The sequence below is a fragment of the Lepeophtheirus salmonis genome, chromosome 14, assembly GCF_016086655.4.
Source record: "Lepeophtheirus salmonis chromosome 14, UVic_Lsal_1.4, whole genome shotgun sequence".
NCBI classification, from domain to species: Eukaryota; Metazoa; Arthropoda; class Copepoda; order Siphonostomatoida; family Caligidae; genus Lepeophtheirus; species Lepeophtheirus salmonis.
In genome coordinates, this window is record NC_052144.2 from 11,688,055 (window position 1) to 11,760,143 (window position 72,089).

General features: G+C 28.7%; 8 protein-coding genes and 1 long non-coding RNA gene across 9 annotated transcripts; 6 read left to right on the forward strand and 3 right to left on the reverse strand.

Annotated features, from left to right (window-relative positions):
• Positions 1-2,746: 2,746 nt before the first annotated feature.
• LOC121129462 (uncharacterized) lies at positions 2,747-3,462 on the forward strand. Its single transcript, XM_040725188.2, has one exon. The coding sequence runs from the start codon at positions 2,794-2,796 to the stop codon at positions 3,292-3,294; it is 501 nt and encodes a 166-aa protein (XP_040581122.1). The 5' UTR covers positions 2,747-2,793; the 3' UTR covers positions 3,295-3,462.
• Positions 3,463-6,010: 2,548 nt separating this feature from the next.
• On the reverse strand, positions 6,011-7,584 carry LOC139907171 (uncharacterized). The gene is made up of 3 exons (XR_011783600.1): positions 6,899-7,584; positions 6,706-6,845; positions 6,011-6,642 (listed from the first exon to the last, which is right to left on the reverse strand). It is a non-coding gene; the product is annotated as an uncharacterized lncRNA (long non-coding RNA).
• Positions 7,585-11,727: 4,143 nt separating this feature from the next.
• LOC121129712 (uncharacterized) lies at positions 11,728-16,133 on the reverse strand. Its single transcript, XM_071893448.1, has 2 exons — positions 15,950-16,133; positions 11,728-12,257 (listed from the first exon to the last, which is right to left on the reverse strand). The coding sequence occupies exons 1-2, from the start codon at positions 16,116-16,118 to the stop codon at positions 11,920-11,922; spliced, it is 507 nt and encodes a 168-aa protein (XP_071749549.1). The 5' UTR covers positions 16,119-16,133; the 3' UTR covers positions 11,728-11,919.
• A 15,302-nt stretch (positions 16,134-31,435) lies between these two features.
• LOC121129460 (cuticle protein 7-like) lies at positions 31,436-31,927 on the forward strand (the record flags this gene model as incomplete). Its single annotated transcript, XM_040725186.2, has 1 exon — positions 31,436-31,927. A coding segment is annotated over one exon (435 nt), but the record flags the coding sequence as incomplete, so codon positions are not given.
• Positions 31,928-37,773: 5,846 nt separating this feature from the next.
• Positions 37,774-38,299, reverse strand: LOC121129458 (cuticle protein 7-like; the record flags this gene model as incomplete). The annotated part of the gene is made up of 1 exon (XM_040725184.2): positions 37,774-38,299. A coding segment is annotated over one exon (435 nt), but the record flags the coding sequence as incomplete, so codon positions are not given.
• Positions 38,300-47,411: 9,112 nt separating this feature from the next.
• On the forward strand, positions 47,412-48,147 carry LOC121129457 (uncharacterized). Its single transcript, XM_040725183.2, has one exon. It carries the CDS (start codon positions 47,457-47,459, stop codon positions 47,967-47,969), a length of 513 nt encoding a protein of 170 aa, XP_040581117.1. The 5' UTR covers positions 47,412-47,456; the 3' UTR covers positions 47,970-48,147.
• Positions 48,148-56,130: 7,983 nt separating this feature from the next.
• Positions 56,131-56,810, forward strand: LOC121129456 (uncharacterized). The gene has a single exon (XM_040725182.2). The coding sequence runs from the start codon at positions 56,131-56,133 to the stop codon at positions 56,635-56,637; it is 507 nt and encodes a 168-aa protein (XP_040581116.1). The 3' UTR covers positions 56,638-56,810.
• Positions 56,811-60,006: 3,196 nt separating this feature from the next.
• LOC121129455 (uncharacterized) lies at positions 60,007-60,525 on the forward strand. The gene has a single exon (XM_040725181.2). The coding sequence runs from the start codon at positions 60,007-60,009 to the stop codon at positions 60,517-60,519; it is 513 nt and encodes a 170-aa protein (XP_040581115.1). The 3' UTR covers positions 60,520-60,525.
• Positions 60,526-68,120: 7,595 nt separating this feature from the next.
• LOC121129454 (cuticle protein 19.8-like) lies at positions 68,121-68,564 on the forward strand (the record flags this gene model as incomplete). The annotated part of the gene is made up of 1 exon (XM_040725180.2): positions 68,121-68,564. A coding segment is annotated over one exon (435 nt), but the record flags the coding sequence as incomplete, so codon positions are not given.
• Positions 68,565-72,089: the final 3,525 nt, after the last annotated feature.

A 72,089-nucleotide genomic window follows, 5' to 3' on the forward strand; every position in this document is an offset into this window, starting at 1 on the left:
TTCTTGTATGTTCAAACAGCTCTCCTTTGAAGTATTACCTTTTTTACATTCAATACATAATTTCCATATTTTTCCATAAGAGCTGGTAACCTCTTGTTTGGCTTTTTTAGAATTTTTACAACAAAACTATAATGTACGATTTTTCAATGTAGGTAAATTCAAGAAAAGTTATCAACATTTAATTAAATATAAAAATATGAAAATTAAGCACATCATCAATATCACTTTTTTCACAAATAATTTATCATATTGTTAACATAATATTTAGAAAATATTTAAAAAGAAATAAAACTTCTTTTTATTTCGAAAAATTTATTTTTCAAACTTTAATTATACATACTCAATAGGTATGTAAATATATTAAATCAAAGTTGTTATAAAGCAACAACTTGAAAATAATGCAAATCATATAAATCTTGTCAAATTTCTGTTAATTAGTCCTTAGTAACATACAAATTTTTTAACCTTTGTATATTATTTGATCTGTTTATGTGATATATAAAAATACCAAGGATAAGCCAATAAAGAAAAGAGATAATTCAAAGTTTAAATGATACCAATAAATTTGCATTTCAGCATTTAATGAGTGGGGATCTAAATCTTACAGTATCGTTTAATTACAATTTTATAAACATCGTTTTTATTTACAAGACTTCATTACACAAACAAACAACAGCTGAAACGAAACAAAAATAGTTTTTGTTTTTATCTTATATCTAAATGTGTCGAAATATCCGTACAACATCAAAAAATTTCCACAAGTGGGACATCCTCCGCCCCGCAGCCACTGCCAAGAAAGCCGCAGAGACCGTTGAAATCTACATACGGACTGCTTACAATATCAATAAGTATATTACAGCTCCAAATAGCTAAGAAGAACCAAAACATTTGCAGCAACAACATGGTTGACTTTTGAACTGTCTTCATGAGTCCCATTTACAGCACTAACCTTGCCCTCCTGGACTGCGTTGTTTAGGGCGTATGCCACATTTCTTAACTATATTTTGGACAGTGTCGTCTTAACAGTGGGATACAACCTTCATGGTCAATAGCTGACAGTCTGTAAGTCAGTGGGTCGAGGGTATTATTGCTTGTGAAAGAAAAAATATTTTATGAAAAATAAAGCTAAGTATAGTATTTTGACATATGAAAAATTGGTTTTGAGTTTTCATATTTTGATTCCATTAAAATCACATTTTTTTGTAATTTAGTCATGCTACCACAAGTTTTGAAACAAAGACGTAATTTCATTCTATGATCTCTATGCTATCCTAATTATTTTTTTAAATTCGAAAAACTTATTTTTTAACATATATTCAAATAAGTTGATGTAGTGAAATGCAATAATAATAATAAAAACCTTCATCCATAAAAGTATTTTTTTTTACGGGTAGTAGAATAATGTTAATGAATCTTTTTGAAAAGTAAATAAATAGTACTGACAAATTTATAGTCCATAGCCAATAAATTTATATATTAAATGTTTGACAAAATATAAATGAAAAAAAGTTTTCTTCGTTATAGTCTCCATTTTCATGTCCATTGCTTGTTTAAGTTGAAGAATTGAGCTGTTGTTGCAGTAGTATTTGGTAGATCTGTATGCAAAGACAAATATAATTTCAAAGTTGATAACCTTTCATGACGCTTCTTTTAGGCTTTGATATCTGCAAGTACAAAAATAAATAAAGTAAGTGTTATTAAATATGAACTAAGTGAATCACATACAAAAAAAATCACTGCTCAATTTTAAATAGCCACAGCAATTTTGTTTTTCAGCACTTAATGTAAAAATTGTGTTAAATTATTCAACACTAATGGACACGCTTTTTTGGAACGTCCACAATTACATATTCTAAGATCTTTTATTCTGATGGACACTAACGTTAATATAATTACAGCAATAATTCTATTCGGCGTATCATCAAAATATAAAGAAAGTACTCTTAAAGTTAGGTCAAATGGGAATGCTTTATTAAATGTTAAGAGCTACCTAGCAAAGAATATTACTCTTACAGAACCTGAGGTGGCGGATGATATTCGTACTTTTTAATTTTGGCGGTGGCAAGATATGGTGAGTTCGAATTGAAGATCCCTAGGACGCTTGAGGGGGCTTGGCACTGGGCCTCAGATATCATTCATTAAAAGCATCATGACAATTTTCGACTTTCGAGAACATACTCAGATTATAAAAAAACCAACAACAAAAAAAAAACAACGAGCTATTAGTTTGTTTAAAAGCAAAAGATTGTATATTATTGATTTTGATGCAAAGGTTTTTGGGTTATGATTAGGTTGATTTTATATTTATAAAACTTAATCTGGTGAATAAATTTTAAACTATAATGTTTAATTACATTTTTGTCTATTTGCTGTCTAAAGAAAGGTTAAGTCAATGGAAGATGATTTTTATTTAAAACAGTTGTAGATTAAGTCGTGAAAATATATTAAAAATTATCCAAATAATTTTTTTGTTTAACTGATTATAGTATAAGTTTTAATATTTTTATAAGATTAAATGAGTTTATTCCCATACAGATTCAAAATTAAATGAACACTCATTATTATGATTAAATTTTTTAGAATTTGTCATATCCTATATTAGAAAAGGACAAACCCACTTTAATATATCCAAGTATGATGAAAATTAATGATATTGAGAGCACTCATTCGTCAAGAAAAATAAATAAAATAAAATACGCCAGCCCATTTATCATCTACGCCTCCATACAAGATCCTATAAAACATGAGGTAGCAAATAAATAATCAAGCAGTTTTAAATCAGAAGTCCTAAACATGTATACAAAATCATTATTGGCCTGCATTGCTATTAGCTTTGCTTTAGCTAATGCTGCACCACAATTATACTATAATCCAATCCCTCCTCCAGCAACTGCTCCAGCACCCCCTCCTGCGCCAGCACCTGCCCAAGTCTATGGACCATACCCACCCCCTCCACCACCACCTCCTCCTCCCCCACCACCAGCACCTGCATATGGCCCCTATGGACCCCCTTCACCACCAACTCCTCCTCCACCTCCACCAGCAAACTATGCTTATGCTTACTCCGTATTAGACGCTGAATCTGGTGTAGATATATCTGCAGATGAACAAGCTGATAATGGTGCCGTTTCTGGATCCTACAAGGTTGCTCTTCCCGATGGTCGCATCAAAACTGTTACATACACCGTTGAAGGAGATAGTGGATTTGTTGCTGATGTTCAGTACGAAGCTGCTCCTGCTTCTTTAGCTCCAGTACCCGCACCATATCCGACTTATGTACCTTACTCCTTTTAAATCCATATTATTTAGTGGGTTAATTAATATTTATATGTTATTCTCGAATGCTTTGTTATTAAATTATGAATTTTGTTAGCATGGGTGTAAAATTTAATATTTTACTTATATTAAATATAATAACATAAAACAAAATATTTTATTAAAATATAAAAAATGTTAAATAAATTATAATTCAAAAAGAAACAACCACTTATTTTACTCGATAAGTATATTTATCAAGTGATACTAAAAGTATTTTGAATCAAATATACTCAAAATAATAGATTTTATCAACTCATATTTACAACTTCCAATCCTTTTAATATTGAAATTTCAATGAAAGAACATAAAACTATCGTAAAAATTAAGTAATGCAATCTTCCATTACAATAACTTCTATACGAGTTCATTAAAAATGCAGTTCGAAAACGGGTTGTAATATACAATCAATAAATTTACATTAATATGAAATCAGGCATTTCTTCTTAATAATTTATATATTGTCAATTCAACATAGAGTTTGTTATTTATATTACTCATTTTACATAAACTTTATTCTGTTATTTCATTTTTTACATTGGACTTTTATTCATTTAAAATAATTTTGTTAATCTGTTTGGTAACATGCATGAAAGCATGGGAGCTGGATGTGTCTCTATTAAAAAACCACCAAACAGATGTAAGGGTTCAGGAAATCATCAATAAATGTATTCACAAAACTACAATACATAATAGTTCGAACGACGTCTTAAACCCTCAAATTCATCTTGGACTGCACTACGAGAGAATAAAAAAAAGCTATTTGTTAAAAAAATAAAAAAAGGAGGATGAAGTCCCTGGAATCATAGGATCTGAACAAAAGTGAATAAAGTCCCACTCTGAGCGAAAAGTTATGTGATTTAGTCCATTCGTCCAGTAGAGGATGTTTTATCCGAACTGGACTGAATAACAGTGCAAAAGTGCATGTACCATATGAACGCATAAAAAACTGGAAAATAATCAAATGTCAAAGACATATATTGACATATTTTTCAGAAAATCATAAGTCTAATACCCTTGTAATTACCAAATAATAATAGGAATTCTTTGAATACAAAAAATGTAAAATATTAAGCGGTATTTATGACCAATGTTAAAATGTTATTTGGTAAATTATCTATATGAAAAATATTTCAAACAATTGGCTTCGATTGCAATACCGCAAGCTTTTGCAAGTTATTACAGCCAATGATAATTTCTTTGGTAGAGATCCAAGATATGTCCAAAACCTAAGTCCCCTCATAATTCTAACCTTCTCTTATAAAATATACAGTGGTGTTCTTAGCAAAATAATTAGCAAAGCCCTTAAAAAAACCTTCACCATGCTCAAAAAGGTTATGTTGGAGGAAAATGCATAAAAGAAAGCGAGTATAACTAAGCATTGATGTCCACATTGATTTAAAAAATACTTTCTACAGTATTTTTCATAATTTCATATTTGAATGCTTAATTAGTTAGGGGTTTGGCAATAACTACACGAGGATGGTTCCCCTTGTTTGTGCAACATCTATACAAATTACTGAAATGATATAAATAGTTTTGAAATTAGATAAGGTTGTTACCAAGGATATCCCTTCTCTTCCAGCCTAATCATATTAGCAATGGATCAACTAACTGAGAAAACTTCTGCTAGGGATTCATATCTTTTTAGAAGGAACTTCCCCGAAGAATAAATGTTTGGAACTCTCTTATCCTTCCTAAAGTAATATATCGTATATGAATAACACCTTATTTTGAGAGATGTACAAACAGGATTGAAGAGTTGTGCACAAATTTTCTACCGCAGTTTCATTCAAAAAATGATCATATGGGAGCGAGTTATCCATTTTACAAAATATGGGGGTTGAGGTTGCTCCCAATTAAAATATTCTGGAACAAAACATATATTTAAGTTTCTTAAGATTGATGAATGGAACTTGCGCAGAGCATAATCTTTTGAGAAACAATTTAAAAAAAGTGGGACATTAATAATACTAATTTTGTTCTCTTCAAATGTTCTTTTGCTGCTATTGAAAATGTAAAAATTCTAAAAATAAGTAAGATAACCAAAAACATATTAAAGAACTCACTTCTTTCATTTTTTTCAATATTATTGTAAGCCGAGGAGTCATTTTTATTTGGTCCAGAGACTAAAAATAATGTATTTTATATGTTGCAAAAATTGATTATTAAAACGCAGTCATGTATATAATTTATTATTAATTTGTGATTAAGATGAATTAAAATGGCCCCAGAATAGTTTTTTCCATATTTCTATATTGCTGAATCCTAAATTAGAAAAAAATATGCAAATCATAGTCTAAATTACTTTTGATCAGTGCTTATGACTATAGTTGATAATATTGTAGAGAAAAACGCGTGCAAGGAGGAGGGGGAAAAAAGACATATGGTATCATTGATAAAATACTGATGTGATTATCATCTGCCTGCTTTATTATGATTTTTGAGGGTATAACGAATGTATTTATTAGCAAAATGTTTAATGAAGATATACTACGTATAATTGACTTCGACGTTTTTTATCCGTTACAGTAGATTTGAAAACGTCACACCCCATGAAATTGTAATTCATTATGAACCTTATTCTCTGAATAATAGCTAATGAAACGACAAAGTAGAGTATTTGAAATATATTTGAAGCTCAAAGTTTAAAAAAGAAGGCTTTAATTAAATATAATCTACATACTAAAAATAAACCATTAAACATTTAAGTTAAATATACAAAATTAAACAATTAAAATCATATAACTATTAATAATAATAAATTATAAATACAGAATATTGAAATAATAGATTGATCCAGATAATTTTTTCTTGTTTTAACATCGGAATTCAGTTAAATATGTCATAACTTTAGGTTGCAATACACAAGCGAGACGTGGAGTTTAATCAAAAAGATAATCACCCCTCTTCTTCATGTGGAAGTTGCTATATACAATTGTGCACAGGATAGATATATCTCTACCGATGAGATCTAACTAATTATTAATAATAAAGTAAATGTCAAAATCATAAAATTAGACAATAAATATACTAATAAAAAATTTTTATAAATAAATTCATCGTAAAGATTTAGAGCAAATCTAATTATGTAGTAATGTCCGGCGATATTACTCCCTATTAAGAGCATCAAAAAAGATTTTTCCCCGTTATATAGGTATGCTTATATAACAACATACTATTATCATGATGGATATACACAATTGTTAATTATAATGCAACACCCAATGTAACTACCCTCGTTGTTGTGACCATTTAAACAGTTGTTTTTGCCTTTTATGAGTTTTCTGAACACCATTTCTTGGAGCCCATCAACCATAGCTAAGCCTTTAGTGATAAAAAAGTAATATTTATTGACTATGTAATATTCGAAAAACCTAATTATCATACCCAAGTCTTAAAGCGAAGTAAGTAGTCTCAGACAAACTAGTTGCAAACCATCCAAGGCTACTACCCCCGTTGTTGTGACCATTTAAGCAGTTGTTTTTGCCCTTTACTGAGTTGTGTATCATAATTGTTGATATGTTTAGCTAAAATAGAATCATATTTTATGGTTAGATTTAAAAAAAAATTGAATACTTACTGTGAGATAGTAGAAAATTCAGAGTTCCATTTCGATATTCGTAAATACTTTTTACTGATAACTTGATCATCATTTGGTGTGGATGACTCAAAACATTTTTATATGTATTTCTATATATGACATCAGTACCAACATCCTCCATTAATTTAATGATGGTTCCTCGGGAAGGGATATGTTTACCCTTGTATTTCTCCATAAATTTTTTGAACGTAGATGATATGCAATGGATAAGGTTATATTACATGCAATAAGCATCTTTGTGAGATCAGAGTTAATGTCTGACTTGATGTATTGATTATTAACTTGATTTTTTAGATGAATATCCATTCTCTTGATATGAGATGAGTATAATGAGTGGCGTGTAATTCTAGACAGGGGACTAAAGGCACATTTATATCGACAAATCCGACAAACCATCTGTTTCTCATCCGGTAAGTATTTTCCAAATTCCTGGGCCTCCATTTTCATAAATCCAGACAGAAGGCGACGTCATTTTGGGGATTTTATTCAGTTCTCTATCGACTATCACCATCTCATATTATATTAATATTGAATAATAAAGGCGGGAATGATAACGTTCATGATTGATAGAAGAACATGTATATTATTTAATCAATGATGCCATAAGTAATTCTTCTTTTCTCCTCGCACGCTTTTCTATTCTTACCAAAATTATCACCCTTACTTATGACACATATATAGATAACATATTAAGAAGTAAGGGTAGGAAGTGTTATAGTAATATACTTTGTACATTCAGATAATGTACTCACATTTGCTGACATTACTTTAAAATTTTATAAAATAGAAAACTATCAAAAAACTAAGCACTTAAAAACACCTGAAACTTTTATGGGAAGGAGGACTAACTTCTGTTGGAACAATATTTAGCTCGTGTAGATACAGAGCTAGGCAATTTCTTGTCATTGATTAGAACCAAAAGATTAGTCTCAAGCTACCGTTCTAAAACCAGTAACTTCGAGTCTTCAATACCCTGCTTCATAGAAGTGGAAACACTCTCATATAGTTAAATAAGGTTTGCAATAATCTGTGAGAACAATGGAGTGTCGTCTCTTATCGTCACGAAAAGAATGGAAAGACCGGACCTGAAAGAAATGGCTAAGGAACTAAACCTAAAAACAATATTAAAAAATACGATTGGCCACCTCTTCTTTATTTATGAATAAATCAAAACAAATGGCTTGGTGTAGAATGTGCTTTTTTTGTGTCAATATTTTTTTAAAATATTATAATGGGTAAAGTACATATAATTTCCAGATAACAGCGTTTTCACGGTTGAATGTTGCTTTTATCTTCTGGGTTTTGTCCAAGCTTGTTTATACAAATCTCTTAAGCTTTTGTTGCAAAATGGATATTTTACAAATAATGATTTTCCAATCTTTCCATCAAGAAACCCTCTTTCTTGATGATTTTTCGTCATTCCACTATTATCTTTTGTTCCTTCGTCGTTATTTTATCTGTGACGTTTTATTTAACAACATAATCGTTTACAGAGTATTCAGCAAAGTTCATACTTGGACTAATATTAAATTATAGCTACTGATGTAACCATTATTTCTTACGTACCTTGTTTTCTTAAGGGCTAGACAATTGGTTTTAGTATGTTCAAACAGCTTTCCTTTGAAGTATTACAATCTTTACATTCAAGACAAAATTTTCATATTTTTCGATAACAGGAATAATTGCTGGTTATGTCTTTTCTGGCACTTTCAGAATGTTTCCAACAAAGCTATAATGTACAATTTTTTAGTGTGGGAAAATTCAAGAAAAGTTATAATAATTTAATTATATATAAAAATAACAATAATTTATGATATTGTTAACATTATATTGAAAATATATTCAAAATAGAAATTTCAACTTTTTTATGTTGATAAAATTTACATTTCATATTTTTATTTTACTCAATAGGTATGTAGATATATTGACAAAAAGTTATTGTAATGCATTAAAGTGAAAATAATCATATCAATAAATTATATAAATTTATTTTCAAATTTCTGTTATAAGGATTTAGTATCATAAAAGACGTATTTACCTTAGTATTTTATTTGATCTGTGTATGTGATATATAGAAATAAAAAGGATAAACCAAAAAAAAAGAGACAATTCAAAATTGAAATGACACTAATGAATTCATATTTAAGCAGTTACTGAGAGGGGAATCTAAAATTTAATTACAATTTTATCCCTGTCATTTTTATTACAAGGCTTAACTACACAATTAAACGACAGTTGAAACAAAAATAAAACAAGTTTTGCTTTTATCTAATATCTTTAAGTGTCGAAATATCCAAGAAACATCAAAAAGGCAACACGTATGGGATCTCCTCCACGCCGCTGCCAGTGCCAATAAGGCTGCAGAGATATCTGAGATCTCCATTTTGACTGCTTATAGTATCATTAACTCCATGACAGCCCCAAACAGCCAAGAAGAACCAAAACTTTTTCTACAACAACATGGTTGACTTTTGGCCTGTCTCTATGAGGCCCAATGATAGCACTGACCTCAACCTCCTGGACTGTGTAGCTTAGAACGTCTTAGAAAATAATGTCTGCCACACCTCTCAACTAAATTTTGAATCGTACCATCAAGACAGTGTAGTACAGCCTTCATAGTCAAGAACTGACAGTTTTTCAGTCGGAGAACATATTGAATAAAAAGAAACTATATATATTATTTAGACATCACTAATAGGCTTAGAGTTTTCATATCTTGATTCCATAAAAATCACGTTTTCTCGTTATTTAGTCATGCTACCACAAGTTTTGGGTACCCACTCGGTATAAGGTTATATATACTTACAATTGGTATCCCTCTAAAGCAAAGAGGTCATTTCATATTTAATATCTTTATACTATAATAATTATTTTTTTTAATTTAGAAAAAGTGTTTTTGAACTTAGATATAAATGGTTGTATTATTAATCCAAGAATTTATTTCTACTAATATAATTCATATTTTGTTATAAATCAAGCATTTTATATTTATTCAAATTTCCTTATAGTATTCTATATTACACTGTTTGTTAATATTTTACAAGGGCTTTCTTCAAAAAATAGATTGGGACAGAATGTAATATTCTTTCCTTTCAATATTTCATATTTATTTCATAAGTATATTTACATAAATATACAAATTTTATTATATTATTTTAAAAAATTCCAAAAATATCAAAGGCTTTCAATTATTTTTCAAAAAATGTGTGCAAAAAATTATTATCACAGTTTTTTTGACGGATTTACTGTGTTATGTATCAGAAGTAGAAGGACAAATTGCAAATCTAAGTCAAGTCAATAACCATTTTTTAAGTCCCACGTATTTTCTCACGCGCCCAAGTCTTTATTTATTGTTCATGTTTCCAGTTCGAACCTTTATATTTCTTTATAACTCATTTTGTATTTATAATTCTTTATTTGTTGATTTGAATACTAATGCTGTTTCAAATTTCAATATCAATTATTTAAAATATATCAAAAGAAATTACCAAAAAAAAACACGAGTTGTTAAGTACTTAAAGTGAATATATTTCTTAGTTTTTTCTGTATAAAAGTTAAACACATAAAATAATATTCTTGAAGTCCTGTTAAAAAATTGAAATAATGTCAAAATATTGTCTCCAGTCTTCAAAAAATTAACTGGATTGGAAGTCTATAACTCCATGATGTAATTAATGTCTATAAACACTTCATTCCACAATTTAAGATGGGTTGCATATAAGCATTTGAATGTGGATCGCATTTTGCCACAATAAATGAAGAAGAATTAGGATACACATAACCTTTATACGTATTTAAATCTGTTTTTAAACAATTAAAGGGTATAATTATTTAGGATAATTAAAAATAATTCAAGGATCCAGTTTATTAACTTATAGCTCAAATAACAGTATTATATTAATAAAAATATAAAAAATTCAGGTTTACAAACTTTTTTCCAACTATATTCTACCCTCTTGCTTATATTTAAAACTGTTATATGTATATATTATCTGATAACATATACCGATATATTAAACTTAATGAAATTTAATGTTGTAAAAATTGCATTACTTTTTTAATTTACGATAGGTTGATGTTCGTATGTTTAAGTCTTTAGTTAAGAAAAATGTTAAAGTACGATATCGTATTTTGCTCAAAATAATGTTAACATCACTTAATATAAATAATTTTCCTGCAAATGTTTTCCCGGTTTGCTCGGGTTTGCAAAAAGAAATACAATTTTTTTCCCTAATTTTTCAAAACAAAACTAACAAATATAAATGATTGAAATTTGTATAGAAAAAAAAAAAAACCTACCAGGATTTTTTTCGTACTTTAATCTGAGATACAGAGACGCTGGAGCATCAAATTTTTCTGAGGAAATACAAAATACTGGGCATCCCGAACAAAAAAATATATATTGAATAATGTGGTGGGAAAAATAACCCCCATAAATGATAACTTTTTTGATTTTGAATACATTTAGAAAACGTCATTATTCGTATAATTTTTTTTTTTGAGACGCCAGACGTTTTTTTGATTTTGAATACATTTAGAAAACGTCATTATTCGTATAATTTTTTTTTTTTTGAGACGCCAGACGTTTTTTGATTTATAACTCGACCTCCTATCTAGTCTCCTTGAGCTTCAAAAACTATTTTGGTGTTTTAAGTATGGAATAAGCCTTCCTTAAATGACACCCCCAAAAATCGGCACCGGCTCAAAAGAGGCACCCATTCAAAGTTTCAGTCTCCTAAGTGCAACGGTGTGGGCACCCATAATAGATACATACACACAGACACAATCTAACTGCTTTATATATAATTAAATTAGTCGTTAAATTTATTTTTGTATAAAAATTTGTTTTAACATTTTTATATTATAGTAAAATGTTTGTTCATGATGTTATTACGAATACATGTAAAGTATGAAGTGTACTAACAACGGTTATTATTTAATAACAAAGCGTTTGAGAATAACAAATATATATATTAGTGAACCACTAAACAAAAGGGATTTTATAAGGAGTAAGGTACATATGTTGGATAGGGTGCAGGAGCTTGAACTGGAGCTACAGAAACAGGAGCAGCTTCGTATTGAACATCAGCAACGAATCCACTGTCTCCGACTACGGTGTAGGTAACAGTCTTGATGCGACCATCGGGAAGAGTCACCTTGTAGGATCCAGAAACGGCGCCATTATCAGCTTGTTCATCTGCAGAGATATCTACACCAGATTCAGCGTCTAATACAGAGTAAACATAGGCATAGTTTGCTGGTGGAGCTGGAGGAGGAGGTGGTGGAGAAGGGGGTCCATAGGGGCTATATGCAGGTGCTGGTGGTGGGGGAGGAGGAGGTGGTGGTGGAGGGGTGGGTATGGTCCATAGACTGGGGCTGGTGCTGGTGGAGGAGGGGGTGGTGGAGCAGGTGCAGGAGGGAGGATTGGTTTATAGTAGAATTGTGGTGCAGCATTAGCTAACGCAAAGCTAAGTGCAATGCAGGCCAATAATAATTTTGTATGCATGTTGAAGTCTTCTGATTTAAAACTGCTTGATTATTCAATTGCTACTTCACTTTTTATATGATTTGAATTCATATGTAGAAAATGGGCAAGCGCTAGTTTAAATATTTTATTATAGTTATTTCATGCGTTAGCGTTATTCTTCTTTTTCTTATTTTTAAACAAAGAGTGCTCTCAATATTTTTCTTTAATGATACTAAATTGCATTTTTTAATTTATGTTGTATTTAACAAAATATAAAATAAAAGAAATGTGTATTACGAAGTTTTCCTACTTACTATTCGTTTTTTATACTCAATTTGCAACTACAATCTAGTAAATATACCAATTTAAATTTAAATCAATTGTGTATTTGTTGTTTTTTTCTCACAGTTTTTTAATAACTAATATTTCTACATACTTGCTATATGTATAAATCTATACTTTAGGAAGAGTAATTGATGAAATGGCTTAAAAAAATTATTGATAGAAATTACTCTTGACTTTTGAACAGTTAAATTACAAAAATCTACTGACAAGCAAACAAATAATTAATGTTCACTTTTATATAGGGTTATTTAATAATAGGTTAATATTAAGGAATGTGGGGGAAACATTAAGAAGACGTAAAACTCCTCAAAGTTCTTCTTTTATCAACTTTGAATCTTTTTGTATATACCTATCTGACCTTGCTGAATTCATTTTTACCATAATCAACGTATATCCAAGGCTTCTCATTATTGATATAGGCTTCGTGATGGTTCATCGTCCGATCTTAATGCTTACATACCAAACCTGATAGACATGTTAGCCAGGCACCACTCTTCCTAAAGGATCGTCGAAACTTTTGTCAGTTTTATGGTGATTCCCACGTTAATGACATCTAATATTTCGTTTTCTCTTGACATTCATTTCAGTTATATTAGTATCGGAGTTATTCTATTTTTTAACAACAGTCGTTAATAAAGGATTTTGTCGATGATGGAATAATGAAAAATAACATAATATTTACTCTACTTAAAACAACATAAACAAAATTTTACTTCACAATTTAGATCCGCATAATGAATACGACGTTTTATATTAGTGTTTTTGTAAAAATATGCTTTCTTTTATAAGCTAAGTTCATTATTTTAATAACTTTGACTGCAGATTATCTATCAACAATTTTAAATGCAACTTTGATATATCTATTACAAGTGCTTTTTTAGGTCAACTCATAAAATTTATCTAAAATTTTTTAAAGATATTACTTAAATTATCAAAATTGCGTCATCTTTCATTTTATCAAGTTTATTCAAATAGGACATATATCGTGTTAAATCATTCATAAAATATAAATTTGAAACAAAAAATGACTAATTCAAAAAGTTAGTTTTAGTTTTTGTAAATGAACAAGGATAAACATAGGAATTTTACACACATTTACTTGATAAGCATTTTTGAGCTATTTACTCCATATCAATATTCAGTTTTAAATATTTTAAAATAAAACATATGAGTTTGAGCTGAATCAGTTTTTTATTCTCCCTTTTTATTCTAGGTAGTGAAAGACAATCAATTTTTTTGAGATTAAATATTTCAAAACTTTTTTTCAATCATCCAAATTTATAAAGTTCTGGACTTTTTGAAATATTAATTTTGTAATACATCCTAAATTTTATACGAAATCTTTTTTAGAATATGATGTCTACAAGCAAACCAAAGTAACTTTTTATTTTTACAATATTTCAATATTTACATTTACAATAACACAATAAATTACAAAGTGTTTTGTCCAATATTAATTGAAGAAAAAGTATGGAAAAGACCCGAAAATTTGATATAAGAACCATAACATGTACAATGATTTTAGTATCGTTATAACACTATTACCTTCCAATGAAATGAATGTCTTTTAAGTATATAATATGTAATTCAATAATAAATATATTTGGAAGGAATAGAACTTGTTAAAAATCGCCAAATTGGTCCTTTTCAAAATTATTTTATATATGTAGTTATATTTCTTCTAAAAAAGTGAAAAGCCAAAACAAAATATGACACAATGGAGCAAACTTGATGTTCAACCGGTAATCTATATAAACATCCTTGATGAACTCCTTAAATACAAATTACACGGAAGTAATGTCTTAGCTTATATTTATGTTTTTATAATGAATCTATGTAACAACTCGTTTTCTTTTTTTATAAATGAACTCGTATATAAATGAATGTTATATTTAAAATAACATTTTGGTTTTTCTAATATTTGTTTATATATGTTTTATATGATAACATTTCCCGATATATTAAACTTAACAAAGTTTAATTTTTTATATATTACATTACTTTATTAATTACGATAGCTTGATGTTCCTATGTTTAAGTCTCTAGATAATAAAGAGTTAAAGTAGAAAAAGTGAGGATATCGTATTTTACTCAAAATAATGCTAGAATCACTCAATATAGATAACTATCCTGCAAACGTTTACCTGGTGCTGCACGGGCTTGCGAAAAAAATTCAATTTTTCTTTACTAACTTTTACAAAAAATACTAACAAATAGAATTTATTGAAATTGTATAGAAAAAAAAACCAACTAGGATTGTTTTTGTACTTCCATCTGAGATCCACAAACGCTAGAGCAACAAATTTTTCTGAGGAAAAACAAAAAAACTGGGCATCCCAAACAAAAATATATTTTGAAAAATTTGGTAGGAAAAATGACCCTCTATAAATGATAACTGTTTTGATTTTGAATACATTTAGAAAAACGTAATTATTCGTATAATTGTTTTTTTTTTTGAGACGCCAGTCATTTTCTGATTTATAATTCAACCTTATATATAGTCACCTTGAGCTTCAAAAACTATTTTCGTGTTTGGTGGAATAAGCCTTCCTTAAATGACACCCCAAAAAAAAAAAAAAAAAAAAAAAAATCAGCTCCAACATCTAAGCCTGACCAGGTTCAAAAGAGTCACCCATTCAAAGTTTAGTCTCCTAAGTGCAACGGTGTGGGCACCCTTAATAGATACAAACACAATCTAACTGCTTAATATATAATAAAATTAGTCGTTAAATTTCTTTTTGTATAAAATTTTTTTAACGTTTTTATAGCATAATAAAATGTTTGTTGATGATGTTATTACGAATACATGTAAAGTATGGAGTGTACTAACAAAGTTTATTATTTAATAACAAAGCGTTTGAGAATAACAAATATATATTAGTGAACCCGCTAAACAATAGGGATTTAAAAGGAGTAAGGTACATATGTTGGATATGGTGCAGGAGCAGGAGCTTGAACTGGAGCTACAGAAGCAGGAGCAGCTTCGTATTGAACATCAGCAACGAATCCACTGTCTCCGACTACGGTGTAGGTAACAGTCTTGATACGACCATCGGGAAGAGCCACTTTGTAGGATCCAGAAACCGCTCCATTATCAGCTTGTTCATCTGCAGAGATATCTACACCAGATTCAGCGTCTAATACAGAGTAAGCATAGGCATAGCTTGCTGGTGGAGGAGGAGGTGGTGGAGAAGGGGGTCCATAGGGGCCATATGCAGGTGGTGGTGGAGGGGGTGGGTATGGTCCATAGACTGGGGCAGGTGCTGGTGGAGGAGGGGGTGGTGGAGCAGGTGCTGGAGGGAGGATTGGTTTATAGTAGAATTGTGGTGCAGCATTAGCTAACGCAAAGCTAAGTGCAATGCAGGCCAACAATAATTTTGTATGCATGTTGAAGTATTCTGATTTAAAACTGCTTGATTATTGAATTGCTACCTCATGTTTTATATGATTTTGAATGGAGATGTAAGATGATAGATGGGCTGGCGCGTCCTGTGTTTCATTATATTTTTTTTGACAAATGAGTGCTCTCACTATCCTAAATTTTTTATATTCTTTAATATACTAACGTATAGTTGTACGGTTATAATATGTTTGTTTGAAAATCTAAGGATAAAAATAAAGAAAACTTATCATTGTGTTTTGATTTATTATGGGATCAAATTAATTAAATAAAAATAGTAACTCAAAAAATAAAACGTTTTGGGTTACGCAATAAATAGTTAAGTAATACACATAATTAAATTTATTAAATTATGTATCTATTTAATCGATTCTGGAATCAATAATAAGAATTAAAAGAATAAATGTATAAATATTAATTGGATGGATATATGAAACAAAAAAAGAAGTGTTATTGTTTTATTAATTTTCTCTTTGCACCAAAGTACAATAACTCTATTTTAATGAAATACAACACTATAGAACACAAAACTATCCCAAATAACAATAATACAAATTAAATAAAGAAAAAAAGACAAAGTCAACTGTCTAGGATATTTATAACATATTTTTATATTTCTAGTGGTTAGTGGGTTTTCTGTATTAAAATTTTTAATGAATTTTAAAAATTATTGAGTCAAAACAGTATATTTCGTTGGAGCTGTTACTTGGATTAAATCTCTCTATCTGTTTATCTGTCTTAAAATTGTCATTGGTCTGTAGAGTCGAATTGATTTGTTGATTATTCCTTTCATAAAATTCAAAAAGAAACTCTTTGGTTCGATTTTTCATCACAGATTTTAATATTCTTTGAAATACTTTTGCTACATTGCCTCAGCAAACAACTTTTTTTTTTCACTACAAAAAACTTTTGTAATAGTGTTAGTCAAGCTTTGTCTTGATGGACATAGAAAATACTCAAACTCAGTTCATCAATCTTTTGAACAATTCAAATATAAGTTTTTTTCCATCATATTTAATTGTGAGCAGCTCTAATCTCCCATTTTTTGGAATAGTAACAAGCTTCTTTCGTACTCAGTTTTATGTCGATCTACAGCAGAAAATTCGTGAATAACTCTGGCATCCTGTGTTTACATTTTTTATTATAGGGTGTAACTCTTATGGAAGGAAAAGAAAGTTCCAATTTTGTATTCTAAATGTAGTTCACCGTTTAACATTTTTAGAATTCAAGGAATTCCTGGTATTCTTTGGTTATTGCTTGGCTAGTCGACTTCTGATCTTCAATTTTTTATACCATTTTCATCGAATAATATGTTAATACTTTTTCTTTGACATTTGATTATTTTCCAGTTTTTTAGGTGTTCAGATATTACATGTACTTTTGAAATGTTATGATGTCTAGTTTGGATAAAAAAATGTCAATTGAATTTCAAATCTCAGATTTTAAATGCTATAAAAGCTCAATCCGATATTGTCTTAAAATAAAGTACAGTTAATTGTTGGAGTGAAACATGCATTTGAATATTGTCACATGGAAAAATAGAAGATTTTAAGAAAAACAGAAGAAGGAAAAAAACATGGGGTCATGATGCAATAAAAGAATATACAAAAAATACTCAGAAGTAAAAATATCTGGATAATAACTAATGATTTTCATAATAAACAATGGTTGAATTTAACTGATATTAAGATCATTTTTAAATTGAAGCATTGTTTCTTAGATTTATTTGGAGATTCTTTGCTATTAACAGACAACACCGGATCAAGGTAAAATCTCATAGCTTTGGATGCAGATTTATTACGTAAATTCTAGATATAACCCTTGAATAAAGCTGGCTTGTAAGGTTTTTTGAGTTCTATTGATTTCCGTTTAATAATATTACTACTCTTACTCAATTTATTCAAGGAAATTCAAGATAGCCTTATGTTCGTGTGTTGAAATCTCTATATGAAAGGGATTGGAAGTTGTAAATATGAGTTAATAAAATCTATTATTTTGAGTATATTTGATTCAAAATAACATTAACATCACTCAATAAATATACTTATTCGGTGAAATAAGAAGTTGTTTCTTAACATTTTTATATTTTTATAAATATTTTATATACGTTATTATATCTAATAAAAGTAAAATATTAAATCTAGGCACCCGTGCTAGCAAAGTTCTTAATTAAATAAAAAAGCAGTCGAGAAAATCAAATACGTATTAATTAATCCACTAAATCGTAAGGAATTAAAAAGAGTAAGGTACATAAGAGGGATATGGTGCTGGTGCTGCAGTGGGAGATGGAGCTGAAGAAGCAGGAGCATCTTCGTACTGAACATCAGAAACAAATCCACGGTCTCCTTCAACTGTGTATGTAACAGTTTTGATGCGACCATGGGGATGAGCAACCTTGAAGGATCCAGCAAGAGCTCCATTGTCAGCTTCTTCATTAGCAGAGATATATATCTACACCAGATGCAGCGTCTAATACAGAGTAAATATAGGCATAGTTTGCTGGTGGAGCTGGAGGAGGAGGTGGTGGTGAAGGACGTCCATAGGGGCTATATGGGGGTGCTGGTGGTGGGGGACAAGGAAGTGATGGTGGAAGGGGTGGGTATGGCCCATAGACTGGGGCAGGTGTTGGTGGATGAGGGATTGTATATAGTAGAATTGTGGTGCAGCATTAGCTAACGTAAAGCTAAGTGCAAAGCAGACCAATCATGATTTTTTATACATTTTTAGGAGTACTGATTTAAAACTGCTTGATTATTTAATTGCTACTTAATGTTTTATAGGATTTTGTATGGAGGCGTAGATGATAAATGGGCTGGTATATTTTGTTTTATTTTATTTTTCTTGACGAATGAGTGCTTTCAATATCATTAATTTTCAATATACTTTGATATCTTAAAGTGGTTTGGTGTTTTTCTAATATAATTGTATGACAAATTGTAAAAAAATTAATGATAAAAATGAAGATGATTTTCATTTTATGTTGATTACGTATTGGAATAAGTTCATTTATTCTCATAAATTTTTGAAACTTATACTTCAATTACTTAGAAAATATTAAGCGTGATAATTTTGTGATGGTAAACACTATATTTTCACAACTTAACCTACCATTTAAAAAAAACAAAAAAAACACAAATCTTTTTTTTTAACCTTTATTTAGACAGCAATTAAGTTATCAAATTAAGAATGATCTAAAATTTTCTAATGCAGGTGCAATTACAAAATTATAATTAAACATTATACTCTAAAAAAAAAGCAGCAGATTATATCAAACAAATATAAAACATTCATAACTCTAATCAAATAGTATTTCCATCTAAAATCAAAAAATTACAAACATATAAGAATAGTAGCAAACTTGCTTTTAACTAACAAGAAACATGTTTATTTATTGCTTTCTAAAAAGTTTGAGTAATTTCTGCAAGGACCAAAAATATCTTGATACGTTTTATGAATGATATCTGAGGTTGAGACCGAAACACCCTCAATTGTCCTCGGGATCTCCATATCTTGTCATTGCATATATTAAAATACCACGAATATCCTCTGCAACCACAGGTTTTCCTACAGTTATATTTATTGGTAAGTACATATCTCTTAACATTTAATAAAGCATTTTTTATCAACCTAACTTTTAGGAAAATTTTCTTTATTCATTGATGAAACACTGAATAAAATTATCGCTGCAATTTATACTAAAAGATTATATTTTTCTAGACCCCTCAGATTCAAACTAATTAATGATCTCAGAATAGGTAATTATATTTTTCTAGACCCCTCAGATTCAAACTAATTAATGATCTCAGAATATGTAATTGTGGAAATACCAAGGTAAATCTTGACCATCTTTAATTACATCCTGAACCATAAGGAAAGTATTTAACTCGGTTATTTCAATTTTAAAATCAAAGGTTGACCCTTATCTTTAAGTTAGTTGCGTAATTTATTTTCAAAACAAGTTTTTTCGATGTAGAAGACCTCGAGGAACACCATCATCGAATTTTCCTGCGCGGAACACAACCCAAGTACTTCAAGAAGATACTCAGATATCCAACAAACACAGTCTACGACGTCTACAAGGACTAGAAGGAGAAGGGGCATTCAAAAGAAAACCCCACCAGTCCCAGAATGATAAAAAATGCACTTCCTTATTCCTCGTATGCCTGAAACGTTTTTTTCAAAAGAGCAATATTTTTTGTTTCATTTGTTAATATTTCTACCATAGATTTTTGAAAGATACTATAATATTCCTTGAATTCATTTTAGGGGGTAAATTATTACTAAATTACATACTGCCAGAACAGAAATTATCAAATCAAAATTTGCGATTTAAACATAATGAAATAGTTTTTGTTCTCAGAATGGAGCCAGGATTTTAAATTCAAAATATCGGAAAACTCTAAATTTGTATCAACCAAGTGAGCGTTATAGGGTTAAAACCTATATAACTTCCTAAAAAAGGATTTATGATCCTGGGTGTGACAAAAATAATAATATGCAAAATTATTTGAACCACAATTATACTTCCAAAGTTATGCATGATTTGATGTTTAAATAATGACATAATTTGTCTAAGTTTCATAAATATTGATGCTTCCAAAATAAATGTGGTTTCAAATATTTGAATTTAACAAATTGTACAAATTAAATCTTCTCATAAGATTGAATCTGATTAGACTAATTTTTAGCACTTTTGCAAAATTATTTGTTGATTAATATGCGTTCAAATTTGCACTATGGCACATTATATTCATCCCACTAATGTCCCTCATACACTTCTCTCAGTATTTCTTCTTTATTAAGCAAACCCTTTTCTATCTCAAAAAGTTGGTCCGCAAAATTAAGAACAGAATAATTTTTGATTACTCGTTTTTACTTTTGAATCCGTTCTCCCTCATGCAGAATCTCTTTATTTACAGCTAAATAACGCATTATTTCTTCACTTTGATGTTCTAAAAATTATTTTTCTCGTTTTTCATGTTCTTTTTGGGTCTTTAAAAATTTATCTATGAGTTCTCTGTCAGCTTTCTCCACAATAAGTCCATCATATCTTGTATTTTTTCTTATTTTACTCCTTGGTTTTTTAAGTAAAATGTAATCGATTCTTTTTTTTTTTTCCTGCAGAAAATCTAGGAATACTTAGTGGAGTAGTTTATTTTCATTTAGTTTTACCCTAATTTATTTAATATACGGCTCCTTTCTTTCTTTTTTCATGCGTGATCAAATCTGTTTTGATTGCCTAGTGGATAAAAATTGATGGAAAAAAAATTATTTTATAATTTTTATTTTTTTACCTTGCGTTTGTTAAATTTATATGAAATTATTTCCTTGGGATTAATCAAAAAATGGCAGTGTGCTTTTGAAAAAAAAGTATTTTACTTTTTGTAGGAATTAAACGAAATTGTGAATTAAAACTACTATAAATATCACAGAATCCAGATATAAAAATTAAAAATGTTCGTGATTGAATATTGAAAGATTCTAGTAAAATAAATGACCCAAAAATTACGATAAAAAAAAAGAGATTTCATCAAAATTCCTTTTATTCTATTACGCAGCACATATTATATTAAATACAAAAGATTTCTTAAGGTGTGTAATTTCACGAAAATAATTCTAAAAAATTAATTTATACAAATTATAAACATACTATTAATGGTTTCTGAAATTGCTTGGAATTATTATATGTCGATGAACATACAAATTTTTCTTTAAAAAAATATAATAGATAACAAAAACAAAAATCCTTTGTGTTACCCTCTGTTTTTTAAAAGTACACTCCCCCAATCAAAAATAAAATAATAATGATAACAGCTTCAGAAAAAAATAATCATATGATTTGATGAAAAGAAGCTAAAACCACATGTTTTTTGACAAATTGAAAGTCTAATCTTAGAGGTATTTAGTATATGGATGTATATTTTTCATTTCTTTTTTTAAATAAATCATCAGCAAACAAAGTCGATTAGTTATTGTAAGTTACATGTATTCCTCAACTTTAAAAAAAAACTAAGAAATATGGAATTAAAAAAATCGAAAATCTTTCCCTTAGACACATTGACTAATACGGTTATAATAGAGAAACTTTTCAGATATGGTTCCCTATTGGTTTTGTAAAATTGTGTCAGCAATTCTACAGTGAGTTTTATCAAAGATTCATTTAACACGAGAGAGTAACTCAATAATTTTTTGAATCGGAAGGGGAGCTCAGCCGGTTGATCTACCATCACCATCCCTCTTTATCATCATATCAATGAACAGAATTTATGAGTTGCTTATGAATGACTCGAATATTGAAAATGTAAAAAATTGATATACCTTACTGTGTTTCTTACGAGTTGTGAAAAAGTCTTACAAAAAGCTATTAAATCTTCCATTGAGGTTATCTAGATATTCTGGCGGAAGTCAAGACTTACGATTAATCTTGGGAAGACGCAAATTTTTTCGAACTGTCATGATTTTCTTAGGCTATACCTTGGTATCTTTTCTTTACTAACTTTGACCACTATTTAAAAATAAACTAAATGGAAATATAAAACAATATATTTTACTTATGTTAATATAGACAAGTGATTTTTTTTAAATTTCATTTGAAGAGTGAAATCCAACTTTATTAATGATATTAATATTTCATTTAGAACGTTCAATACATGGAAAATATATACACTAAACACATTAAATACAATATTTTATTAAAGAATTGATTCAAAAGAGTACAGTGATATTGGATAGGTTTCGTTATTTTCAAAGTTATTAATATATCTATATGCTAAGTTATCCATGTTAAGTTTACATCAATATAGATTTTAAATTTTTGACAAAGAGAGCTTACATTTAAATTATGTTTTCCAAATTCAATAAAACCCATTAGTAATAATACTTTTTTTTGCTTCAATTTATTTAAGCACCAACTATAAATATTCACTTTTATAATTTCATCCACATTATTTTCTAATTTCATTTTGATTTTTAATTTTTTTAGTTTAAGTATCCATATGAATATTTTCAAGAACACTTATATTTAGCTTCAAAATTTTCTGAACAGCATTTGATCTTCATATTATATTTCATAATCCTTTCAGATATTTTTTTTTGTAAAACACAATTTTAGGTTTATGAAATGAATAAGGAAATATACATACATATATTCTTTAATTACAAAAATTATCAAATTTAATTTATATTGAGTTTTTTTTTTAAAAATGATTTAAAAAAATATGAGCCCACAATCTATAAAGAAAAACGTATAACGTCATATTTATTTAAAAAATAAATAGATTGATATTTATTTACTTTATCAATATATCATAAAAATACCTTATAACTCAATACATTTATCAAAATTGAATGATATTGAATGCCCTTGTTATGTAAGATGAATACCAAAATACAGTAGGTACCTGCCTATTATATGAATAATGAATTCAAATCTTATAAAAGATAAATTAGCACCTCAAAAATTAAGTACTTAAACAAAAACTGCAAAAGTCTTTAACATGTAAACAAAAACAGTATTGGCTTGCATTGCTTTAGCTTTAAGTTACCAAATGCTGCACCACAATTCTACTACAAGCCAGTCCCTCCTCCAGCTTCATCAGGAAACTTTAGCTATCATTACTCCATATAAGATGGTTAATCTGGTTTAGATATCTTTGCTGATGAACAATCTGATAATGGAACCGTTTCTGGATCCTACAAGGTGGCTCTTCCCGATGGTTGCTCTTCTTGATTGTGGCATCAAGACTGTTATCTACACCGTAGTTGGAGACAGTGGACTCGTTATTTATGTTCAATACAAAGATGCTTCTGCACCATATCCCACTTATGCACCTTACTCCTTTTAAATCTATATATCTATCCGTTTAGCTATTATTTATACTGTATTGAATTATAATTAAAAAATATACTCGTATAATAATTTTTTTGTGTGTGTTAAGCGTATAAGTAAATATATTTTTTATTATTATTGTTTTAATTTATATAGTGAGGACTTGGATGTGCATATAATACTCAATTGATTTAAAAGTTTCCTCCGTTGAATTGGTTTTTATATAATACTCCTTTCAAAATTAGATTCGACAATAGTGTATCGTTGCCGAGTACAATTATGCTATAAAATGTATCAGAAGGAAAATATGAGAAATGCAATCCTAGAAGAGATTCCAACAAATGTTGCATAGACACTTTCAAATGGTTTATTTTTTAACATTTAGATGAATACGGAAAATTGTTTTGTCAAAATACACATTTTGTACAATTCCATTGTCTTGGGAATCCAAATACTATGAAGTTGTTTTATGTAGATTCATAAGACAATTTGTAACTCATTACCACAGATTTAACTCATTAAAAAAATTGCATTAAAAAAACGTCGTTTCACATTTTTAAACTGATATACGTGTTTATTTTTGGAAAAATATACATAATTGTCAACGAGATTATATGTTAAATTATTTTAACTACCCTTTTTATGTACCTGAGAAAAAAAGTTAAGCAAGACAAATTAGACAACAATTAGTGTTGAATTGGTTTATACAAAATAAAAGGACTGCTATCCTATTAATCCGTTCCAAATAAAATTTTTAAGTCATAGAACCAGTGTTATCGGTTTTTATAGTCACATAATAAACTAATGAAAAAGATAGGCAGAAGGGGAAAAGAGGAATCACTGATTAGAAAATCAGTCGTAGGACCGATCCAACAATAAATACATTTTATCAAATAAAAATAATTTTAATATCCATAAAGTCTATTAGGTTCATGCATGATTATAGTTTTTGTGATTTTTGTTAAATTAGAATTACAGTCAATTTTTTGGTAATAATTAATCAAAATTTAAGAATTTCGTTGTTTTTTTACATCAAAATGTGTTGTTTTTTTTAAATTGAGAATTACATTTAACCTAAAATAACTAACTTACTCTTTTTTCTAATGTTTTATCTTAATATTATTATTTCAAACATATGAACATTTACATTTCATAAAATCAAATAATTTTATAGCTCCTCTTCGGATCCAAAAAGTTATTCAGTTACTCTCTCCTGTTAAATGAATCTATGATTAAACACTCCGCAGAATTGCAGACACAATTTTACAATACCAATAGGGAACCATATCTGAAAAGTTGCTCTATTATAAACGTATTAGTCAATGTGTCTAAGGGAAAGATTTCGATTTTTTTAATTCCAGATTTCTTAGTTTTTTGTTAAAGTTGAGGAATACATGTAACTTACAATAACTAATCGGCTTTGTTTGCTGATGATTTATTTAAAAAAAAGAAATGAAAGATATACATCCATATACTAAATACCTCTAAGATTAGACTTTCAATTTGTCAAAAAACACGTGGTTTTACCTTCTTTTCATCAAATCATATGATTATTTTTTTCTGAAGCTGTTATCATTATTACTTTATTTTTGATAAAATAATGTCAAAGTCCTGAGTGTGTAGCTATGGGAGAGTGTACTTTTAAAAAACAGAGGGTAATGCAAAGGATTTTTGTTTTTGTTATCTTTTTTTTTAAAGCAAAATTTGTATGTTAATCGACATCTAATAATTCCTAGCAATTCCAGAAACTATTACCATAATTTGTATAAATTAATTTTTTGAGAATTACTTTTGCGAAACTGCTCACCTCAAGAAAATTCATGTATCAAATACGATATGTACTGCGTAATAGAACAAAAGGAATTTTAATGAGATCTCTTTTTTTATCGTAATTTTTTGCTCATTTACTGTACTAGAATCTTTCAATATTCAATCACAAACATTTTAAATTTCTATATCTGGATTCTGTGATATTCATAATAGTTTTAATTCACAATTTTGTTTAATTCCTACAAAAAGTAAAATGCTATTTTTCTTTCAAAAGCACATAGTCATTTTTTTATTAATATCAAGGAAATAATTTCAGAAAAATTTAACAAACACTAGCGTACAAAAATATAAATTATAACATAAAGCTCACGCAAGAAAAAAGAAAGAAAAGAGCCGGAATTAGGATTTAACAGAAGGAAAATGAACTACGTCACTAAATATTCCCAGATTTTCTACAGGAAAAAAAAGAAGAATCGATTTACTTAAAACCAAGGACTAATATGAAGAAATAAACACACGATATGATGGACTTATTACGAAAAAAGTCGGCGAAGAACTCATTGATAAATTTTTAGAGACCTAAAAAGAACATGAAAAACTAGAAAAATAATTTTTAGAACATCAAAGTGAAGAAATACTGCGTTATTTAGCTGAAAGGAAAGAGATTCTGCATGAGGGAGAACGGATTCAAAAGGAAAAACGAGTAATCAAAAATTATTCTGTTCTTAATTTTGCGGACCAACTTTTTGAGATAGAAAAGGGTTTGCTTAATAAAGAAGAAATACTGAGAGAAGTGTATGAGGGACATTAGTGGGATGAATATAATGTACCATAGTGCAAATTTGAACGCATATTAATCGACAAATAATTTTTCAAAAGTGCTAAAAACTAGTCTAATCAGATTCAATGTTATGAAAAGATTTAAATGGTACAAATTGTTAAATTCAAATATTTGAAACCTCATTTATTTTGGAAACATCAATATTTATGAAACTTTAGACAAATTGATAATATGTATTTATTTATACAACAAATCCTTCATAACTTTGAAAGGACAGTTGTTGTTCAAATAATGTTGCATATTATTATTTTGGTATACCCTGTATCATAAATTCCTTTTATAAGAATTTATATAGATTTTAACCTTGTAACGCTTACTTGGTTGATGCAAACTTAAAGTTTTCTGATATTTTAAATTTGAAATCTAGGTCTAATCTGAGAACAAAACTATTTCAGTAAGTTAAAGTCGAAATTTTTTATTTGATAATTTCTCTTCGGGCAATATGTAATTTAGTGATAATTAACCCCCTAAAATGAATTCAAGGAATGTTAAAAAAAAAAGTAAAAAAGCTATGGTACAAATATTGACAAATAAAATAAAAATAAGCAAAGACTTCCTTGGAAAAATATTTTGTTGCTAGTTTGAAATTGTAAAATCAATTTCAAATGTTTATAAAATTCAAAAACTTCCAGAAAAAGGTATTTAAAAAAAAACAAGTAATGCTTATTGCATTTGAAAATCTGAACATTTAATGATTTTCTTTTGTGTAATCTTTGAAAAATTTAAAGACATTCATTATTATTTTATTTTTTTTACTTAATGGTACTTTTGGCGTATAAAGTTACGTCATATCAAGGAAGTCCTTTTAATTATTGTTTAGAAATATACACATCTAGATATATTGAGTATACGTATCCTTGATATGAAATTACTAGAAAAAAAAATCATCAATATTAAATGAATGTACTCTCCACATATAATTTTTCTCTTTTAAAAACGAGTATCACATACATATATGTCATAAAACAAGTTTTTGTACGGACATTGTAATTTCACATTTATTAAGGAAATGCTACTCTACTTTAAGAATTATTTAATTGAATAAAAATGATTCCAACTCTGATTAAAAAATTACGATATTTTCCTGTTCGTTTTAAAACTTAGCAATGAAATCTTATTCCCTTTTTTACTTATGTATATTTTTTTTATTCGTTTTTTCTGATTACATAATTAAGTTCTTCTTTAATGGTGTGGCACCAGTCAAAAGTAATTCAAAGGAAGATAAGAAGCAATTTTCGACAAATATTTAATTAAACAATTTAAGTAGAAGCCACGTGATTCTTTCTTCATATAGTTTTAAGTTTTGACGAACAAACACATTACAAAAAAATAATAAGTATATTTGATGATGATTCATGCTCCATATTACCCTGTTTTTAAAAGAAAAAATGTTTAATCAATTGTCACACATTCCAATGATTAAGTGTTTATTAATTAATAATTTATTCATTTCATACTCAGGACCTTCATACCAGGAATATGATATTAATCAATCATTAATTAATAAAAACTTTATTAATGCAATCAGTAGCAAAATATTACAAATTTATCATTTAAAATTGAATTAATTTGAATATAAATTCAAAATTATATCATATTGAAATATTTTCAACAAGTTTTAAGTTAATTCCTCTCAAAAAGCAAGGATGGGATTTTCAGCTTTACTCTTTTCCTCCGTGGCCACTTGGTTCGTTAATGTCCCCAGGCGCAAATACAAAATTGTTATCATGGGAATAATCGTTTAAGAAGGATTTAAATATTTATAAATATCAATTAAATATCACTAAACTACCTCTTAAATACTTGGCATACTTTAATTATCTATATGCTAACGTTCACGAATGCAATTTTTGTGGGCAGAAGTAGTAATTGAAAATTCAATTATTTTAACATTGGAAGTTCTTAACCTGTGGATCCACTTTCATGATGCTTCTTTTAGGCTTTGATTTTTACAAACACAAAAATAAATAAATCAAGTGTGATTTAATCTAAATTGTATGAACTACGTATTTTCCTCCTAAAAGATTAAGATATCTCCTCATGTAAGCTTAAATGGTGTTGGGAGCATACGTGGGGGCTCTTTCATCAAAAGTACATAAATCAATGTAGGCCGCCGATGAGGGCCTTAATTGGACTCGTTATCAAATGTAATGAAGGAAGTTTTTCATAACTACTATTAAAGTAAGGGTCATCAATAATTCTGCAAATTCTGCAAAGATGCTGAATGTTTTACTGTGGTTTGAAAACTTATCTAGTATCACTTAAAAAACCATAGTACTTTCCTTTTTCATAAGTATATTGAGACTAGCTAAGGATTAACCAGCATTAATCGGGCTAAGGAGAAAGAAGGAAATCACATTGTGAAAGTAAAATTAATTCGAAAAATTAAAAAAATATTCAGAAAAGACTTTTATATACTAATAATTCTAATATGAATGTCTCTTTATGTTCGAAAAAAATCAAGATAATTCTAATTCTAATTATCTGGATTCTTCACATTATACCAATCCAGTTAAGTAAGATAATCTACAAAGTCTCATCATCGCCCCCCCCCCTCCCCCAAGAAATACTATATTTTTTTATAATTATATTCTTGTAATCTAAGTATTATTATTATGAATATAAAAAAAATAATGTGTTATAAACTTCAAATAACATACCAACAAATATTCATCTACAAAATTGTCTTGATGAGTAGTCAATTTTATATTTACTTCAAAAAATTCCAAAATCAAAATTTGCAAAAAAAACTTTTTTCCAATAATTTTCCAAAAATTAGTTAATAGCATTTATTGGAATTGTAAAAGAAACACAAACTAACCAATACTTTTCTCGTACTTGCAAGAACAAAAAAGTTATGAAGAATTATGTTTTGAAATAATAGCTATCAATAATTGGTTTATCGTTGCAAATATTGCAAAATTATGTAAATTGAAAATACTCCAATAACAATGTTGCGTTGGCATTTTTTGTGCAAAAAGCATCGTGTTGTGGCATTTTTTCTTTGATGAAAAAATGGAAAAAAAGAAAGATAAAATTGAAAAATTATTAAGAAAATGACGGATATTTCAGTTGTACATAAATTTATATGCAAACAAATCTTCAGACAAATTTCTACATACTTTATTTTATATACTAATCCCATATTCCATTAGAAGTTCATTTATTTGCCCTTGAAATAACCGAAATTGCAATTTACACCGATTTCTTTTTTTAGCCCATTACTTTTTTGATAAAAAACTCAAACCCCTATCTGGTCTCATTGAGCTGCAAAAAACCGTTTTTATGTTTTGGGTATAGCATAAGCCCCCTTATATGATTCCCCCAAAAACCAACATCCGTGTCTTAGCCTGTCCCAGCTCTAAAGATGGACCCTTTCAAAATTTTAGCTTCCTAGGTTCAACGGTATGGGAAATTATTAAGGACATCTACACACACAATCTCTCTTTTATATATATCCAGGTAATCAATAAAATCTAAGTTAAAGCAAAGTTAATAGAAGTAAATTGGGTTTAAGAATTAACTAGTATAATTTACATATACGTTATGTATTCTTTAATCAATTTATGCACACATAAACATTAACAACTTACCCAGACATAATTACCAAAATACAAGCAAAGAAATAATTCCTTATTGTTCAGGATGTAATAAAAGATGGTCAGGATTTACCTGAACGACACTATATATAAATTTAAAAAAAAGACAAAGCGGGAATATGAATACTTTTTAGAAATAAAAAAATGATATAATTATGCAATTTATACTTACTGATATATATTTTTTTTCTCAAAAATATTTAAGTAATTCAAATAATACTCTCAATATTCAGATACCATATTTCAAAAATTGCAAAAGAAGATTCTCAAAATATTTTCAAACTATGAAGTAAAGCGTCGAATTTATGTTTCAAACTCTGGTATGTAGCTATTGCACTTCACCACTTTAAGCATATAAGAATTAGCATAGCAGCATGTGTACCGAAATTGCCTGCATATATTAATACAGCATAAGATACATAAACGTATATTGTAGATATCTGCTAAAAAATTACCATTTTGAGAATATTTAAAATACAAATATATGTGACATATTAAGTTTACAAGGATAAATAAAACACCTTCCAAATTTAAAAAAAATCGACACACTCCTTTTTTTCGTTTTTACAAGAATAAAATATTTTATATTCAAAGATTTATTAAATATATGAAGTAATTGTTTGCATAGAATTATGTCTTTGACTTCAATTTCAAATGGACACATCAATTTTGTTTTTCAACACTCCAAGTAAAGATTGCAGTAAATTATTCAAGAATATTAGACACACTTTTTTATTTTGTAAATCATTTGCTTTCTAAATAAAGGTTTAAATAAAAAGATTTATGTTTTTTCTTTTTTTTGAAAACAATTGTAGGTTAAGTTGTAAAAATATAGTTTAGGTTAAACAAAAATATCACGTTATATATTTTTCTAAGTAATTAAAGTATAAGTTTCAATATTTTATAAGATTAAATGAGCTTATTCTAATACGCAGTCAACATAAAATGAAAATCATTTCCATTTTTATCATTAATTTTTTTACAATTAATCATACAACTTTAGTATCAAACCATTTAATATAACAAAGTATGATGAAAATTAATGATATATCGAGCAATCATTCGTCAAGAAAAATTTAATAAAATAAAATACGCCAGCCCATTTATCATCTACGCCTCCATACAAGATCCTATAAAACATGAAGTACCAAATAAATAATCAAGCAGTTTCAAATCAGAAGAACTAAACATGCATACAAAATCATTATTATCCTGCATTGCACTTAGCTTTGCGTTAGCTAATGCTGCACCACAATTCTACTATAATCCAATCCCTCCTCCAGCACCTGTTCCACCACCCCCTCCTTCAACAGCACCTACCCCAGTCTATGGACCATACCCACCCCTCCACCACCACCTCCTCCTCCCCCACCACCAGCACCTGCATATAGCCCCTATGGACCCCCTTCACCACCACCTCCTTCTCCACCTCCACCAGCAAACTATGCCTATTCTTACTCCGTATTAGACGCTGAATCTGGTGTAGATATCTCAGCAGATGAACAAGCTGATAATGGAGCCGTTTCTGGATCCTACAAGGTGGCTCTTCCCGATGGTCGTATCAAGGCTGTTACCTACACCGTAGTCGGAGACAGTGGATTCGTTGCTGATGTACAATACGAAGCTGCTCCTGTTTCTGTAGCTCCAGTTCAAGCTCCTGCTCCTGCACCATATCCAACATATGTACCTTACTCCTTTTAAATCCCTATTGTTTAGTGGGTTCACTAATATATATTTCTTATTATCAAACGCTTTGTTATTAAATAATTAACTTTGTTAGCACACTCTATACTTTACATGTATTCGTAAGAACATCATGAACACAAATTTTATTATAATATTAAAACGTTAAATAATTTTGTATACAAAAAGAAATTTAACGACTTACTTTATTATATATACATATATAAAAGAGTTAGATTGTGTATATGTGTGTGTATCTATAATGGGTGCCCACGCCGTTGCTTTTGGGGGTGCCATTTAAAGGAAGGCGTATTCCATCCCTAAAGTACCAAAATAGTTTGGTAGACTATGTAAATAGGAGGTTGAATAATGAATCAAAAAATGACTGGCGTACAAAAAATAAAGAATAATTGTAAAATAATTATGTTTTTCTAAGTGTATTCAAAATCAAAACAGTTATCATTTATGGAGGGTTATTTTTCCCACAACATTATTCAAAATATATTTTTTGTTTGGGATGACCAGTATTTTGTATTTCCAAAGACAAAATTGATGCTCCAGCGTCTCCGGATCTCAGATGGAATTACGAAAAAAATTCTGGTTGTTTGGGTTTTTCTATACAATTTCAATAATCTCTATTTTTTTTTGCAAATCTAAACAACATCGGGTAAACGTTTACAGGATAATTATCTATAGTATGTGATTTTAACCGTATTTTGAGTAAAAACTTTTTCAACTGATACTTACTACTTTAACTTTTTTTCATCTAGAGACTTAAACAAACGAACATCAGCTTATCGTAATTAATAAAGTAATGCATTTATAAGAAATTAAACTGCGTTAAGTTAAATAGAGTGGTAAATTTTAAAATATAATACATATATATACAAATATTAGAAAAACCAAAATGTGATTTTACGTAACATTTATATACGAGTTCATTTAAAAAAAATAGAAATCAAAATGTTACATAGATTCATTATAAGTCCATAAATATAAGCTAAGGCATTACTTCCGTGTAATTTGTATTTAGGGAATTCATCAAGGTTTTTATATATAGATTACCGGTTGAACATCAACTTTGCTAAATTGTGTCATATTTTATTTTGGCTTTTTACTTATTTTTACAATATAACTACGTATATAAGATAAATTGGAAGGAACCAATTTGGCGATTTTGAATAATTTACATTCTCTCCAAATATATGTATTATTAAATAACCTATTATATACTTGAAATATATTCATTTTATTGTTAGGCAGTAGTAATATAACGAAACTCAAATTAATGTACATGTTTAGGTACTTACATAAAATTTTTGGTACTTTTCCATACTATGTCTACAATAAATATACGAGAAAATTTTTTACTAATAGCATTTTACATGCATGTACATGAATTTTCTACATAATTTTTGCCTCAAGGTTCTTTCAATGTATTGGTTCTGGATTCTATAAGGCACCAAAAAAAAAATCCAAAAACGATTTATTATTTGAATTTTGAAGAAATTATAAATTGATGTGCTTAGCATTGGGTTTTTTCAATGTTTTCAATTTGTTAGTTTGCTTATTCAAAAGAAATAAAATAGTATTTAATTTTTATTAGTGGGAGAACATACAAACTCTAAATGGGATCAATTATTTATTTTCTCTATTGTAAATATAGAATAGTTTGTCCTTTATTTAAAAAAAATCCAATTTTGTGATTTTTAAAAAATGATTCAAAATTTATAGAATTAATAGAGAAAAACTGTTGTGGCAGCCTTAGCACCATACAAGGATATACTTGTGGTTAAATTTATACATTATATTATTCTCTACATAACTTTAAAGATAAAGATAAGGCTATTAAATGCATTCTGGACACTAAACTAAAGGTTCCTTTTCCCAGAAACGAGACTCTCTATTTCAACATAATCAGCCCCCTCCTAAAAAAATAAATTAGGGAAATTTTCAAGCAAAGTTTATGTTATACATTGGTTGTGTGTGGGATTATTAACCTCTATGAATTCCTTAAAGTATTGAGTCTGACCTCAAGCCTTTTTTTGTATACATAGTCTTTGACATATTTATAAACATTTGTATATATATAATTATAAAACTATCATTTTTATGGGAATTTAATCTGTTCAATAAAGCCAAATAGTGATATTGTATAACTAATTTAACGTATTACATTGGTAATATTTTGAAGTACCCAAGGCCAATAAGCACTCTATTGAAGCATTGGATATTACGCAGGATATTAAATAATTTGAAGGTAAAGTAACTTTAAAGTTTTTTTAAAGTTGGTGTATGTATTAAGCGATCTTCATTTTAGGACAGTTAGAAGTACGTATATTTGTATATTGACATGGTGTTGAACAGAGTTTAATTTCAAATTTATAATGATCTTTATACTAAGCTGTTTTTCGTGATTAAAATATCAAAATATTTATATATCATAAATTTGGCTTATCTACATTTTCAGAGGATTGTTACGTAGAAACTTGTTGATTGTTCATTGTTACTGATTATTTGATTTACTGAACTTTAGCAATTGGTATCTTTGCAATTTGTTTACTTATCTTAAAAGCAGGCGTAACTGTGGTAGTATTGGCCTATACGATACAGCGGGGGCGTCATGTGAACTTGATCCCATCCTATGTCACCAATGTTGTGTCTTGACGAAGGTTGCCGATATACCAATTATTTAATAAACGGAGGGATCCATGACGAACAAAAGAAATGTGGAAAAGGAAAGGCGTGGAAGAATAAGCAAGGCTTGTTTATAGGAACATCTATATTCTTATTAATACAAAAACCTACTCCTCTAGTATATACCTAGAATACATACTGGACACATGGGAATAGGGGGTGGAAGGGTGTTGAGAAACTGTTGTTTGAGACAATACAACTATTTGAATTGATACTAATATTGATATTTGACCCTAACATACATCTATTCACCAAACATTGTAAAAAGCTTCAGGTGCAAGATATATGAGTTTGAGCTGAATCAGTTCTTTGTTCTCTCTTTTTATTCGAGGCAGTAAATGAAAATCCATTTTTTGTGATTAAATATTTTAAAACTTTTTTTCAATTGTCCAAATTAATATAGTTCTGGACTTTTTGAAATATTAATTTTTAATATATCCAAAAATGTATACCAGGGCGAATACTCCCACAGTTACGCCTACTTTGAAGAAAATAAACAAATTGCAAAGATACCAATTGCTTAAATTCGGTAAATCAAATAATCAGTAACAGTGAACAATCAACAAATTTCTACGTAACAATCCTTTCAAAATGTAGCTAAACCAAATTTACGATCTTTAAATATTTTGATAAAATAAATCACAAAACAAAGGTTATCATAAAAACCTTTATAAATTTGTAAATTAAACTCTGTTTAACATCATGTCAATAAACTAATCCACTCCTAAATTTTCTAAAGTGAAGATTGCTTAATACATATGCCACTTTAGAGGTCCTTTACCTTCAAATAATTTAATACATTGCATAATAACCAATTCTTCAATAGGGTGCTTATTGGCCATGGGTATTTCAAAATATTTGCAAAGTAATACGTTAAATTAGTTATTCAGTGTCACTCTTTGGCTTTATTGAACAGATTAAATTCTCATAAAAATTATAGTTTAATAATTGTATATATATAAATGTTTATGTATATGTCAAAGAACATATTAACAAAAAAAAGCTTGAGGTCAATCTCAATACTCTAAGGAATTCATAGAGGTTAAGAATCTTACGCACAACCAATGTATAAAATAAACTTTGGTTCAAAATTTCCATACTTGGTTTTTTTTAGGAGGGGGCTGATTATGTTGTTATAGAGAGTCTCTTTTCTGGAGAAAGGAGCCTTTAGTTTAGTGGCAAGAATGAATTTAATAGGCTTATCTTTTTGTTTAACAATTCTTAGATAATAATTATACCTTTAAGTTAAACCAGAAGTATATCCTTGTATGGGCCAAGGCTGCCACAACAGTTTTTGGTCTATTAATTCTTTCAATTTTTATCATTTTTTTCTAAATCACAAAAGTGGATTTTTTAAATAAAAGACAAACTACTTGACATTTATACTAGAGAAAATAAGTATATGACCCCATGTCGAGTTTGAATGTTTTTCCAATGATAAATAATTTTTATAAGACTGTCTGACCCCTCCATTATCTTAACAAGCTTCTTTATTGAAAAATATTTGTTTTGTTTTGGCTTTAGTATTGGGATAATTGTCGTGCTGAAAGACCCATTACACTACCTCTTTTTTAGTGCCAAAGGAAGGGGTCTGTAAAACCAAGAATTCCCAGAAAAGATGAAAATCCTCTATTATGTCTTTTATGCGGTGTAGTCGTGACCAAAACATATTGTAGTCTTTGGGTTATAATCAATTCACTCCAATTTCGGAAAAAACTTTTTTTCTCAAATATAAATTTTTGACTTAAAAAAAAAATCCACAATAATTATATAATATTTTTTTTTTGAATAAGCAAACTAACACAGTTGAAACATTTAAAAACCCCCAAAGCTAGGCACATCAATTTAGAAATACTTCAAAATTAGAACTATATAACGTTTTTGTATTTTTTTTGATGCCTTATATAATCCAGAACGCGTACATTAATAAAAAAACCTTAAGACAAAAATTATGTAGAAATTTATGTACATGCATGTAAATTGCTATTAGGAAAAATTTTTGTGGTATATTTATACTAGAAATACTATGGAAAAGTATAAAATGTTAATGTTATAATATGTTATTAAATAATGTATATATATGGAAGGAATATAAATTGTTCAAAATTGCAAAATTGGTTCCTTTCAACTTCTCTTATATGCGTAGTTATATTTTACTAAAAAAGCCAAAACAAAATATGACACAATCTAGCAAAGTTGATGTTCAACCGGTAATCTATATATAAAAACCTTGATCAATTCCCTAAATACAAATTACACGGAAGTAATGCCTTAGCTTATATTTATATACTTATTATGAATCTATGTAACAACTCGGTTTCGACTTTTTTTAAATGAACTCGTATATAAATGAATATTACGTAAAATCACATTTTGGTTTTTTCTAATATTTGTAGATATATTTATTATATGATAACATTTACAGATATATTAAACTAAACGAAGTTTAATTTTTAATAAATTGCATTACTTTATTAATTACGATAGGCTGATGTTCGTTTGTTTAAGTCTCTAGATAAAAAAGAATTGAAGTTGTAAAAATGAGTTGAAAATGTTGGGATATCGTATTTTACTCAAAATACAGTTAACATGACTTAATATAGATAATTATCCTGCAAATATTTACCCGGAGTTGCTCAGATTTGCAAAAAAAATGCTTTGTTTTTACTAATTTTTCAAAAAAAACTAACAAATAGAAGAAATTGAAATTGTATAGAAAAACCCAAACTACCAGGATTTGTTTCGTAATTCATCTGAGATCCGGAGACACTGGAGCATCAATTTTGTCTTTAGAAATACAAAATACTGGTCATCCCAAGCAAAAAATATATTTTGAATAATGTGGTGGAAAAATAACCCTCCATAAAGGATAACTGTTTTGATTTTGAATACACTTAGAAAAACATAATTATTTTACAATTATTGTTCATTTTTTGTACGCCAGTCATTTTTTGATTCATTATTCAACCTCCTGTTTACATAGTCTACCAAACTATTTTGGTACTTTAGGGATGGAATAAGCCTTCTTTTAAATGACACCCCCAAAAAGCAACGGCATGGGCACCCATTATAGATACACACACATATACACAATCTAACTCTTTTATATATGTATATATAATAAAGTAAGTCGTTCAATTTCTTTTTGTATACAAAATTATTTAACGTTTTAATATTATAATAAAATTTGTGTTCATGATGTTCTTACGAATACATGTAAAGTATAGAGTGTGCTAACAAAGTTTATTATTTAATAACAAAGCGTTTGATAATAAGAAATATATATATTAGTGAACCCACTAAACAACAGGGATTTTAAAAGGAGTAAGGTACATATGTTGGATATGGTGCAGGAGCAGGAGCTTGAACTGGAGCTACAGAAACAGGAGCAGCTTCGTATTGTACATCAGCAACGAATCCACTGTCTCCGACTACGGTGTAGGTAACAGCCTTGATACGACCATCGGGAAGAGCCACCTTGTAGGATCCAGAAACGGCTCCATTATCAGCTTGTTCATCTGCTGAGATATCTACACCAGATTCAGCGTCTAATACGGAGTAAGAATAGGCATAGTTTGCTGGTGGAGGTGGAGGAGGAGGTGGTGGTGAAGGGGGTCCATAGGGGCTATATGCAGGTGCTGGTGGTGGGGGAGGAGGAGGTGGTGGTGGAGGGGTGGGTATGGTCCATAGACTGGGGTAGGTGCTGTTGAAGGAGGGGGTGGTGGAACAGGTGCTGGAGGAGGGATTGGATTATAGTAGAATTGTGGTGCAGCATTAGCTAACGCAAAGCTAAGTGCAATGCAGGATAATAATGATTTTGTATGCATGTTTAGTTCTTCTGATTTGAAACTGCTTGATTATTTATTTGGTACTTCATGTTTTATAGGATCTTGTATAGAGGCGTAGATGATAAATGGGCTGGCGTATTTTATTTTATTAAATTTTTCTTGACGAATGAGTGCTCTCAAGATCATTAATTTTCATCATACTTTGATATATTAAATGGTTCGGTACTATAGTTGTATGAAAAATTGTAATAAAATTAATGATAAAAATGAAAATGATTTTCATTTTATGTTGATGTGTATTGGAATACGCTCATTTAATCGTTTAAAATATTGAAACTTATACTTTTAAAATTTAAAAATATATATAGCGTGATAATTTTTTAATAACTTAAACTATATTTTCACAACTTAACCTACAATTGTTTTTAAAAAAAGAAAAAACCACAAATCTTTTTTTTTAAACCTTTATTTAGAAAGCAAATCATTTTCAAAATAAGAATTATTTATGATTTTCTAATGAAGATGCATTTACACAATTATAATTAAATATTATTGTCGTAACAAAAATCACCAGATTATATTTAACAATTATAAAATATTCATAACTTTAATCAAATCTAAAATAAAAAAATTACAAACATATATGAATAGTAGCAAACTTTCCTTTGAACTAACAAAAACACGTTATTTATTATTTTTCTAAAAAGTTTCTGTAATTTCTGCAAGGAACGAAAATATCTTAATGCATTTTATGAATGATATCTGAGGCTAAGTACGAAACACCCTCAATCGTCCTCGGGATCTTCAATTTGAACGCACAATATCTTGTCATTGCAGAAATTAAAATACCACGAATATCCTTTGCAACCACAGGTTCTCCTACAGTTATATTCTTTGGTAAGTACCTCTTAACAATTAATAAAGCAATCCTTATTGACCTAACTTGTTAGGAAATTTTCTTTATTTTTTGATAAAACCCCGAATAGAATTATTGCTGACATTGACATTTATACTAAACATTACATTCTTCTAGACCCACAGGCTTAAACTAATTAATGATCTCAGAATATGTAATTGTGGACATACCAAAAAAGTGTGTCTAATATCGTGGAATAATTTACCGCAATCTTTACTTGGAGTGTTGGAAAACAAAATTGATGAGTCCATTTGAAATAGAAGCCAAAGACGATATTCTATGCATACAATTACTTGATAGATTTAATAAATCTTTGAATATTGAAGATTTTTTTCCTAAAAAAGGAAAAAAAAAAGTGTGTCGATTTTTTTAAATTGGAAGGTGTTTTATTTATCCTTGTAAACTAAATATGTCGCATATATTTGCATATCAAATATTCTCAAAATGTTAAATTTTAGCAGATATCTACATAAACCATATAAGTTTATGTATCTAATGCTGCATTAATCTATTTAAAAGTAATTAAATTATCAACATTGCTTAATCTTTCATTTTATCAAGTTTATTCAAATATTACTTGTATCGTGTTGAATCATTAATAAAATATAATTTTTTTTTTTAAATCAACAAAAATAACATATTCAAAATTTTGGTTTAGTTTCGATTAACGTACAAGGAGAAACATAAGAATTTTCTGATCACACATCAAATCAAAAATGTATCACAAACATTTTCTAAACATTGATTCTTACACAATAAATTAAAAGTTGATTTTGATTGAGTATATCTATTGTTTTGAGCAGTAGTGTAGGTACACTAATTAATTTTACTCTTCCAAATCACAAAGCAGAAAACAAAGAAAAAACAATTTTTTTGCGTATTCATACCAATCTTAAATAAGAATGCCAACACTAGATAGTTATTTGCAAATTTTTATCAAATTCAAGTTTTATTCTCAGAATATTGATCCTTAATACTAAAGAAAGGGCCCTAGAAAAAAAGATCAGGACAAAGTGATCACCCTAATAAATAAAAATTTGATATTTTTCAAATATGACAATTTTTACCAAATTGAAAGGATATAAATGTGATCAACTTTATATTTGTAAAAATAGTAAAATAAGGAAAACAAAATTGACAAAGATATTCGGAAAACATTTAATCCATAACTAATACAATTATTAAGAGATTTTTTGTTTGTTTTTGTTACAACTTCTCAGAAAGACTAAAATGAAACAGGTGTTGCAGTTGATGGTGTGTATTCCATTATTTCCTTCAATATATTATTGTCGATTAGTTTATTTCTCAAGAGTCTAACCTAAGCTAAATATCTGATAGATTTTTTCAAACGCCCTGCAACTCATTATCTATAGATATTATCGACTTCCAATGCTATACTATAAATGATTATCTCGTTTTATACGCCATACTATACCACGTGAGTTATTTTTTTTTGTTACTAGGATAATGTTATTGGATTACTACTCGGTCCACAATAAAAAAATATTCCAAAAGTTTTTCTGAAGGACAAATTTAATTTTGACCTAAAAACTTTTTTTTCAAATATATTATGTATATATATTAAACAAAGCTTTGTGATATTTGATACAACATATATTTTTTGAAAATTATTACTTATGTTCACTTTTAAATTAATCATTTTCTCCGTTAATCTCTACAAGATAAAATGTTTTTAGAAAGTAGTGTAAATATTTTTTGCCTGCAGGCAGTAATTTTTTTTAATCTAAGGATAATGAAAATAGTCATTGACGGTATTATTGGTGGAACAGAGAGGCGTTAGAAGAGTAATTATTATTGTTCAACCTTCTGTTTAATTATATCCATAAATAAATGTAACACAGGCTAATTTTTACTCTTTACTTAATAGGGTTCGTTTCCAAATTTATAAAGTATTATGGTAAGGATGCCGAGGTATTCGAGGTTTGAGTAATACTTTTTTTTTGACAACAGCATGAATCATTAAGAAACTATGCAAGACTTTCATATTTATTTAACTATTGCTGATTAAAAAGTTATTGTGGCTTGCTTGTAGACACCATATCGTAAAAAGATGATGTACACATGTTGGGATGTATTAAAAATTAAAATTTCATAAATTCCAGAACTTTCTTTATTTGGAAGATTGAAATATTTAATCACAAAAAAATGGATTGTATTTTACTGCCTCAAATAAGAAGATAGTTCGAAACACAAAAGAATAAATAATGGTTTCACTCTTCAAAAATGCTTTAGAGTGCGACATTTGAAGAATGGAGGAAAAAACTTATTTACCTCAAACTTATTTATTTTACTTTTGTAAATGTTTGGTAAATGGATGTATATTATGCTCAATTCAAATGATACCATTATCAATTCAAAAAATTTAATTGTCTCAAACACCAGTTTTTTACCCTGTGTAATTGGAAAAGACAAAAGATTAGGCTTAGTCTCAGGACCGGAACAACTCTACAAAAAGTGGTACAGAGAAATCATTCTATAATTAATACACTTATATTATTATAAAATGAAATTACCAAAAGATATTTAGCCTCCAATCATAATCAAAACTTTTTTGAGATAAATCCTGAGCCCTGATTGCTTGGACCACTGCTAAATAATTCATTTTAATAGCAAATACATTAAAATTGACTAAAATAAAAAAGAGGAAATCTTCTGCTTTCACTGATATTATTTTTTTTTTGTTTTTTGGAAGAACGAATAAAGTGTACAAATATGATTATTTTAAGATTTTTCATGAATTATCATAGATGAATAACATAAAACAAGACTGGGTTTTATTTATCCTCGTTAGACAAAATTATATGTTATAAAAAAGAATTTGTTATATTCATCATTGTTGTACAGAAATAAACAGTTGCAAAAGTATTGATGATTTTAGAAAAAATGTCAAGAAAGAAATGGGAATGGAAAATTTGTAAGGGACAAAAATAGACAGATGAAAAATTTATAAAATTATTTGAAGCTGATTTAATAGAATTGAGTTTTGTACAGTATGTCTATTATATATGAAGGAGAATTAAGTGATTAGCACTTCTTCCAAACTAATTCCTATCGAATTTGCTTATTTTTCCTTTCTTAATATTCATTCATTGTTAATATTTATTTCATTAGCTTAAAATAAATTTCCATTTATTACACATAGTCACTTTTGCTTTCTTTTTCATTGCCATTACTCCACTTCCATTTTTGATATTTTTTTATTTGGAAAAAAAAATAAAAGCAGATTAGAAAATAAAAATTGTTCTTCGCGTATGTTATTTAACCTTTCACGTTTAATCCTTCTTTTATGCCATAAACAAATTCAATAACCATAATATGTCATCTGGTTTATTTTAACGTCCAACATTTAAATTATAATTATATATTTTTTATTCGTCAAAACAGCTTCATAAGGTACGTTTAGTTGCAACCACAATTATATCTAGGATATCTTGAAAAACACCATGTTCTCTTTTAAAATATTTAAAACTGAATATTGATAAGGAGTAAATAACCCAAAAATCCCTGTAAAGTAAATGTGTGATCAGGAAATTCTTATGTTTATCCTTGTCCATTTATAAAAACTAAAACTAACCTTTTGAAATAGTTATTTTTTCTTGATTTTTCTAAAGTTTATATTTTATTAATGATTCAACACCTATTCAAGTCCTATTTGAATAAACTGGATAAAATGAAAGAATAAGCAATATTGATAATTTAAGTAATTTATATTAAAAAAAATCAAATAAACTATGATTTTATGTGTTTGAATTAAAAAAGTACTTGTATGGATATATGAAAATTGCAATTTAAATTGTTAATTTATAATCTGCAGTTAAAGTTATTTAAATAATGAACTTGATATATAAAGGAAACCATATTTCTACACAAATAACTAATTTAAAGTGTCTTATATATTATGTGGACGCAAATTGTGAAGTACATACGTTTTTTGGAGTAAAGTTAATATTATTTTATTCATTTTATATTCCATCATCAACTATAGCTCTTTATCAACAACTGTTGTTAATAAATACAATAATTTCGATAGTAATATGTGTATTCTAAATTTTCATTTTCTTTATATATTTTTATAGAAACAAAAAAAAACATATGAGGATGATTAGAAAATAATAAATTCTTCCTCTGTTGTGTGGGATCAAAACATTTTTGGTCTATTTAATTGCATTTTGGTGCGTTTTATTAGTAAAATTTTACATGATACTTTTTTGATGATACGTTTTTTTATAAATAAGGTTTGTTTTGATACATTTTTTTTTCAAAAGTACTCATTAACGTACATTTACAAATTATTAGCCTAGAAAATATAAATAAAAGACGAGACAAAAAAGCAAAAACAATCAAACGACAATAACAAACAAAAAGAGCTCCTCAAAATTTCTTAATTTTTTATCTCCTCCCTCCCCATCAATCTTCTCGGTCAACCTTTGAAGGACTGGGTATTTGGCGATATATATTTAACTGACTGGACAGTATTGCTTCTGATATTGAAGCCTTACATTTCAAGGAAGCTAAGACAAATGTATCTCTAGCTTATTTATAATTTATCTGTCATATTGTTCTGTTGATCTTAATCAATTCATTTTTTTGTATTCAGTTCACACATATATTATAATTATTACTATTTTTGTAATGACAAAATTAGGTGTAAAATACTGAATTTAAACCAAAATATAAAACTCATAAAACATTTATAATCATAAGTAAAATATTGTATAAGAAAATGGCTAAGAAAATTCAACTGAAAGGCTTAAATCCACTTATATGTCATTTATGTTATATACCTTTACTCAAATCATTTAAAACTTGAAGTAGTAATTAGTAAAATTAAGCAAATTTATATCTAAAGTCAACCCTTTTCTTTTAATTGCATTTTTCAAACCAAGTATTAATTTATTTGGGCATTAAAAAAAATCATGCCAAAAGTAAATCATACAGTAAGTTTTTATAAAATGATGAAAATTCCCAAATTTGGATTTGTTCATTTTTTATCAAATAATTGATTGCTATACTTAAAATAAAGATTATAATTTTTACTTTAGATAAGTGAGAACTTCTACCATGGCACATTATAATATTATTGTATTGCTCTAAACATCCCTTCCTTTTTGAGAAAGGGATTTGTTTTATTAAAATATTTACTTGCATTGCTATTAACTTTCTTCTAACTTAAAAGTTATTTGGTTTATGTATTACACTGAACATACACTCATAATAAATCCGGAGCAATTGCATAGCATGTAGATAAATATACATTATAATTTATAAATATTGCATTGGAATAAAATTTGAACAAATATTCTTAAAATTAATCTTTAAAAAAACTTGGTAAACAATCTTTACATAAACAAACCAAAAACCACAACGAATATTTACTAAAGGGTCATAATTCACTTTTTAAAATATTTTTTGATAACGTGGAGCCGATGGAATATACTGGATTTCTTTTTCTTAAAAAATCCAGGATTAACATCCTTATTCAGACATTTTTATTGCGAGAGAAGCAATGTAGGTGATCTTACAACTCATGTTACCAATTATGTAGAGAAATAGATGCGATGTGGGATTTTCATTCAAGCATAGCTAAATGTAGTTCACTTTCTCTATAGTAGTCGTATTTTTTATCTGTATAAATGAAAATTGAAAGTAATAACAGTTGATAAAAAACATACAACACTCAAAAGATAAATTAATTATGAATTTATCTTTAATACAGTTTTTACAAAATGTGTTTAATAAAAAAATATTAATCACTTTTGAAATATCTAAATTTGCTCAATACTAACGATTCTGCCAGTAATTATTCATATTCCTTATTGAGCAAAAAAACTTAGTAAAATTTTACCCTAAATATTTCAAGTGCTCAACCCAATAAAAGGAAGTGAGAATCATACTAAAGACTGACCTAGTCCTATGGGCTTTACCTTTACGATGCATGATAAAATTATTTTTTCTTCAATCGGTCTTTTAAAATAGTAAATCTAGGTTGCAGCCAAAATGGAATGTTTTTGGCCAAACATTCCTGTGCCTTTTTTGAGGTATGTGCAGGCTCACCATACCGTTGGGAAAATTATATATTCATCAGGATAGTTGGACTGCACCCGCGGCAAAAGGTTTTCCTCGAAGGCAGTCAAATAGTCGGTTCTTGTGAGTCTGTATCAGACCAGAAACCACGCCAGAGGAGCTACCTTGCTCTAAGAGCCCTCAAATCCAAAGGACATCGCGCATGCAGGATGTTTTGTAGTACTAAGTGCCATCATTGATTCATAGATATCTCCGAAGCTGAAGTATATGTCATTATGCCTGTTCTTCACAGGGTTGACTGACAAGGTCTTGTCATCGCTGAAGATTACTACCTGTTTAGCTGTGGCATTCTTAAGATTATTTCAAATAGTATTGCAATAGCAGAGGTGAGTTTTTTTCATTGCAATTATCAAAAGTGGCCTCTCCCGCCTCACAAAGATATTAAATACACTATTTAAGTAGCTTTTTTGACAGTCTTATGTGAAACTTCGACGTACCTAGCATGGGTTATTGAATTGAGGGGATGGCTTAAGCTGTTTTCTTTAACTCCGCTGGACCAGTTTTGCCTTTTCGATGGATCCTTTCTTTTTTTTATATTATTTCGGGCTTGTTAACGGCGTATACAGTGGTCCTGGCTACAGTCAACTACTTGTATACTTACATTGGGAGTTTGCACTAATGGAATTCGTTGATCACATTTTAGTGTCATTAGATATAGAGCTCAGATTTGTTTTGTTTAGTAACTATTTACTTATAATATAATATATCGGTATATGAATTAATTTCAATTACTCAATCCTAATTAAGTATTGCATTTGTATGCGATCATATTTCCATGGACCACCTAGTACTATATAATCACAGTATGAATTTGCCATAAAGATAAAATTGAAATTGGCTGAAAATTTTTATTGGTATATCTCTAAATTTATTTTAAGGTGAATTATCCAAATTCTTCATTTAATAATTTTAAAGGTTGTATGGGTTAAATATTTATTAAGTATTTACAAAGAATATACATTTTTATTTAATTTAACATCATGAACACGTAGCTTTTTGAGTAATATGAACTATATATTTTTTTAAATGTGACAGAGTGATGAATTATATTCCTTAATTCTGTAGTATTTTGTGGTTATACAAATAAATAAAGACATGCATAATGTACATGAGTGTCCTCATAGTTTATGTTTGAAGTAAGATCAAATAACAAGAATTTTTCCCTTTTTTATAAGCACCACTTTTTTTGTTGGTGAAACAATTTTCTATGTCTTTGAGGAATTTCAAGTACCAGTTCCAATATCTGTTAAGTATAATGCCATATTAAACGCGTTAGAACTCTAGTAAAATTATGGAACTGTGCAGCATTAGTTCACAGATTGCCTTTTTAACAACTTGCCAAAATTGATAATACTCTTACATTAAGCTTGATTTAAAATATTTTTTGGAATGTTCTTTATATAGGAGTATTTCTAAGCTATCAAAAAACCCACCGTTGATCTGGTATTCCAATATCTAGTGTACATTTTCGAAAGTTTGGCCTCCTTTATGATAAAAAAGATCAAGTTTTTTAATTATGGATTTTCCTTCATCCTTAAGGTGTATCCTCCCATTGATAGTTCTAAAGTATAAAAAGTATCCCTCACAGTATTCCAACAAAATATATTTCAAAAATAAATATTTAGTACATACATTTTTATTTAATTTGAAATCATGAACACGAATATTTTTGAGTAATATGAACTATATATTTTTTTAAATGTGATACAGTGAAGAATTATACTCCTTAATTTTGTAGTATTTTGTTATTACACAAATAAATATAAACATGCATAATACCTTTTATCATAAATTTATGTTTAATATTTAGTGAGTGATTCCAAAAGAAACAAGTCAAACTATTTTAAACGGAAATGTATTCTGTAAATGTGACTCTTATTCTAAAATTTGAATATAATCATTTTTTTTATATTTATAGATTTTTTTTATTCTGTTAAATATTTTAAAAGGGAAAAATATATTGAGAGCACCCACTCTTCAAAAAGAAAAATAATATTAATTTCGTAGCGCTTGCAAAGGAATGCGCGTAAACTCAAATCCTATAAAACATGAGGTAGCAATTGAATAATCAAGCAGTTTTAAATTAAAAGTCCTTAAGATGCATACAAAATCATTATTGTCCTGCATTGCACTTAGCTTTGCTTTAGCTAATGCTGCACCACAATTCTACTATAACCCAATCCCCTCTCCAGCACCTGCTCCACCATCCCCTCCTGTGCCAGTACCTGCACCAGTCTATGGACCATACCCACCCCCTCCACCACCACCTCCTCCTCCCCCACCACCAGCACCTGCATATAACCCCTATGGACCCCCTTCATCACCACCTCCTCCTCCAGCTCCACCAGCAAACTATGCCTATGTTTACTCCATATTAGACGCTGAATCTGGTGTAGATATCTCTGCAGATGAACAAGCTGATAATGGTGCCGTTTCTGGATCCTACAAGGTTGCACTGCCTGATGGTCGCATCAAAACTGTTACATACACCGTTGAAGGAGACAGTGGATTCGTTGCGGATGTTCGATACGAAGCTGCTCCTGTTTCTATAGCTCCAGTTCAAGCTCCAGCACCAGCACCATATCCCACTTATGTACCTTACTCCTTTTAAATCCATATTATTTAGAGGCTTAAATAATATTTATTTCTTATCGATTATAACCTTTTATTAAATTATAATAGTGTAATTTTGTAAGCAGAGACATTATGTTACAATGCTAATATGTTATTAGTTTATTAAGTTTGTCAATTTTGAGGACTTATAAATATACAACTACATTTTGTTTTAATTATTTTTGTTTATTATTTTAAATTGCTTTTTCAAGCAAAAGAAACTTTTTTTTCCAAAATTTTCCGTCACTAAAAAAAAAAGATCCAATTTTTTTTTAAAGATATCTTTATATATACATATATAGACAATAAATATGAATTTTTAAATCTGTAGTCATAAAGCTAATATTTTCACACTCCATGAGGTTGTTGTCTAGTTACAATTTAAACTTCCTTCCATTTAATCTATGTCCAAAAGGAATTGCTTGCACCTTTAGGATCGAATGATAACCATTCTGAAGGAATTAACTTCCAATTTCTTATAAATGCTAGAAAGAAACATTACATACAAAATTAAGTCTGACCATAGCAGCTGGATTTCTACAGACAAAAAATAAAAATAAATGTTCATCTATTTGTTTCATAATAATTTACATCGTGATAAAGTAATAAAAATTTATGACAATGACGAAAAAGTAGTTTTGAACAAAAAAAAAATCTCGTAGTGTATAACAGAATGCCAAATATATTAAACAATAATATTTTTGTGACTTCTTTGTGATTTTATAAATCTATATTGTCCTCAATAGGACTTCAAAAAAAGTCTAAAAAGTCATACTAACTTCATTTATATATAGTCGTAGTTAATTTTTTCCAACATTTGTCGACAGAGAGTTCACACTAGAACGACGGATAGTAAAGACCCCCCTTAAACAACGGTGGATATCAAAAATAATACCATTTATTTTTTTATATTTGTAACTGTTAGTGGTTGATAAAATTAAAAGTAATATGTTCATTTTTATTTTCTCTGAAGATGTATTATTTATTTAAACAAATAAACATAACATTTATAATAACACATAGGTATTAAGAAATTAGCATTTTTTACAAGATACAATTGTTTTTTCAGTACCAATTGCATACCAATTTTTTACATTTACAACAGGTTTTACTTGCTAAGCGCAGTGATTTTCTTGTACAATTAACTGTACACCAGCTTCTATTTTTAGTTAAACAGTTTGATTGTGATTGAAATAATTGATTATTTTTTTCTATATCATCCTTTGATTCATCATCTTCACCTATAAGTTCGGAAATCAAATTAACAAACAGTACAGTTATCATACTTGGGTAAACTAAACAATATGATATTTTAAGATTGAAATAAATCCAAGACAATATATTTAAAAGAAAAAATAGTATGGTGCTTCTTTGTTGTGTTGTTTCATTTTATTGTATAAAAAAAATTAATTGAAAATTATTGAAAAAAATGTGTTTTTATTTAAAAAGGTCATAACTTCCTAAAATATCCATTATATATTTTTGACTTTTTCTTCTATAATTTCTTAAAAATTGTCCAGTTTAAAAAATTGGACAATTTTCAAAAACTATTTAAAGATATGAACATCTATTTAATATTCTACGACTCCTATATACCGGATGCAATATTGAAATATGAACAATTACTACTTTTAATCTTTAATTATATATTGTTCTCTAGCCAATATTAAAAGTATTGACAAAATATATAAACCATCGTCTGAAGAAGCCTATTGAATAATTGATACGTCTTTTAAAATAATACTTTAGACAAATTGGCGTCGTGTTCGTTTACAGTGACCTTTACAGCCATGATGTTTTTGATTATAAGGGGGCAGGCCTATATCACATACCTATTTCTGTTGTAAAGAAATGTATATTATCGTTCAACTATATTTGAACAGAATTGACAGTGTAAGCCAGAGAGCTATCTTGTAGCAGGGTCACATAATCATCCAGGAATTTAACTGTACCCAGATTTTATTTCCTGCATCATGAAGTGATTGGATCTTTCCTCGAGGGTGACTTTCAGAACCCATTTTCTTGTTATGTGAAAAAATGATAAATAAATGAAATTTCTGGAGAGTGCATTGAAATCTTCAACGTGCCTAACTTTATTTTTTGACCCTCTCTAAAAAAATCACTAGAATTTCTGAGTTGGATAATAATCTAGTGTAAAGATGTCAACATCGACATCAATGTCATTATCATTTTAAAACTTGAATTACTTATCTTTATGTATGAAGGTATAAAACAAGGTCTCCCATGTGCATTTGAGTACGAGTAGGCTATTATTACATTAATAAGGAAATGCAGTTTCTTCAAGATTCTTACATATTTTTTTTTTAGATCATCGAGAAAGAAAGATTTTTCTCAACTTAGAAAATAATACATTCTTCCTGGTTGACTAATAATTAACCCATTCCATGCGATAGGTTTATTAATTTAAAACTACAGAATGTAGGAGAAATTTTTGGTCAATTATTTGGCATTTAAATTTAGTTTTTGAGTAATATTAAAATACTTTTTTTTTATCGTTGTCGTGTTGTTTCTTGCTTTAAGCAAATATAATCTAAAAAGCCGTTGCTACCAGTGTTACAATTTCATTTTACAAAAAACTTTTTTTATTGTTATACAAGTAATAAGTAATTTACAAACAACTTCCCAGACATAATTATACAAAGATTATTCGAACTGAAATGATTGAAACAATAGTGAAACAGGTAAACTCTGATATTTCCGATGCTGAAATGCATTAATATTTATCCCTTAGCCCATATTAACAAGATAATTCTTAGAAGTCATTGTTTTTTGATATTCTTTGATAATATTGGCGATTTTGAAAGTATTGCAACTAAGCAACATTATGAAATAAAAGTTTTTGCATGTCACTGCAAGATTATTTTTAAATTTTAAGAAAATAAAAAACCTGGTTTGTTAAACAAAATTGTTTCACTATGCTGTTGCTTTTTCAGTTTCTATTGCCTGACCGCTTCAAGTTTGAATGTATATTATTTTCCAATGGAAAAATATGGTTAAATAACTTATAAGTTAATGACTAAACTATGTAACATTTCTAAACACTAGTAATATTAACAACTAATAAATTACCTTGTTTTAATACTGTGACTTAAACTCAGGAATGTTAATCTATTGTAAAATAATTAAGTAATAAGTGATACGTTAAAGAAATCAAACGTTAGTTGGTTTTGTTAACCTTCCCTTAGTGAACTTCTTCTTAATAATGATATAAGAAAAATAGTTGAACAATTTTAATGATTACATCATATACAGTATGTCCAACAATTGATAGTGGTATTAAAAATATCCATTTTATAGTTAAAAAAATATTTTTGGTCGGAATAAAATGAAATTTGGCTGTTACAATCCATAGGCAATATTGAATTTTTCTGATTCAATAATTTTTGATGATTGCATCATACATCAGTATAAAAGGACTCAAAAAACACCACAGCATAATAGTTGAAAGTCAATATCCGAAATGGTGAAAGAGCACTCTTTTGAGACTAGGGCCATGGTTGTTACGTAGTTAAAGGCCGTCACAGTTGGTTTCGTGAAATCAGGTGAATATCTGACACTGCCTGGTGGCTAATAACGGCCCAAACCAGAATTTTCATAGGAATTTTCATAGTGTGAGTGGGTTCAACATCTCCTTATCTCTTGCAAATCCCGATCCGTTTGAGGATTTGGCTCAAATAAACTTTCATCACTGAAGAGGAAACATTTCCTGTCATTTGCAGTCTACTGTTTCCGCTCACTACATAATTCAATTGTTTTCTGAATGTTTGTAGCACAGACGAAGTTTGTATGGCAATACATTCAAAGAGTGCCTCAAGTAGTTGTTGGTAGATGACTGGGATATTGAGTAGCCCTTTGAAGTCAATCTTGCTGCAAGTTTCCTTTTGGATTACCTCTTTTTGGTGAAAGATTTTGAAATCACCAGTTTGGGAACTTGACTATTTTCTTTCTTTCTTCCTCGACCCTTCTGATTTGTTTGCCCGTCCTTTCCTTTTCTTAAAACAATTGGCAACGGTCCTGAGAGGAATCTGTGACCTTTAATTCACGTATCTCTGGCTGTTCAGTACGAAGCTGTTCCTGCTTCTTAAGCTCCTGCACCATATCATACTTATGTACCTTACTCTATTTAAATCCATATTATTCAGATTTATTTTGGTTTTAATTTTTTTAAATATATGTTTCATCCAATGTCCCGCTACAATGTAAAATTTAACAAACAAAAAAACAAGACAAGTAACACTGACATAAATTAAGGTGTTAATACTTCCTCGATTAGGATGATTAAAAATACCATTGGTTCCTTATCACTAATCTTAATGGTATCTATAAGTGTTATCTAAAAGTTTATTTCTCAAAAGGTTCCACAGTTCGACGTCCTGATTCTGATTCTTTCAGGCCTAATTTTAATAAAATTGTAGACGCCAACTCCCTAAATAGTTTTGTCTTGTGACATATTAAATTGGGTATCAATTTCTCCACATTCAATGGAAATATTTTCAATTTCTATAAAAAGCAAAAGATATTCATTAAAAAAAAGTTTGGTGACCCCTGTAATAGATTAACAAATTAAATTTTTATTGAGTGGAATGAAGTTTATAATTTGTATACCTTTTTTTATGTGTGCCATAAAAAAATTATGATGACCTTTCAATTTGCCCATAACCTATTCTTCAGATTTCAACGTTGCACCCGATATGTAGTTGATGTGTGTCTTTGATTTACAATTAACAACAAGAATGGGCGTACTTTTTATTCAATGTCAATATCCTTTCCAAACTTGAATTACATTCCTCAATGTATAAAACAAGTTTTTCTATGAGCGTCATTGTACGTGTAAAATATTGTATTCAAAATTTACATTTTCCTTATATATTTTTATTGTAAACAAAAAAAAACATATGAGAATGATTAGAAAATAATAAATTCTTCCTTTGTGGTGTGGGATCAAAAAATTTGGTCTATTTAATTGCATTTTTGTGCATTTTATGAGTAAAATTTTACATGATACTTTTTTTAATGATACGATTTCATTATAAATAAGTTTTTTTTTGATGCGTTTTTTTTCTTCAAAAGTACCAATTAACGTATAATTACAACTTATGGGCCTAAAAAAAAATACATAAAAGATGAGACGAAAAAAAAACAAAAATCAAACGACAATAACAAAAAAATGAGCTCCTCAAAGTTTCTTAATTTATTCTCTCCTCCCTCCCCATCAATCTTCTCGGTCAACCTTGTACATCTGAACTCATTTAGCGCAGCCAAAGCTAAACAACTCTTGGGGAAAACATCATGGTACTGTGATATAGACAACAAACACTGCAATTTGATTACAACTTTCGACACCACTCGCTCGAAAGGCATTTTTTTGTTTTGAAACAGTCAAGCAATGAGAGAATATGAGGGAAAAAGACGTCGTGTATCTGACTTACTGGACACATATATATAGTAGGGTGTAAAACGGTTTGGTATCTTGAAACCTGTACTATTTTTATATAAAAGTTTTCAATATATAATTAACATTACAAAAATGATACAGATATCAAAAAAATCATCTAACCTTAGAGTTTTATAGATTTACACGATTTTCAGGGGAAGAATTGCTTCAACACATAAAAACTTTACTTTTTAGCAAAGATGACTAATTCTAATACTATAAGCTGTATGGTAATTCCTTATTTATGCCAACTAATTTATGTGATGGAATCATCAACCTTACCAACAGTTGCTTAAGTTTTGATCCATTTTCATTATATCAAACTTGTTTCAATACATTATAATCAAATACAAGGCAAGGGAAGTTTATACATGAAGCAAGCTGGAGTTATTATCGAAAAAGTCCAATTGGTTTCGAAAAGGTGCAACTTACATACAGTTACAAAAGATCGCGCAAAACTTACCAAGTAATACAAGGAATGACAAGCTCTAAATATACAAAAAGAAAGGAAATCAGAAGTTCATTTATTTCTATCTTATTGACACATCAACACTCCTGGATTACTTTTGTGGGGTGTCATTTAGGGAATCACAATTGCATCCCACAATAGGATGTCGATCATCTCCAAGGTCTAGGCCAAAAACCATGCAGACAAAAATAGTTCTATCATGCACCAGTTTCAGGCATCGTATTGAGCTTGGCATTGCCTCTAATGGAGATAATGTAGTATTGCCTTTAGTTTTAGTATAGATACTTTTTTCAAATCAATAAATAAAGTTATGAGTTTAGGAACCAAACAGTTTCCTTATTACTGACAAGAAATAATTTGCTTATGACCCCTGTACATATAAGTATGATTTCTCTTATCTAGATGCAATATTTATTTATTAATTTCTGTCATCTATCGTAAAGCATAATATATACTTTTTATTACATATTTAGTGAGGGGGTGCATTACTTAAGAGTCTACATCGAGTGGAGAGTGTTGTTCACTTCAAAATTATGCTCCCTAGGAAAAAGTGAGTATCTCTTAAAGTTTAAGGTAAACAAGTACATATTAAATCTCATTAGGAAATGTTTTTGTAATCGTTGATGTTGCTAAGAATCAATTTTTATTCTTTTCAATGTTTTCTAACACGTTTAATATATCAATTTTAAACTCAATGTCAAATAATATGACGTAAGTACCAAAAAATAAAAATGAGGGAACATATTCTAGTTATTATAATACTTCACAAAATAAGAATATTATCTAAAATCTTTTGTGTAAGAATATTAGGCCGGATTATTTAACCATCTATTGTTCCACAGATATTATATATTTGAAGATAATATAGTTGAAAAGAAGTGCAAGACCCCGACAATACCTGATAGAGTTTCTAAGTATAACAAGCTCATAGGAGGAGTGGATCTCTTGATTGCAATAAAATAATTATGTAGATATTAATATATGAAGGACTAGGTATTTGGCGATATATATTTAACGGACTGGACAGTATTGCTTCTTATATTGAAGCCTTACATTTAAAGGGAGCTAAGACAAATGTATCTCTAGCTAATTTATAATTTATCTGTTATGTTGTACTGTTGATCTTAATCAATTCATTTTTTTTGTGCTTATTGAAATAGTTAGTATTTACTCTTACTTTAAATTAATATTTAGTTCACACATATATTATAATTATTATTATTTTTTTATTGACGAAATTAGTTGTAAAATACTGAATTTAAACCAAAATATAAAACTCATTAAACATTTATAATCATAAGTAAAATATTGCATATGAAAATGGCTAAGAAAATTCAACTGAAAGGTTTTAACCCGCTTATATGTCATTTATGTTATACACCTTTACTCAAATCATTTAAAACTTGAAGTAGTAATTAGAAATATTAAGCAAATTTATATCTAAAGTCAACCCTTTTCTTTTAATTGCATTTTTCAAACCAAGTATTAATTTATTTGGGCATTAAAAAAAATCATGCCAAAAGTAAATCATACAGTAAGTTTTTATAAAATGATGAAAATTCCAAAATTCGGATTCGTTTAGTTTTTATCAAATAATTGATAGCTATACTTAAAGTAGAGATTATAATTTTGTCTATAGATAAATGAGAACTTCTACCATGGCACATTATAATAGGGTGTATCCTCCCATTGATATTGCTAAAGTATATAAAAAGTATCCCTCACAGTATTCCAACAAAATATATTTCAAAAATAAATATTTAGTACATACATTTTTATTTAATTTGAAATCATGAACACGTATCTTTTTGAGTAACATGACCTATGTATTTTTTTAAATGTGATAGAGTGAAGAATTATATTCCTTAATTCTGTAGTATTTTGTTATTACACAAATGACTATAAACATGCATAATACCTTTTATCATAAATTTATGTTTATATTTATTGAGTGATTTCAAAAGAAACAAGTCAAACTATTATAAAGGGAAATGTATTCTGTAAATGTGACTCTTATTTAAAAATTTCAATATCATCATTTTTTTATATTTATAGATTTTTTTTATTCTGTTAAATATTTTAAAAGGGCAATATATATTGGGAGCACCCACTCTTAAAAAAGAAAAAGAAGATTAATTTCGTAGCGCCTGCAAAGGAATACGCGTAAACTCAAATCCTATAAAACATGAGGTAGCAATTGAATAATGAAGCAGTTTTAAATCAAAAGTCCTTAACATGCATACAAAATCATTATTCTCCTGCATTGCACTCTGCTTTGCGTTAGCCAATGCTGCACCACAATTCTACTATAATCCAATCCCCCCTCCAGCACCTGTTCCAGCACCCCCTCCTCTACCAGCACCTGCCCCAGTCTATGGCCCATACCCACCCCCTCCACCACCACCTCCTCCTCCCCCACCACCAGCACCTGCATATAGCCCCTATGGACCCCCTTCACCACCACCTCCTCCTCCAGCTCCACCAGCAAACTATGCCTATGTTTACTCTGTATTAGACGCTGAATCTGGTGTAGATATATCTGCTGATGAACAAGCTGATAATGGTGCCGTTTCTGGATCCTACAAGGTTGCACTTCCCGATGGTCGCATCAAAACTGTTACATACACCGTTGAAGGAGACAGTGGATTTGTTGCTGATGTTCGATACGAAGCTGCTCCTGTTTCTATAGCTCCAGTTCAAGCTCCTGCACCATATCCAACATATGTACCTTACTCCTTTTAAATCCCTATTGTTTCGTGGGTTGACTAATATATATTTGTTATTCTCAAATGCGTTGTTATTAAATAATAAACTTTGTTAAAACTCTCTATACTTTATTTTTATTCGTATAAACATCATGTACAAAAATTTTATTATAATATAAAAACGTTAAAAAAAATTTATACAAAAGGAAATTTAACTACTTACTTAATTATAATTACATATCTAAAACAGTTACATTGTGTATATGTGTGTGTATCTAGTATGGGCGCCCAACCCGTTATTTTTCGGGGGTGTCATTTAAAAGAAAGTTTATTCCATACCTAAAGTACCAAAATAGTATGGTAAACTAGATAGGAGGTTCAACAATAAATCAAAAAATCACTTGCATCTCAAAAAAAACAAAAAACAATTATAAAATAATTACGTTTTTCTAAATGTATTCAAAATCAAAACATTTATCATTTATGGAGGATTATTTTTCCCACCATAATATTCAAAATATATTTTTTGTTTGGGATGGCCAGTATTTTATATTTCCTCAGAAAAAGTTGATGTTCTATCGTCTTCGGATCTCTGATGGAAGTATGAAAAAAATCCTAGTAGTTTGTGTTTTTTTATACAATTTCAATAATTTCTATTTGTTAGTTTTTTATGAAAAATTATAAAAAAATTGTATTTTTTTTTTTGCAAATCCAAGCAACATCAAATAAACGTTTGCAGGATCTATTTTAAGTGATGTTAACTGTATTTTGATTAAAAATTTTTTCAACTTTAACTATATTTCATCTAAAGACTTAAACAAACAAAATCAACCTATCGTAATTAATAAAGTAAAGAATTTATAAAAAATTAAACCTCGTTAAGTTAAATATAGTGGTAAATGTTAAAATATAATATATATATATACAAATATTAGGAAAACCAAATTGTGATTTTATATAACATTGATATATATACAAGTTCCTTTAAAAAATCAATTAAAATAATTTAATTGTCTCAAACAACAGTGTTTTACCCTTTGCAATAAGAAAAAAACAAAGATAAGGCTAAGCCTCAGGGCCTGAACAACTTTTAGAAAAAGCAGGACAGAGCAATCATTCTATTATTTAAACACTTATATTATTACAAAATAAAATTAGAGAAAGATATTTAGCCTCCAAGCATAATCAAAACTTTTTTGAGATAAATCCTGAGTCCTTATTGCTTAAAACACTCCAAAATAATCCCGTTTTATAGAAAATACATTAAAATTGACTAGTATAAAAAAAGGCTTCAGCTTTCACTGATATTAAATATTTTTTCATAGATGAATAACAAACAACACGACTGGGTTTTAATTTATTTTTCGTTTATCCTCATTGAAACAAAATTATATCTTATAAAAAAGTATTAATTATGTTCGTCATTATAGTACAGAAACAAACTGTTATATAAATAATTCTGATTTAAGGAAAAATGTCAAATTATTTGAAACCGATTTAATATAAATGAGTTTTGTCCAGTATGTCTAATTATACTATTATAATTATAAGAGAATTAAGTGATTAGCACTTCTTCCATTGTAATGGCTATCGAATTTGCTCATTTTTTCAATTTTCTTTATATTTATTTATTGTTAATGTTTATTACATTAGATTAAAAAATTTCCATTTTTTACTCTTTGTCCCTTTTCCTGTTTCCCGTTGCCATTAATCCACTGCCATTTTTGAATTTATTTAATTTAGAAAAAGTAAACGCAGATTAAAAAATAATATTTGTTTTTCTGTACCATCATTATAATATAATATGATGTGTCTGGACGTCTTACAATTGAAGTATAATTTGATATTTTTTATTCTTGAAAACAGTTTCATAAGGTATGTTTAGTTGCAACCACAATTGTCTATAGGATGTCTGAAAAAAAAGCATGTTTTCTTTTAAAATATTTAAAACTGAATATTGATTTGGAGTAAATAGGTCAAAAATGATTATAAAGTAAATGTGTCCTCAAAAAATTCCTATGTTTATCTTTGTCCATTTACAAAAAAACTAAAACTAACTTTTTGAATTAGTAATTTTTTGTTGACTTTTGTTTTTTATTTATTTTTTTTACACGATATAAGTGCTATTTGAATAAACTTAATAAAATGAAAGATAAAACAATTTTGATAATTTAATTTTTATCTTTAAAAAAAATTTAATTAACTATGATTTTATTGATTTCAACTAAAAAAGCATTTGTTATGGATATATCAAAATTGCATTTAAAATTATAAATTGATAATCTGCAGTTAAAGTCATTAAAATAATGAACTTAACTTATAAAAGGAAGCAATTTCTACACAAACAAGAATAAAAAACGTCTTATTCATTATGCGGATGCAAATTGTGAAGTAAAATTTTGTTTTTTTTATTTTAAGTACACTAAATATTATGTTATCTTTTATTATTCCATCATCGACAACAAAAAATAGAATAACTCCGATATTAATATAACTGAAATGAATGTCAAGAGAAAACAAAATATTAGATGTCATTAACGTAGGAATCACCATGAAACTGACAGAGGTTTTGACGATCCTTTAGGAAGGCTGGTGCCTGACTAACTTGTCCATAAGGTTTGGCATATAAACATTAAGATCGGACGATGAACTATCACGAATCCTTTATCAATAATGAGAAGCCTTGGATATACGTCGATTATGGTACAAAAGAATTCAGCAATGCCAGATAGGTATATACAAAAAGATTCCCCGAGTTGATTAAAGAAGAACTTTGAGGAGTTTGGCGTCATCTCAATGTGACTCCCACATTCCTTAAAATTAACCTATTATTAAATAACCCTATATAAAAGTGAACATTAATTATTTGTTTGCTTGTCAGCAGCTTTTTGTAATTTAACTCTTCAAAAGTCAAGATAATTTCTACAACCAATGATTTTTTAAAGTCTTTGGATACTGTTTCTAAAGTATAGATCTATACAAATAGCATGTATGTAGAAATATTAGTTAAGAAAAAATTGTGAGAAAAAAACAACAAATACACAATTTGATTGAAATTTAAATTGGTATATTTACTAGATTGCAGTTGCAAATTGAGTATAAAAAACAAATAGTCAGTTAAAACTAAACGTAAGAAGGAAAACTTCGTAATATACATTTCATTTATTTCATATTTTGTTAAAAAAAAACATAAATTAAAAAATGCAAATTATTATCACTAAAGAAAAATATTGAGAGCACTCATTGTTTAAAAGTAATAAAAAAGAAGAATAACGCTAACGCATGAAATAACTATAATAACATATTAAAAATTGTGCTTGCCCATTTTCTACATATGAATTCAAATCATATAAAACAGGAGGTAGCAATTGAATAATCAAGCAGTTTTAAAAAAGAAGACTTCAACATGCATACAAAATCATTTTTATCCTGCATTGCACTCTGTTTTGCGTTAGCTAATGCTGCACCGCAATTCTACTATAATCCAATCCCCCCTCCAGCACCTGCTCCAGCACCCCCTCCTCTACCAGCACCTGCCCCAGTCTATGGACCATACACAACCCCTCCACCACCACCTCCTCCTTCCCCATCACCAGCACCTACATATAGCCCCTATGGACCCCCTTCACCACCACCTCCTCCTCCAGCTCCACCAGCAAACTATGCCTATGCTTACTCTGTATTAGACGCTGAATCTGGTGTAGATATCTCTGTAGATGAACAAGCTGATAATGGAACCGTTTCTGGATCCTACAAGGTGACTCTTCCCGATGGTCGTATCAAGACTGTTACCTACACCGTAGTCGGAGACAGTGGATTCGTTGCTGATGTTCAATACGAAGCTGCTCCTGTGTTTGTAGCTCCAGTTCAAGCTCCTGCTCCTGCACCATATCCAACATATGTACCTTACTCCTTTTAATTCCCTGTTGTTTTGTGGGCTCACTTATATATATATTTGTTATTCTCAAACGCTTTGTTATTAAATAATAAACTTTGTTAGCAAACTCCATACTTTACATGTATTCGTAATAGCATTTTATTATAATATAAAAACGTTCAAAAAAAATTGATAGAAAAAACAATTTAACGACTAATTTCATTATATACACATATATAAAACAGTTAGATTGTGTCTGTATGTATGTATTTATTATGGGTGATCACACCGTTGCACCGCGGAGACTAAAACTTTGCATGGGTGCCTCTTTTGAACCTGGTCAGGCTAAGACGTTTGTGCTGATTTTTGGGGGTGTTATTCAAAGGAAGGCTTATGCCATACCTAAAACACCAAAATAGTTTTTGAAGCTCAAGGAGACTATATAAGAGGTTGAATAATAAATCAAAAAATGACTTGCGTCTCAAAAAAAAAAAAAAAACAATTATTTTTTTCTATATGTATTCAAAATTGAAACAGTTATCATTTATGGAGGATTATTTTTCCCACAAGATTATTCCAAATATATTTTTTGTTTGGGGTGCCCAGTATTTTGTATTTCTTCAAAAAAAAATTGATGCTCCAGCGTCTCTGGATCTCAGATTGGTAGGCTGTTTTTTTTATACATTTTAAATAAATTCTATTTGTTACTTTTTTTTGAAAAATAAGTAAAAAAAAATTAATTCTGTTTCTCAAACCAGAGCAACACAGGGTAGGGTAACCTTTTGTAGGGAAATTATTTATATTAAGTTAAGTTAACATTAATTTGATTAGAATATGATATTACATTTTAAGTTTTTCTTATCTAGAGACTTAAAAATAGGAGCATCAACCTATCGTAAATTAATAAAGTAATGCAATTTTTACAAAATTAAACTTTATTAAGTTTTATATATCACTAGATGTTATCAGATAATAAATATATATATATATATATACAAATATTAGAAAACACAAAATGGTATTTTATATAACATTCATTTATATACGATTCCTTTAAAAAAAATAGAAAACGAGTTGTTACATAGATTTATTATAAATACAGAAATATAAGCTAAGGCATTACTTCCGTGTAATTTGTATTTAGGGAATTAATCAAGGATTTTTATATATAGATTACCGGTTGAACATCAACTTTGCTCCATTGTGTCATATTTTGTTTTGGCTTTTCACTTTTTAGAAAAAATATAACTACGTATATCAAAGAATTTTGAAAAGGACCCATTTGGCGATTTTGAACAAGTTATATTACTTCCAAATATATTTATTATTGAATTACATATTTTATACATGAAATACAATCATTTCATTGGTAGGTAGTAGTATTATAACGATCCTCAAATTATTGTACATGTTATGGTTCTTTTATCAAATTTTCGGTAATTTTCCATACTTTTTCTTCTATAAATATAGGACAAAAAATTTGTTAATAGCAATTTACATGCATGTACATGAGTGTCCACATAGTTTATGTTGGAAGTAAGATCAAATAACAAGAATTTTTCACTTTTTTATCAGTAAAACTTTTTTGTTGGTTGAACGATTTTCTATGACTTTGAGGAATTTCAAGTACCAGTTCCAATATCTGTTAAGTCTAATGCCGTGTTAAACGCGTTAAAACTCTAGGACAATTATGGAACTATGCAGTATTAGCTCACAGATTGCCTATTTACCAACTTGCCAAAATTGATTATACTCTTACATTTAGCTTGATTTGACTTATTTTTTGGAATGTTCTTTTTATAAGAGTATTTCTAAACTATCAAAAAAACAACTAGTGATCTTGTATTCCAATATTTAGTGCACATTTTCGAAAGCTTGGCCTCCTTTATGATAAAAAAGATCAAGTTTTTAATTATGGATTTTCCTTCATCCTTATTCTCATAATGTTGGAGCAACACTTCAGAAAATAGTCTTTAGTATCAAAAATAACTACAAGGATTATTGTGTTAATATGTGCTTAGGGATAAATATTTATGTATTTTAGCACCACAAATACGTGAGTATAACTGTTTAAATATTTTTTCATTCCTTTTGGATTATATAACTTTTACATAATATAGTCTGGGAAATGGTAAGTAAATCATTTCTCTCAAGAATAATAATAAAAACATTGTTTCAAGAATTGAAATTTCAAAATAAATCAATAGAATTATGAATATTATAGAATATTAAAATAAAATAATTGTATTTTTGAAACAATTATGGACCTGAACTTTGTAATTTCGTAATTTTTTTTTCATTGATTGAAAGTCATTTTTTTTTTCTTCAAGTATACTTAAAACATAAAAAGAAGAGAGATACATTTTTTTCCCCACCTTTTTCAAAATCTATGGGAGAAAGGGTTAAAATCAAGGAACTACTACTATTAATTTAATTTTCGCAAACTTCTATTAATCTTTGATTCTTGAGGAGATGAATCCTAGGTAAATAGTAGTACTGAGTAATTAAATCTGAGCGTGCTCATGAAAAAACCTAGAGTCGCATTTCACACAGTCGAATTCGGGGAATTGATCTTTTATATTATTAAAGTAAAATTTGATTTTAAGGCGACCCCTATTTCCTCTGGACTACAACTAGTATTATTATAAAAAGATAAGGATTTTGTTGCAGTGCCGTAATAGGGGCAGCCGATGAGGTGACCATATCCCCCCTATGCAATGGTAGTGTTTCCCAAATAATATATACATATAATCTACTTTAAAATAATATGCTTAACATTGGTTTTTTTTATTGGTAGTTTGCCAATTCAAAAGGAAAAAACAATCTATATCGTGGAATTTTTTTTAAGTCAATCACTATATGTAAGAAATTTATTTTTTTCAAATTGGGGTGAATTGATTATAACCCAAAGACTACATTATTTTTTGATCACGACTTCACCGCATAAAAGACAGAAAGGAGGATTACCATTTTCTCAGAATTCTTGGTTGACAACCCCTTTGCCTTAGGCACTGAAAAAAAGGTAGTATAATGGTTATTTCAGCACGACAATTATCCGAAAAATAAGGCAAAAATAAAACAAATATGTTTAATTAAAGAAGCACATTAAAATCATGGAGTGGTCTAGCCAGTCTTTGGACGTCAGATCTATAGAAAATATTTTGGAAAACATAAGAACTCGACATGGAATCAGATACTTCTTATTTCCCTTACTGTAAATGTCGAATAGTTTGTCTTTTATTTCAAAAATCCAATTTTGTGATAGAAAAAAATAAAGGATTAATAGAGAAAAACTATAATCTCTAGCTTTGGCCCATAGAAGGATATGCTTGTGGTTACAGGCCTATATTGATGTACATGATAATATTATATCAAACAACAAAATATATTACACAGCAACATGAATTCATACATATAAGGATAACGACGACTATCTTAGAAAATAAAAGCACTGGTCCTACTCATAAACATGACTTTAAAGACGTAATTACGCTCTTCAGAATTTTAAACAAAACAATAAGCATATTAAATTCATTCTGGATACTAAACTAAAGGTTCTTTTACCCAGAAATGAAACTCTATTACAACAAAATCAATCCCCTCCTTGAAAAAAAAAAATCAAATTTTAGACATTTTCAGCCAAACGTTTTGTGATACATTGTTTGTCTCTGGGATTCTATACCTCTATGAATTCATATGGGTATTGGTATATTTGCAGTTTTTCTAGTTGTCTTCAAAACAGGCGTAACTGTGGGAGTATCGGCGTACACAATAACCGTTCAGGAGTCATTTTGACAAACTTAAAATCTTTTATTTTCATGAGAAATACGCCAAAATTTTAATTTCGTTATAATTATTTTCTATGTTTTACTAAACATGTATATGTGATTTTGGTTTTTTAGTTAATCTGATGGAATAAATTGGGTACTTTTACATTCCATTCAAATAGACAAACATAAGTTATGAATAAAGTTATTTATTTGAATTTTTAAATTATTTGACCACCAGCGTTTTGTGTCCAAATGGTTATCCGCACCTGGTTATGGGTGGAGTGGATCTATAGACTTCTATTTATGGAGAGGAACCTGGTTAAGCACCTGCATGGATTTGGTGCTTGGGGAGGGGGGAGGGGGGTGTACTGTGTTAACCTTTTTATAAGGATAAATAGTTATGTACTTTATATACATATAAACCAGAGTAGGGTTTTGTATTAATAAAAATATAGATGTTCCGATAAGCAAGCCTTGTCTTATTCCTCCACGCCTTTCCTTCTCCTCATTTCTCCCGTTCGTCATGGATCCCTCCGTTTATTAAATAATTGGTACCTCGGCAACCTTCGTCAAGACACAACATTAACTTTTACTGATTATTGGCATCTTTGCTATTTGTTGTGTTTTTTTCTCAGCAAGCGTAACCATTAGATTATTACAATACACAATACCTGTTTAGTAGTAATTTAGACAAACATAACCGTCCTTTATATCAATCCCACGAGGGTACCAAAAAAAAATCATCTTTGTTTTTTTAATTATTATTCTGGAATAAACTAAGTCCTTTGACATTTGATTCAAATAAACAAACATAAATTATGAATAACATTATTAATATAGATTTTTAAATTATTTGACCACGAACAATTTGGGTCCAAATGTGTACCCCCCTCCCCCATGTATCCGTGGAACGGACAGGCTCTTAATAGTCCATTTTATTAAAATATATTTTTTTCTTTGGGAATCATCTGGTTGCAAACGTATAACATTGAATTCAAGGGATTAACTTCTTCTGAGTATGAGCTATGGCAATTCAATTTTCTCTTTTTAAACCCACATTCTGTAGAGGTTTAATTAATACATTGTTCTTTTACTTAATATTGATTTATCAAATTATAATTCTGTAGTTTTCTAAACAGAGATATTAAGTGCAAATCATAAAATGTCAGTTTCTCAACTTTTTTATTTTAAAGCTTATACGTAAATAAATTAGCAAATTTTGTTTTTTGCTCAATTTTTTTTAAATGTTCCTTTGATTGGTTAAATGGTGTTGCAGAGATTAAATATTTGTAAAAAATATTCTAAAACATTTAGTTTATCGGACCTAAAACGCTTACTTCTATCATAAAAGTATATATTGTTAATACTTTATTGATTTGTAAACGAACCCTATTAGGTAGGGAGTAAAAATTAGCCTGTATTACACTTATTTATGGATAGAATTAAACAAAAGGTTGAATATTTAATAATTATTATGCTAACGCTACTCTACTTCAGCGATAATACCGATCTTGACTAGTTTTAGTATCCTTAGATAAAAAAATTACTGCCCACATGCAAAAAATATTTACACTACTTTTCATAAACATTTTATCTTCTAGAGATTAACGGAGAAAATGAATATTTTGAAAGTGAATATAAGCGAATAATTTTCCAAAAAAATATATTGTTTCAAATATTACAAAGCTTTGTTTAACATAATATATTTCAAAAAAAAGTGTAAGGTCAAAATTGAAGCTGTTCCACAGAAAACTTAATGATATGTCTTTGTGTCAGACATTTCTTTTTTTTTTGGTATTTGGAACCTCTAAGTACGCTTATATCAGTAGTATATCTCTTTTTGTTTTTCGATGAATCCAATAGTTTCTTATTGTTCCTTCGAACGACGGAGATCTCTTACAGATCCAATACCAATTTCTATGTATAGGTTCGATTACTGACAAACAATTAACAAACTCAAATTAATGGCCATGATTTAGGGTATTATTTTTAATATTTGGGCAAAACATTTTAATTTATGTTTCTGCATATATTGTATTTTTGGAATGAAGTCCAATTTAATGTTATTTGTATTAAAACTTTTGGAATTTCTTTACTGTGGACCGAGAAATAGTCCAATAACATTATCCTTATAACTAAAAAAAAACTCAAGTGTTATAGTATGGAGTATAAAACAAGATAATCATAGATTGTATATCATTGGAAGTCGATGAGATTTGCAGGGCGTCAAATTTGAAAAATTACATCAGATATTTACCATAGGTTAGAATCTTGAGAAAAAAACTAATCGACAATATTATATTAAAGGAATTAATGGAATACACATCATCAACTGCAACAACTGTTCCGTTTTAGTCTTTCCTAGAAGTTGTAACCAAAACAAACAAAAAATCTCTTAATAATTGTATTAGTTAGTAATTAAATACTTTCTGAATATCTTTATCAATTTTGTTTTCCTTATTTTACTATTTTTACAAAAATAAAGTTGATCACTTTTATATAGCTTTAATTGGATAAAAATTGTCATATTTGAAAAATATCAAATTTTTATTTATTAGGGTGATCTCTTTGTCCTTATCTTTTTTCTAAGGCTCTTTCTTTATTGTTAAGGATCAATATTCTGAGACTAAAACTTGAATTTGATAAAAATTGGCAACTTAAAATCTAGTGTTGGCACATTCTTATTTAAGATCGGTGTGAATAAGCAAAAAAATTGGTTGTTCTTTCTTTTCCTCTTTGTTTCAATAATAGATAAACTTTTTTGGTAGATCCACAATTACATATTCTGAGATCATTAATTAGTTTAAACCTGAAGGGCCTAGAAGAATATAATGTTTTAGTATAAATTGCAGCGATAATTCTATTCGGTGTTTTATCAAAAAATAAAGAAAAATTTCTTACAAGTTAAGTCGATAATGAATGCTTTATTAAATGTTAAGAGCTACTTACACAAGAATATAACTATAGGAGAACCTGTGGTTGCAGAGGATATTTGTGGTGTATTAATTTATGTAATAACAAGAAATATTGCGTTCAAATTGCAGATCCTGAGGACGATTAATGGTGTTTCGGACTCAACCTCAGATATCATTCATCAAACGCATCAAGATATTTTCGGTCCTTGCAGAAACTACTCAAACTTTTTAGAAAGACAATAAATAAACATGTTTCTTGTTATTTAAATAGCAAGTTTGCTACTATTGTTATATGTTTGTATTTTTTTGATTTTCGATGGAAATGTTATTTGATTAAGGTTATGAACTTATATTTGTTAAATATAATCTTGTGATTTTTTTTGACTATATTGTTTATTTATAATTGTGTAAATGCATTTTCATTACAAAATTGTGTTTTTTTCTTTTTTTTGAAAACAATTGTTTAAATAAAAAGATTTGTGTTTTTTTTTTTTTTTGAAAACAATTGTCGGTTAAGTTGTGAAAATATAGTTTAAGTTATCACAAAATTATCACACTATATATTTTTCTAAGTAATTAAAGTATAATTTTTTATATTTTATAAGATTAAATGAGCTTATTCTAATACGCGATCAACATAAAATGAAAATCGTTTTCATTTTTATCATTAATTTTTTTACAATTGCTCATACAACTATAGTACCAAACCACTTTAATATATCAAAGTAGGATGAAAGTTAATGATATCGAGAGCACTCATTCGTCAAGAAAAATTAAATAAAAATGCCAGCCCATTTATCATCTACGCCTCCATACAAGATCCTATAAAACATGAGGTAGCAAATAAATAATCAAGCAGTTTTAAATCAGAAGAACTAAACATGCATACAAAATCATTATTATCCTGCATTGCACTCTGCTTTGCGTTAGCCAATGCTGCACCACAATTCTACTATAATCCAATCCCTCCTCCAGCACCTGCTCCAGCACCCCCTCCTCTACCAGCACCTGCTCCAGTCTATGGCCCATACCCACCCCTCCACCACCACCTCCTCCTCCCCCACCACCAGCACCTGCATATAGCCCCTATGGACCCCCTTCACCACCAACTCCTCCTCCAGCTCCACCAGCAAACTATGCCTACGCTTACTCCGTATTAGATGCTGAATCTGGTGTAGATATATCTGCTGATGAACAAGCTGATAATGGTGCTGTTTCTGGATCCTACAAGGTGGCTCTTCCCGATGGTCGTATCAAGACTGTTACATACACCGTTGAAGGAGACAGTGGATTCGTTGCTGATGTTCAGTACGAAGCTGCTCCTGCTTCTTTAGCTCCAGGTCTCGCTCCAGCCCCAGCACCATATCCCACTTATGTACCTTACTCGTTATAAATCCCTATTATTTAGAGGCTTAAATAATATTTATTTGTTATTGATAATACCCTTTTATTAAATTATAATAGTGTACTTTTCTAAGCAGAAACATTATGTAACAATGATAATATGTTATTAGTTTATTAAGTTTGTGAAAATTTTGATGACGTATACATAAACGACTACATTTTGTTTTAATTATTTTTGTTTATTATTTTTAATTGCTATTGCAAGCAAAATAAATCTTTTTTTTCAACATTTTCTTTCACTAAAAACAAGATCCAATTTTTTTTTTAAGATATCTTTATAAATATATAGAAAATAAATATTAATTTATAAATCTGTAGTCATGAAGCTTATATTTTCACACTCCACTGTCAAAGTTGAGCCAGGAAGTGACTAATTTATAGAAATAATATTTCTCGATTGAGGTCCTGTAAGTAAGCAAAGTAAGTAACAGTCGCTTTTGAATTAAAATCAGGAGATCAAGGTAATCATTGTATGATAGATAAAATGTGAGAGGCTTCTTTCTCTTCCGAGAAGGTTTTGATGCAGAGCTTAGAGGTTATTGTCTAGTTAAAAAACAAACTTCTTTCCAATTAATCTATGTTTAAAAGGAATGGCTTGCGCCAATCGGATCGAATGATAACCATGCTTAAGGAATTAACTTCCAATTTCTTATACATGCCAGAAAGAAACATTACATATGAAATTACGTCTGCCCATAACATCTGGATTTCTAAAGACAAAAAATAAAAAAATATTTCATATATCTATTTCTATCATAATGATTTACATCGTTTTAAAATAATAAAAATTTATGACAATGACAAAAAGTATTTTTTTACAAAAAAATTTGGTAGTGTATAACAGAATGCCAAATATATTAAACAATAATATTTTTGTGACTTCTTTGTGATTTGGTAAATCTCTATTGGCCTCAATAATACTTTAAAAAAAGTCTCAAAAGGCATACTAACTTCATTCATATTGAGTCCTAGTTAATTTTTTCAAACATTTGTCGACAGAGAGTTAAGGTATTTCAGGTTTTCAATATTACTTTAGATTATTCAGCAGATTATGAATCCAAACTTAGGTCACCAATGGGTTGATGTCTGGGCTATGTGGAGGTTAATTGAATAGTGTATTACAGAATACCAAATATATTAAACAATAATATTTTTGTGACTTCTTTGTGATTTGGTAAATCTCTATTGGCCTTAATAATACTTCAAGAAAAGTCTAAAAAGGCATACTAACTTCATTCATATTGAGTCCTAGTTAATTGAACAAACAGTACAGTTATGATACTACGGTAAATTAAACAATTTGATATTTTAAGATTGAAATAAATCCAAGTCAATATATTTTTAAGAAAAAATAGTATGGTGCTTCTATCTCGTGTTGTTTCATTTTATTTTATAATAAACATTAATTGAAAATTATTGAAAAAAATGTTTGTTTATTTAAAAACGTCATAATTTCCTAAAATATTTATTATATATTTGTGATTTTGTCTTTTGTAATTTTTAAAAAAATGTCCAGTTTAAAAAATTGGACATTTTTCAAAAACTATTTAAAGATAAAAATATCCATTTAATATTCTACGACTCCTATATACCGGATACAATATTGAAATATGAACAATTACTACTTTTAATCTTTAATAATATATTGTTTTCTAGCCAATAGTAAAAAAATTGAAAATATATATAAACCATCGCCTCAAGGCGCCTCTTGAATGCTTGATACGTATTTTAAATTTATGCTTTAGACAAATTGGTGTCGTACTCGTTTACAATGGCCTTTATAGCCATGATGTTTTCGATTATAAGGGGACATGCCTATATCACACGACCAGATGACGCTCTAAAGTGTTGGTGTCAGATGAATATGGTGTGCATATTTCTTTTGTAAAGAAATGTATATTATTGTTGAACTATATTTGAACAGAATTGACAGCGTAAGCCAGAGAGCTGTCTTGTAGCAGGGCCACATAATCATCCAGGAATTTAACTGTACCCAGATTTTATTTCCTGCATCATGAAGTGATTGGATCTTTCCTCGAGGGTGACTTTCAGAACCCATTTTCTTGTTATGTGAAAAAATGATAAATAAATGAAATTTCTGGAGAGTGCATTGAAATCTTCAACGTACCTAACTTTATTTTTTGACCCTCTCTAAAAAAAAGTCACTAGAATTTCTGAGTTGGATAATAATCTAGTGTAAAGATGTCAAAATCGCACCCAGTATATAGTTGATGTGTCTCCTTGATTTACAAAGTTGAAAAACAATTATAAACAGGAATGGCCGTACTCATTATTTAATGTCACTATCCTTTTAAAACTTGAATCAATTATCTTTATGTATGAAGGTGTAAAACAAGGTCTCCCATGTGCGTTTGAGTACAAGTGGGCTATTATAATATTACTACGGAAGTGCAGTTTCTTCAAAATTCTTATATATATATTTTTTTTTAGATCAACGAGAAAGAAAGATTTTCCTCAACTTAGAAAATAATACTTTGTTCCTGGTTGACTAATAATTTACCCATTCCATGCGATAAGTTTATTAATTTAAAACTACAGAGTGTGGGAGAAATTTTCGGTCAATTTAATGGCATTCAAATTTAGTTTTTGAGTAATATTACAGGTATTTTTTTTTATCCTTATCGTGTTGCTTCTTGATTTACGCAAATATAGCTTAAAAAGGCGTTGCTACCAGTGTTGAAATTTTATTTTACAAAAAACCTTTTTTATTATTATACAAGTAATAAGTAATTTACAAACAACTTCCCAGACATAATTATACAAAGATTATTCGAACTGAAATGATTGAAACAATAGTGAAACAGGTAAACTTCGATATTTCCGATGCTGAAATGCATTAATATTTATCCCTTAGCCCATATTAACAAGATAATTCTTAGAAGTCATTGTTTTTTGATATTCTTTGATAATATTGACGATTTTCTAAAGTATTGCAACTAAGCAACATTATGAAATAAAAGTTTTTGCATGTCACTGCAAGATTATTTTTGAATTTTAAGAAAATGAAAAACCTGGTTTGTTACACAGAAATGTTTCACTATGCTGTTGCTTTTTCAGTTTCTATTGTCTGACTGCTTCAGGTTTGAATGTATATTATTTTCCAATGTAAAAATAAGGTTAAAATAACTTATAAGTTAATGACTATACTATGTAACATTTCTAAACACTAGTAATATTAACAACTAATAAATTACCTTGTTTTAATACTGTGAAAACTCAGGAACGTTAATCTATTGTAAAACAATTAAGTAATAAGTGATACATTAAAGAAAATCAAACGTTAGTTGGTTTTTGTGGACCCTCCGTTAGTGAACGTCTTCTTAATAATTATATAAGAAAAATAGTTGACAATTTTAATGATTACATCATATACGGTATGTAATATTAAAAATATCCGTTGATAATAAAAAATATTTTTGGTCGGAATAAAATTAAATTTGGCTTTACAATCCTCAGGCAATATTGAATTTTTCTGATTCAATAATTTTTGATGATTGCATCA

Coding starts and splice junctions, on each gene's coding strand:
- LOC121129455 (XM_040725181.2), top strand. CDS start 60,007: ATGCATACAAAATCATTTTTATCCTGCATTGCACTCTGTTTTGCGTTA.
- LOC121129712 (XM_071893448.1), bottom strand. CDS start 16,118: ATGCATACAAAATTATTGTTGGCCTGCATTGCACTTAGCTTTGCGTTA. Junction 12,258..15,949: donor CCCACCCCCTCCACCACCAC/CTGCATATGGCC, acceptor CTCCACCACCAC/CTCCTCCTCCCCCACCACCA.
- LOC121129462 (XM_040725188.2), top strand. CDS start 2,794: ATGTATACAAAATCATTATTGGCCTGCATTGCTATTAGCTTTGCTTTA.
- LOC121129457 (XM_040725183.2), top strand. CDS start 47,457: ATGCATACAAAATCATTATTGTCCTGCATTGCACTTAGCTTTGCTTTA.
- LOC121129456 (XM_040725182.2), top strand. CDS start 56,131: ATGCATACAAAATCATTATTCTCCTGCATTGCACTCTGCTTTGCGTTA.